The 64620-nt window shown below is 36.0% G+C and overlaps 4 protein-coding genes across 4 annotated transcripts; 1 reads left to right on the forward strand and 3 right to left on the reverse strand.

Moving 5' to 3' along the window:
* Positions 1-10462: 10462 nt before the first annotated feature.
* On the reverse strand, positions 10463-13171 carry LOC133284749 (uncharacterized). Its single transcript, XM_061481816.1, has 5 exons — positions 13012-13171; positions 11321-11655; positions 10879-11239; positions 10512-10724; positions 10463-10470 (listed from the first exon to the last, which is right to left on the reverse strand). The coding sequence occupies exons 1-5, from the start codon at positions 13169-13171 to the stop codon at positions 10463-10465; spliced, it is 1077 nt and encodes a 358-aa protein (XP_061337800.1).
* Positions 13172-15895: 2724 nt separating this feature from the next.
* Positions 15896-20878, forward strand: LOC133284750 (probable polygalacturonase). Its single transcript, XM_061481817.1, has 6 exons — positions 15896-15943; positions 18434-18754; positions 19251-19371; positions 19478-19652; positions 19738-19808; positions 20163-20878. The coding sequence occupies exons 1-6, from the start codon at positions 15896-15898 to the stop codon at positions 20876-20878; spliced, it is 1452 nt and encodes a 483-aa protein (XP_061337801.1).
* A 436-nt stretch (positions 20879-21314) lies between these two features.
* On the reverse strand, positions 21315-27176 carry LOC133284751 (probable serine/threonine-protein kinase At1g01540). Its single transcript, XM_061481818.1, has 8 exons — positions 26941-27176; positions 23047-23442; positions 22647-22751; positions 22450-22572; positions 22208-22369; positions 21761-21884; positions 21460-21666; positions 21315-21377 (listed from the first exon to the last, which is right to left on the reverse strand). Exons 1-8 carry the CDS (start codon positions 27174-27176, stop codon positions 21315-21317), a joined length of 1416 nt encoding a protein of 471 aa, XP_061337802.1.
* A 5213-nt stretch (positions 27177-32389) lies between these two features.
* On the reverse strand, positions 32390-52038 carry LOC133284748 (glutaminyl-peptide cyclotransferase). Its single transcript, XM_061481815.1, has 11 exons — positions 51478-52038; positions 50448-50504; positions 44166-44201; positions 35024-35088; positions 34629-34692; positions 34392-34509; positions 34163-34260; positions 33924-33994; positions 33595-33622; positions 33298-33358; positions 32390-32948 (listed from the first exon to the last, which is right to left on the reverse strand). Exons 1-11 carry the CDS (start codon positions 51730-51732, stop codon positions 32833-32835), a joined length of 969 nt encoding a protein of 322 aa, XP_061337799.1. The 5' UTR covers positions 51733-52038; the 3' UTR covers positions 32390-32832.
* Between the last annotated feature and the right edge of the window lie 12582 nt (positions 52039-64620).

Consider the following 64620-nt stretch of genomic DNA (forward strand, 5'->3'; position numbering starts at 1 on the left):
ATAAAAATTAAACACAGATAAGAGAAAGGAAATAAAATAAAATAAAAATAATAATAAAAACTCATTGGGTTGCCTCCCAAGTAGCGCTTGTTTAACGTCACGAGCCTGACGTACCCCTTGTGATCATGGTGGCTGGTAACTCGGGCTCAGTGATGACACTATACCCTTACTCAGAATTTGTGTCCCGCCATGGTTATACTCATATGCATGTGGATAAGGATGAGGGTTCTCAGAAACTTTAAACTTAGTCCTCACATGCTTTTCCTTACCCTTGGGCTTTTCCATCTTAACCTTTGGCTTGCTTTCTTCATGCCACTGATGGATTTCCTTCTTTGTGGGGTTTAGTCTTCTCTGAGATTGTCTCACATGTTTAACATTGTCTTCCATTAGCATCTTGTGAGTACAGAAAGAATGGTTGATGCCCTTCAAATCAGAAATAGACCACCCAATAGCTGTCTTGTGCTCCTTGAGCACTTTCAACAACTTCTCTTTTTCATCCATAGACAACTCTTTATTGATGATAACGGGATATTGCTCTTTATCTCCCAAGAATGCATATTTCAGCGTTTCAGAAAACTCTTTCAACTCTGTTTTTGGTGCTACTGTAACTAGATCATTTTCTTTCTTTTCTAGCACCTCAAAAACAACTTCTAGCTCTTCTTGTGGAGTAGCTTCATCTTGAGCCTTCAACTCTTCTTCAAGCTCTTGATAATCACTTTTCTCTTCCATAATCACCTCTTCAGACACATCAAGTCTGAAACAATCACTGTGATCAGATGAATTCTTCATAGCATCGAAGACATTGATAGTGATTTTCTCATCATTCATCCTCAACTCGAGCTTTCCTTGTTCTACATCAATCATAGCTCGAGCTGTGGCCAAGAACGGTCTACCCAACAGAAGGGGTATTTCACTCTCCTCCTCCATGTCTAACACGATGAAATCAGCAGGGAAGATGAACTTGTCAACTTTAACAAGAACATCTTCTATGATTCCACTAGGTCTCCTCAAAGAACGGTCAGCAAGCTGTAAAGATACCATGGTTGGCTTCAACTCAGAAATTCCCAATGACTTGCATATTGACAATGGCATCAAGTTGATGCTTGCTCCAAGATCACAAAGTGCCCGGCCAACATTGGTGTTGCCTATCGCAATTGGGATGTTGAAACTTCCCGGATCTCGAAGCTTTGGTGGGAACTTCTTCTGAATAATGGCACTGCACTCCTCAGTAAGTGCTACTGTCTCACAATCCTGCAACTTATGCTTTCTAGACAATAAATCTTTCAAAAATTTAGCATAGTTAGGCATATTAGCTAAAGCTTCAGCAAAAGGAATATTAATATGCAACTTTTTAAACATATCTAAAAACCTGGCATACTGTTGCTTCTGTGCTTGCTGCTTGAACTTCATAGGATAAGGAGGTTTCTCAAAACGAGAAAAATCCATCGGTTTCTTTGGAGCTTCAACAGCTTTCTCTTTTGCGTCTCCTTTGTCTTGCCTTGTAGGTTCTTCTTTCTCAGTTGCAGGCGTTTCTACCTCTTTTTCTTGCTCTGGCTCGATCACTGGTTCATCAACCTTCACTTTCTGAACCCCTTTTTGCTTGTCTTGAGGAGTGATCACAATTCCACTCCTGGTTACAATAGATTTGCAGTCTTCCTTAGGATTCACAATAGTATCTCCAGGAAACTGCCCTTGAGTTCTTTCAGCCAACTGCCTAGACAACTGGCCTATCTGACTCTCCAAGTTCCGGATGGAAGCATCCTGGTTCTTGTGGTAAGCTCTTGTCTCATTAATGTGATCATTAGTGGTCTTTGACAGTTGTATCATTGCTTTCTCCAACTCAGATGGCTCTTTTTGTGGCAGAGGAGGAGGTTATAGATAGTTGTTGGATTTATAATCCAAGCCACTCCCTTGGTTCCTCCTTTGAAAGTTATTTCCTTGGCTGCCATTCTGATTCCTTTGGTAACCTTGAGTATTCTGTGGAGGCCGTGGATCATATCAAATTCCATTGACCTGGAATGGTTCAGCTTTATTGAGTGTAGGGCACTCATTAGTGTCATGCGGCTCCTTGCAATACTCACAGTTAAATATATCAACCTTGGATGTTGAGAGCTGCATCTTGTCCAGCTTGGCATTCAAATTGGCCAATTGCTGGGAAATCACTTTGTGCTCAGCTAGTGATGCATCATTATTCCCCAATTGTAAAATTCCTTTCTTGGGCTGAATAGATGGGAATGCTGCTGCCATAGACGCATTCTCATTCCTTGCCATTAAATCCAGCAGCTCTTAAGTCTCATCTGCTGTCTTCTTTCCTATGGTGCCACCAGCTGCACCATTGACAATCATTCTGCATTCTGGCGTCATCCCATTATAGAAGACTCTGACCTTCTTTGTATCTGGCAAGATATTGTGGACACTTTCTGATCAGCTCCTGGTATCGAGTCCAGGCTGCACATAAAGTCTCTCCTGGTTGTTGGGTAAAATTGGTGATTTCATTCACCAACTTATTGTACTTTTCCATGGAAAAGTGTTCAGCAAAAAATTTAGCCGCCAAATCCTCCCATGTTCTGATGCTGTTGGGAGCTTGTCGATCCAACCATTTGAGAGCTCTCCCGGTCAATGCAAACGGGAACAATCGGAGTCTGATCGCATCGTCTGACACTCCGTTGTGTTTAGTTGTATCACAGATCCTTAAAAATCTGTCTATGAAGTCATGAGGATCTTCATAGTCCTCTCCACCAAACTGAGTTTTCTCAACCAAGGTGATGAGTGCTGGCTGGATGTCATAATTATTAGCAGCAATCGGTGGTTTGACAATACTCGAGTTTGGCCTTGTGAATTGAGGAGCCAAAACTGAGTCCATCAGCTCAGCTGCTGGTGGATTTTCTTGTGCCATCTCTGTTTCTACTTCAAAGTGTGAAGTAGAATTTTCTGCTTCAGAATGTGAAGTAGAAGCCTCTGCTTGCCTCCTCTGCTTGGTATGTTGTCTTATCCTCTTTGCAGTCCTTTCTATCTCTGGATCGTAAATCAAAGTTGCAGGATCAACTGTACCACGCATAAACTCAAGCAAACAGATTAGTAACACAAAGATCCGAGCAAGAAAATCAAAAGTTATAAATAACTTGGCGTAGTCAATCCCCGGCAACGGCGCCAAAAACTTGATGCGTAAAATCGGCAAGTGCACCGATCGTACCAAGTAATAAAGAGTGAGTAGAGTATCGTCTCCACGAGGATTGAGGCACCTAAGTTGTTATAACTATTCCTCTCTTGTTGGATTAATCAAAATAGGTTGAGAATGATTGTAGTTCATGAAACAAACTAAACTAATTAAAGTAAAAATGTAAATGATTCCAAAAGTGTTTTCAGAATGCAAGAACAAAATATTAAGGATTGGAAAAATATTTGAGAAAATATTGCGGTAAGAGAAACAAACACATTTATGATCCCCACCTTGCAACTTGGATTACGTTTACATTTACCTATTCAATTGATCGAACAATTCATCATCTTTTATATGATTAGTTAAGCCCTAATCCCTTAGTGATCTTAACCTAGTCAACTCTATTAGAATCCTAATCCCTTAGAAATCCCTTTTCGAGTTAACCCTTAGAATCAATGAACCTTTAACGTTCGCTTTTCATGTAGCCTATCCCTAGTGCGTACATGAACAGTTATCTTATTCTTTGTCAGGAATTAGAATTCCAACATCCCTATCGAAAACCCTAACCCTCGCAATCCTACTAGATTGATCAGTTCCAATAGAATTATAAATGAAGAACAAGAAAAGATAAACTCAATTAAAATAGATAAACGTAAATTTCAACCAAGGTACAAGGGGTTCACATCAAGGGTTGTGACCCTTACCAAAATGATGAAACTAGCCAGACATGTTCATGTCTGACAAAATAACAATAAAATAAAGTAGCATTTAAAACCTAGAAGAGAAAGGGAAGATGAAGATCTTCCGTCTTAATCGATCGAATCCTTGAATCTCCGAGAAGCTCCAAGGAATCTCTGCTCTCTTTGTTGTTTTTCTCCTCTTGATTCTCCAAAAGTTCCTTCTTCTTATGTTCCTGATCCTTTTATTAGGTTTTGGGAAAACCTATTTCCCTTTGCACTCTAATTGGGCCTTATTTTATCTGATTCGCACTTAAAAATATATCGCCTGCGCACGGGGCGCCAAGCCTGGCGCCCCAAACTTGGGAGAAACAGAAGCTGAATCTGTAAACGGCGCCCCGGGCGCCAACTCTGGAGTGCCGTGCGCCAGTCCCGCGCTCCATGCGCCAACTCCCGCGCTCCGGGCGCCAGGTTGGAGCGTCGTGCGCCACCTCCCGCGCTTCGTGCGCGACCGAAACAGAAGCAAATCGTCGATTTGGCGCCCCGTGCGCCAAGTACCGCGCCCTGTGCGCCAGTTTGGCGCTCCGTGCGCCAACCTCCGCGCGTCGTGCGCCAGCGAGAAATTTGGTTTCTCCGTTTTTGCTCCTTTTTGCGGTGTTTCCTGCTATTTAAACATATAACTTGAGTGAGAACATGATTGAGAAGGAATAATCAATATTTCTTGCATTCAATGACTATTTTCACTCATTTATGATTAATTCCTTGCTTCTTTCAAGTTAGAAAACATCATATGCTAGACGCACATCAAACAATTCCCAGATTTAGATGTTGCTGTCCTCAGCAATAAACAGAATTTAAGCATGGGAAGCAAGGTTCAATCAATCAAGCACAACATTGCACAGACAATCATAAAGATCACTATACTAAGCATGAATGATTTCCACGTCAAACTTAAGATGATGCTCATCAACTACATTCAAACATCAGAGTCTAACTTGATTACCCCTCACAAGACATGATATTCACTCATCACTCAGTGTTTGGGGTCATTCATCATCACTCATTTTGTTGTACTACCATAAGCTTGATCTTTTTCTCAAGTTCCTAAAGATGAGGAACATCAACACATGCCTGATTGATCAAAAGGGCTTCTTAAGGTTATAACTTGGCTTGGCTTAAGGTTAGAATCTTTTGGAGAGTAGCTGAATAATTATTGAGATTGAAACACCATTTTCATTAATACTCAATCATCTCTCAATTCAAATTTCAGTACCACTTTTTATTCGAATTCATGATTCCTTCCTTTTTCTCACTTTTTCCTTCATCATTGCTTGTCAATCTTTGCAATTTATTTTTCTTTCTCTTTATATTCATGTGAGAACTATTCTTTTCTTTTCCTTTTCAACTGCTTAACTTCTAGTGGAGCTTACCTCAATTACTTCTAACTTTTTGATTATTGACATTTCAATCTCAAACAAGGTAAGTTCTGATGGAAGTGGTCTAAACAGTTTAATAAGGTAATTAAAAAAATTGGTCTCAGGCTCAACATGGCTAACAATGGATGATTTCTCAGGTAGCTATTTGGCCATAAGCTTAATAGAACAAAATGCCTCTATCACTTCAATCAACACATGCATTGGAGAGAATTAGATCAAGTTCTAGAGTACCACTGCAGTGAGGACTCTCAAAAAAAAATTAACTGTATAGGCACAAACCTCACAAGCTGTGGTATCAAACTAGACTCTTCTTGATTTCATTTCAAGCATCATTATCATAGAAATCAAACAAACGAGCAATCATAATCTCTATTCATGCTCTATGCAATGTCATGACAATCTTGCATATCATGCAATGCTTCCTCATATTCAACCAAGGAATTGACTGAGTAGCACATCTAAATCAGGACTGTGCTTTCACATAGCAGGAAATGAAACTAAAAACACAAAATTTCTACCAAAATGAAAAATAAAATAAAAATGAAAATAACTAGAAAGGTTAAAATAACTCCCCTGAAGTGGCTATGAATCTGCTGAACCTTTTTCTGTGTGTGATACCTCGATTTCCGTGTATGCGGCCCCAATTCCCAGATTTAGAACATTGCTGTCCTCAGCAATAACTAAAGTAGTCAGAGAAAATACTGCTGCGCAAGTATAAACAACACACATGTGAAATGTCAAACAGAAAATAACATGACCAATGTACTGGAGAATTACAACCCAAAATACCAAAGAGGTTCAAATGACCCTAACATAAACCTAGATGGTCAAACAAAGACAATGAAAATAAAACATCACAATAAAAATTAAACACAGATAAGAGAAAGGAAATAAAATAAAATAAAAATAATAATAAAAACTCATTGGGTTGCCTCCCAAGTAGCGCTTGTTTAACGTCACGAGCCTGACGTACCCCTTGTGATCATGGTGGCTGGTAACTCGGGCTCAGTGATGACACTATACCGCGCTCCGGGCGCCAGGCTTGGAGCGTCGTGCGCCACCACCCGCGCTTCGTGCGCGACCGAAACAGAAGCAAATCGTCGATTTGGTGCCCCGTGCGCCAAGTACCGCGCCCTGTGCGCCAGTTTGGCGATCCGTGCGCCAACCTCCGCGCGTTGTGCGCCAGCGGGAAATTTGGTTTCTCCGTTTTTGCTCCTTTTTGCGGTGTTTCCTGCTATTTAAACATATAACTTGAGTGAGAACATTGAGAAGGAATAATCAATATTTCTTGCATTCAATGACTATTTTCACTCATTTATGATTAATTCCTTGCTTCTTTCAAGTTAGAAAACATCATATGCTAGACGCACATCAGCTTTCCAGTCCTCCTCCTCTATCTCCAAGTTTCCTCCTCCACCATTCAGACTAATTAATTTTTCTTTGTACGAGATGACCCTCTTACTAGCTATCTCCTGCTTTGCATTGACATTCTCAGAGTGGATGGATTTGGTCACTTCACTATCTCCATCTTCCAATTTCTCCATCATTTCATCATCCATGTTATTGTCTTCCACCACATCGCCTTTAGGTTTCTTCACGCTCCTCTGACTCAATGCCTCTTCCTCAGCCGTATGCTCTCTCGCTCCTCGCGTTCTGTCGTCCTTGTTTCCATCGCCATTGTGTGACCTCTCACACAACTCTCTCCTATTACTCTTATTATCTCTTTGATTACCGTTATCAATTAATGGACTGATTCAATACAATACCAATATTTAAAGTGGAGCAATCCCTTCTAATTGATTAACTTGCTTAATGCTGCTATCACGCAGCTTAAATTATTATTTTTATAACTTGCATGTGTTCAGCATAAAAGAAAATACAAACTACATATTCAATTCAGCCGATAAAAAAAATAAAAAAAATCACCCACAAAGTTGTTGCTGTTAATATTCTTTTAGACATCAATTTCCCCATACTAGTTTTACACTCTAAATGGAAGACTAACATGTCTTACCGTATAATTGATTAGTCACCATATGTCAGTACCAAAAACAATTAATCACTATATGTCTTTTATGTGAAATGAAAAACAGGAAAAAGACTACCATCTAACTATACTTATCAATAGAAGCCATTTTTTTTTTCTAAAAAAAATCTATATTGAGCAAAATCACCGTAACTTGATGACAATGGTAACATATTATAGTTTAATCGACAAACTGCACATGAATAGGTATTGAGGCTTGTTAGTATGATGCAACATTAACAACAACGGATACCAGCCATAGTCTGGGTTAGGTTTCAATTGCCAGATTTTGTTAGTTAATTTCAGGTACCCATATTTAATAATAGCTTGTAGATTGTGGAGATCTTCCAGCGTGCAGTTTGTAGGCAGCACATTTTCCACTGGCCAACCATGACATATTATTGATCCCCATGCATGTGCACCCGGGATTGCGTTTTGGCCTTGTTATCAAAAACCATGAGCTCTCTTGTATTCTTTGATTATTCTTATAAGGAAAAGTGTGTATCATTTTGAAGGATATAAAATTATGTTATTTTAAATGAGAGAGAGAGATAATTCACGAGAGAGAGAATCAGTGAATTTTTTTTAAAAAGTGTAGGACCCACCTCTTTGTGAACGTGAAAGGATATATGGTGTGTCATTTAAAATGACACACTTTTTCCCCTTTTATAAATGACTTTCCATTATATTACATATATAGACATAACACCGTCGATCTGCATAATAAAAAAATATTTTCAATTATTTTATTATAATATTTTTCATTTTTTTATTTAAGCAAACTAGTCCCCATTTTTCTTGGAACTGTGCAGCAAACGAATCCCTTCAAGTTAAGTTGATGTTTTATGTTTTAACAATATCGAATAACATATTCATGTTTGTGATATGTTATTTTACCTTTTTTTTATGCCTACTTTATTATTAATCTCTAATACTGTTAGATCAGAATCTCAAGAGAAGAGAGAAATTATAAAGGTTAATTAAAATTCTAATCTAATGGTGTTAGAGAATGATAGTCAAGGTAAGCATAAAAAAATATAGGTGGAAAAACTTATCCCTTCATGTTTTGACAGCATTATTGAAAAAAAAAATTAGTTATTTTATTTGGAATAAGTTGTTCTACTTTCTTTTTTCATGCTTACCTTACCTACTAATTTCTAATATCGTTAGATTAGAATTTCAATAGAAGAGAGAAATGATAAAAGTTAGTTGAGATTCTGATCTAACTGTATTAAAGAGTGGTAGGTAATCAAATAGACATAAAAAAGAATTAAGTAGAATAATCTATCCCATTTTATTATAGCATTTTTCATTTTTTTAAGCAAACTAGTCCTCCTTTTATTTTTCCTTGGAACTACAGCAAACTAATCCGTTTAACACGCAGCATATAATAAGTTGAGTTGGGTTTAATTTATGCAACACGCAAATTTAATGGACTGGGCCGTCTCATCACATTCAAGAATAAATTGGAACGGGCCGATTGGTTTTGGGACTCCCGAATCGTTTCTACCTCTAGTTATAACAAAATGTTGAATATCTGGGTTTGCTTTTTTTTTTTTACTATCAGTGTAAATAATTTATCTATATTAAGTCTAAAATAATATTATTTTAAGGTAAAAAACAAGGTATTTTTGTAATTATAATTTATTTTAGAGTTATAGTAGTCTTTTTCATTATAATTTTTCAACACAAAACGACATCGTTTTGAGAACGAATATAGATAACTTATCTACATTCACTATAGAAACATTAAAGCCATCTAATAATTATTAATTTTGGGTTATAAGTCATTTTACTGGTAGTGATTAATAATAATTTTTTAAAATATTTTTTAATTTCCTTAAGAAGTTATTAAAAAGAATTTTTATTTAAATTAATTAATTCAAACACAGATCTATTTAATATTTATGAAATAAAATCGATTTTTTGTTTACGAGTCTCATGTTTTATATTATTGCTTGCATCTACTAGTGGTATTATATAGTGTTTTAAAACTCGGACCGGTCATCGACTCAGTCGAGGTACTGCGTCATTGGGTCACTGCTCAATTAGGTTCAACCGATTACACTGTTCACATATTAAAAAATATATAAATATATTACTTACATTAAAATTCATAAAAGAAAACTATCGATAATGTGCTTTAAAAAATAGGGGGGGAAGCAAGTAAAAAGCTGCAAATGAACACTTCAATATGTCCCAACATTACAATAAATCAAACACAAAAAATAAAAGAAGCAAATCATAAAACCTAAATTTGTTTTGTAACTACATGAAAACAAAAAATCAAAAGCTGGGCATGAGTATAACATAAAAGTCATAAACAAACAAAAAGGCCCTCCTAGTCCTTCACAACTCACAAGCTTCCTTCACAAGCTGATGAAACTTATAAGCCAATAATACACAAGCTGATGAAAATACAATTGAATTCAAACCCTCCTTGAACTTCTCCACCAATGTCATCCAAACATTGACCAAGATTGCTTTCATTGGTGTTTGCTATAGCCATGTCTTGTACATCATCATCATGATCCTCGTCTAAATTCGATTGTTCTACAATAACATCACAACTTATGTAAGTTAGTAATTAATATGCAATTATTACATAATGAAATTAAACAATAGAATTATATTAATAACTTGTATAAAGAAACATACCAATATCATCTACAATTGGTTGAATGAGATTATTGCTTATATCTTCACGTAAAGATCTTACCTTCTCATATGTTAATAATGGTGGTGACTCCTCAAAAACCCAATTATAATGATCCTCCATTGTTTCAAAATTAATTAGGTCATAATTTTTGTGCTTTAATTGATTCCTATTTTTTTCAATATTCAACATGAGCAAATACATACAAATATTTGTCCAAAAGAAAGTAAACAATCAATTTTGCATAATATTAATACCTTTGTCGGAGTTTTAAGTTGTACCAAACATAGACAAGATCATTTGGCCTTTTATGCTGTAACTGATTTCTCCTATTTGAATGAATATGCTCAAATGCACTCCAATTTCGCTCACAACCAGCGGCACTACAAGTTTGACTTAAGACACGAATAGCCAATTTTTTCAAGTTTGGTGCACCAAAGCCATATGTTTCCCTCCATTTATTTGAAATATTGTAAGCAATAAAATAAATTAACATTCATACTGATTTTATTCAACTGTAATAAGAATTAAAGGTAAAGTTCACAAATTATTTTACCTGGCGTAACTGTATTTCGTTCCCGAATAGCTGCTTGCCTTCCAAAATTAAACTCAGCTTCTCTGAATATTCTCATCGTAGCCGTTAAATTGGATTGCAAATCCACATCTCGATATGCATGCCTCTCAATAACATCTAAAAGACCAGACGTTGTCAATTCATGTTTTTGAAACTCCTCATAATTGAAATGAGATCTTGGATTTAACAAATATCCTGTAACATGTAAATTTCTACGAAGTTGTGAATCCCATCGACTATCTAGGATTTTCAAGTATGGCTCCACCTTTTTCTTTGAAACCTATTGATAATCTCTCTCTTACTTTATAAAAGGCCTAATAAAGATAACTCATGGAAGGCTTCTCTTTACTATCAACAAGACATAACAGTCGCACAAGTGGCTCAGTAACTTTCACAATGTCAGCACACTCTTTCCAAAATCTAGAATCTAAGACTTGCTCAACAAATCTTTTAGCCTTGACATCCTTAGGATAGGCCGAAATTGTCCACTCTCTTGATGTTACCATTGCTATTAATGCGTCTTTTTGAGCCAATATGCTTTGCAAAGCAATGAAATTTGTGGCAAAATGAATTTGATCTGGTCGAAGAATTTCTTTGCCTCTAGTAAATTTTCTCATTAAATGCAACAGATGACAATGGTTATATACATACTTCGTAATTTTTGAAGCATGTGCCACAACCTCACCCACTTCCTCTAACTCGCCAATGTCCTGTAACATCAAATTAATACAATGAGCAACACAAGGAGACCAAAATATCTTGGGAAACTCGGCCTATAATAATTTTTCTACAGCAACATAATTGGCAGCATTATCAGTCACAAATTGAACAACATTTTCAGGCCCAACAAATAGCACAATATCTTTGAAAAGCTGAAATAATAAATCTGCAGTTTTAGAAGCATGAGAAGCATCCACATACTTCAAAAAAATAGTTCCTTTAGGACAATAAACAAGAAAATTAATAAGAGTTCGCCTACACCAATCAGTCCAATGATCTGCCATAATAGTGCATCCAGTAGTGTGCTTCCAAACTTTGCGATAACTCTCAACAAGATTATGAACCACATCAACCCAACTATCTAGCAGAGCACCACGTAACATGTGCATGGTTGGAGCTTTAAAACCTGCACCCATGTTACACACAACATTAAACATTTTCTGAAATCAAGGATTGTTAGCTGCATTAAATAGGAGGGCGAAAACAATCATCCACTTTGAAATAGAACGGTGAGCTCTCCAAATCACTTCTTTACTTTGTAAAGCACTTTTTATGGTTAGTTGAGCTCCAGGAGTTGTTCTTGGAATAAAATAAGAACCCAAGGTGTTCTTCCCTTTTTTTAGATTTGGAAGGTGGTTGATTATCAACATATCTGATATCATTACAATATTCATCGTTTTCTTCTTCTTCAAGTTGAACTTTTTTTCTTCTTCTTACTTTCATCAACACTTTTTGTCATTTCATCATGCACCTAGGCTCAAACCTTTTTACATGGCTCAACTTGCCCTTTTTCTCCGGCCAAATGATTCTTCAATCAATTAATCCCACCTCCTCTAATAACTTTATTTTAATGCTGACATATTATAACAACTTTTCATCTTCAATAACTTGTCTATAATGTCCCCAGCTTGGATCTGTTTTCCCCTTATAATTTGGTTTAGAGGAATTTTGAGATGATACATTTTGGGATGGTGTTGAGTCAGATTCAGTAGATGACATATTTGTGAAAATAAATATGCATTAAACGTACTTTCCAATCATCAAATTTGAATAAATAGTGCAGCGTGTATATAATAGTGACAAAAGGAAGGCGGAAAGGAGGAGAAAATATTACAGAGTAAGAAGGGAAAAAATAATCTAAAGAATAGAGTATACATAACAAATTTCATTGAACAAATTATGTATGTTAATTTTGTATGTCTGAAAGCAAGTAATTAAGAATGTATCCATTTTTTTATTAAATTGAAAAAATATTGTGATTTTTACTAACTAAAACTTAAGCTTATAAAGCTAGGAAGGTCAATTAAGATTTTATCAATCTTGAACTGCAGCCGATAGTCGAAGACTAATCCTTTTGAGATGGAAGATCACATTAAGTGGGTAAACCTCTACCAACAAAGCCTTTTCCATATACACGGCCAAGGATCGAACCCTTGTAAGCATGCTTAAGGGACCCAGCTATCTACCAACTATGTTGGGCTTTGTTGGTACCTTTTTTTTTTAATAACACATATTTTTTAAAAAAAAACATCTAACCAGTCCAAACCGAGTCTCTTTTAACTCACCGGGTCATCCAGACCTGGCTGAGTCGACCGATTCAAACCGGGTTGACTGCACAAAAGGTCCAAAGAATAGCTCGAACTAGGGAACCCACTAGATCACCAAGACCCAAGTCGACCCGGCCGATCTGATCCAATTTTTAAAACACTACTACACATTCCCAAACCAAAATATCATCTCATTCATGATATTTTTTTCCCACCGCGAGGGAAAGGATGAACAATTTTGTCAGACGAAAATGCCCTTATCAGCTGTGTGAAAACGGAGAAATGATCGGCAGATTTGGGATTAACACTGAAAGCATTCTGGTATTTAACCTCACCACCTTCCCCATAATCCAAGAAGAATGCTCCATTCACCATTACATCTCCTTCTGACCTCCAATTCTACCTACTCCACTCCCTTTTCCCTGTTAGCCTCTTCGTCACTTCCTTCGTGTAACGATCCTCCGGTGCCATGAACCAGTGCTGTTGAGTATGAGTTCCTGAGAGAGCTTAATCATCATGTTAAATTTGGACTTTTTTTTCCTTGTTGTGTGTTTGTTGATTAATGAATAGACAACCACCAATGTTGCGCATAACATAACTGATGTTTGTTTATGGGAAGTTGGAGTTGGGGCCTAGAGGGGTCTCACTCTCAACGACACCATGATGAACAGAGCCTAGCATAGTTATAATTATGTTTTATTTATTTATTTAGTAAACACAATTTTGTTTTGTTGGGAGAGGTTAATTTTATAATTTCGGTCTAAATTCCCAACAATATTTTACAATCAACAAAACATAGTATCAGGAAAATTAACACAACATTTTCGAGAAAATTTTGGCCTACCAAACAACTTTTTGATAACTTTTTCGGGAAATAAAATTTTCCATCATATTCCCAGAAATCATGATTCTTGGATAAAAAAAAAAATCTACTCTACCAAACGTCCCCTGAGTTTTTGTTTTTGTTATAGGATCTAGACATAAGCAAGTTATGACATAGCTTTCTATCTCTTAACCCTTTTTTTTCTTACATGCTTAAATATTTGATGCAAAAGCAGATTAAAAAAATTAAATAAAAGTTGCGATTGATAAAAGAGAAACCTTTATTCTGAATTTCTGTTATTAAAATAATAAAATATTTAACTCCTACAATAGGGGGCTTAAGCACCATTTTATAGAGCAATTACAAATCAATTCTAAATTTAAAATAAGATTTTTTTTAAAATAATATAATGATAACTAAATTTTAAATAAAGTAAAATAATTACAATAAAATCAACATAACCTGTTTAGCAACAAAAAAAAATCAACATAACCCAAATTAAAAACATGTCTCAAATCTTCAACGTCGAATCAAGTCAAATTTGTTATTTGTTATTTTTTGTCTAACAAATTACAATTAAATATGCTATTTCATTTTAATTGAGATTCGGTTGTAATATATTAGATTTTAAATTGATGATTATTTGAAAGAGTAAGTGATGTTTAATTGGATATAATTCTATTTAACTCTATATTTTTTTAAACAATCCATTGATTGTTTGGGCCTGAGTAATAGACCAACTTTGAAGGCATTTATAATATTCCAAACTTTGTAATCCTAATTTTGGAAAATGTTTAAAATAATAATAATACTAATAATAGGAACAACAATACTAAGGGGTGTATTGGATTAGAATTTTAAAAGGCTTTTTTGAGATAAAAAATCTTATAGATTTTTAAAGATTATTTATAATTGGAGGGACTTTAAAGACTTTTTTAAAACATTTTTTTTTACGATCAAGATTTCATAAGATTGAATTTTAAAGGATTTTAATAGAATTTATAAGATTTGAAATGACAATATGGATTTATAAGATTTTAAAAAATCATATGAATTTTTAACAAACATTCAAAATTACAAGAGTCAATAAAAAAATAACAAAGAAATGCAATGATATTAATTAAAAAAAAGTAAAACCTAATATAATTTAGTCAATTAGTAAAACATAATATAATTTTTAACAAACATTCAAAATTACTAAGTAATATCTCTCCACATATCTAAACTATACTAGTCCTCCACGCATTAGGAGTTAATTTGAATTTTTTTTTACTTTTGATCTTGGAAACCTTGAGGTTTTTGTTCTATGTGATGAGGGATTTGGATTCTCTCATGTGAAAATTCACATGACCATGTCATGTGGGGAATCATAATCATACAAAGGTGGATCAATGGTAATAAAGGAGGAAAGAAAAAAAAAGTTAAAATAGGTAGTTACGAAATCATAACCGTTGATTTACCTTTGTATGATTGTGATCTTCCCACATGACCATATCATTTTTTTTTTCACATGAGAGGATCTATTTCCATGTGATGAGAGCTTTCTAACCATATATGCATGTTTTCATTGAGTATTTTAAGAAAATTTTGAATCTAATTTATGGGTTTTATTACATGTAAGTTTAAAAAATTTCTCAATTTATTTTCAATCGATACATTGAAACCTGAAATTGCTTTGTGGTTTCCTATAACGAAGGAATTTTGTTCATGAATGCATTGTTACGAAACATAGGGTGCAAATGATGAAAGTTTTAATCTTTCTTTAAATCGATCTTGTTTCATTTATGTAAAATGAAAATTGATTTGGGGGTTTTTTGTTTCCCTATGGTTTCCCACTATTTTATATTATTTTTAGAAGGGGGTTATACTTTCTACCTATTTTTCTTACTATCTCTTACTACCAAATCTTAACCGTTGATTTCCGTCAATATAACGGTTGTGATTTATTGGGTCATATTTATTAATTAATTATTAATTTCCAATAAATTATAACCGTTAGATTGACGGAAATCAACGGTTAAGATTTGGTAATAAGATGTAGTAAGCATAACCTCTCACTTGTTACTAATACAAAAGCATACTTTTTTGTGTTAAGAAAAATCGCGACCCATGGGTTGACAAATCATTTTTAAACTTCCAAAAGCTCTCAAAATGGCTCAAAAATCTGTTATTTTTGAGACGGATTAGATTAGAACCTTATTGGGTTATTGTTTCTGGGTTATTTTGTAATGAAATCATTCAAAATTATGCTATTTTTGAGCTTTGACGAACCTCCCATGGCGGAACCCGATTTTGAGCGAGTCAACCTGTCAAAGGAAGAAAAAGTATTGTAATAAAGAGATCCCAAGAAATCCAAAGGGTTAGAGTGAGATTGTGAGACTTACATTTCATTTATATTTTTCACTAAAAAGTCTCACGAAATTCACACAAATAGAAAATTCATTAAAATCGTCAGATTTTTAAATATCACAAGATTATTTTTTCTTTGTTTAAAATCCTGATTGAATACCACCGAATTGAACAGACTTTAAATAATCTTTTAAAATCTTAATCGAATATCATATGACCTTTTTCAATTCTTTAAAATCCTAATTGAATTTCAATGAATTTTTTTTCCAAAAAAATCCATTAAAATCCCAAACGAACACATCCCTCTAAGAATAATTTGAGAAATATAAAATAAATACAATAAAAACAAATACAAATTTTTACAAGGGATACTTTTTAAAAAGTCTTGTGGCTAAAATTTCAACTTGCAATTAAAGAAAAACGGATGCACAAAAGCACTTTCATACCATTTCTTATTAATTATATAAAATTTTGCCTCTTGTAAAAATGGTATTGAAAATTTTATAAATGTCTAAACAGTTTTATTTTATTATGTTTAAGTAAAATAGTGAGTTTTAATCTTTTAATAATAATACTAATAATAGGAAGCGTTGATTGACCATTTTAACTCTATTTTAATTTTTTTTTATAAATTTACCATCAATATTAATAAATTGATAAGAATATAACTCGTTTTATTGAAACACAGCAAAAAATATTTACAATTTGAATTTTGAATTTATACTGACAATTAATTCTATTCCTTAATTAAGTATACATTAAATGCAGAATATTAATTATCATTACCTCCTAATCCTATTCCTATAATTATCTATACATTAAATGCAAAATATTTTCAATAATTACATATATATTAAATGAAAAATATTTTCAAAATATTGTTTGTTCCTCCCCTAAATATATTTCTTTTCTCAAATTATATATTAATATATTTAATCGAAGTTGACCGATATTTACTAAAATAAATGAGTAATTTATTTGAGTAAATAACTGAACAAGAATTAAGATTTGGTCGAACTTTCGTTAAACAAAAGTAAAAGTATATAATTTAAGAAGACTGACATAATAATATATAATTTGGTAAAAGAAAAAAATATTGTGTTTGATTTCCGCCAAATACAATTTTGAAAGGGAAAGATTTAGAGTACTCCGGACCTTAGGTAGTCCTCCCATTTCGGGAATGACACTTGGACCCAAAAAAAAAAAAATCTCTCTCCTCTATTGTCAAGCTCTTTTCTCTTTTTCTTTTAGTCGTTTCACCAAATTTTATCGGACGTCCAGAGCACACAAATAACGCTCCTTTGGGAGGGACAAAGAACTTTAAATGGATTAAGCCTCCATTCGAGATTAGTTTCATAACCAACTTAAAAGAGTTGAAATTTCTAAGGATACCAGGATCAACTTGCTTCAAAAAAGTAATTATAGTCAGTGTAAAAAAAGTAATAAAAAAATATAAGGACAAAATAATCAATGAACCGAAATCTGTATCTATTATATATTTATCTTTCTATCTGCCACACGTAAAATCTTTACAAGATAGTTTTAAAAAAATAATAGAAAAAATATTTATCGTTTTAAAGTACATATAATTATGTTATTTTAAGTGAAAAAAAATATAAATTAATATTTTTATTTAAAATTTAAATTAAAAAAAAATACATACTTTTTCTTCTTTAATTTTCATTACTTATATCTTTCTCTCATGACACAATTATATATCCTTTGAAAAGTACAAACACCAACCTAAGAAACATACACCAATTTTAAATTTTTTGTTTTTCATTTATACTACGGAGGTAAAAAAGCAGATAGAAATTTTCTGATGTACTATTTAGGTCAGCCCCTAATAGTTAAGTTGATATAAGAGGAGATACCCGTATCGTCCAAGTAAGGATAAAACTTTTTATAAATGGAAATGACATCATTGCTCAATCTCATGCATATTACTCAATAGTTTCCTATAACCGTCACCTACAAATGACCATACTGCATTTTCCTAACACGTAATTATATACCTTTATGTGTGACTGTTACTATTTTTTCATATTCTAAACAGCTTTAAAAATCACCACGTGCCTCAAATTCTGCCATAACTCGGCCCACTAATACTCTTTAAATATGACCTTTTTCTTTCTCTTCTGAGCCACCAAAGATAACTGAAACAAACATCGCAGTCACAATCAAATCATGATCAAGCCTTGTTCAAATCTCATAAACTCCTATGTAATTTTTTTCTTTTCTTTGTGCATAATAGAGTTCTTCTGATATACAAACATAGTTTTGTTCTTAATGCATGTTTGGTCGTAGACCAGTTTTCTTCCATTGCTTTATTCTTTTATATATATGTATGTTGATTATCTCAAGTTTAGGACTATAAAAATTGTCACTTATTTGTGTTTTGTTATTTAGCCAAATTGAAGATTTCGTTTTCATTGGTGTTTGATATAAACTCTGGTTTTGTATAGGTTTGTGGGGTTATATTTGCGGTGCTTTTGTTGGGATCAATAGCAGAATGCAGAGTAACCGTAAGAGTAGAGGATCTTGATTACCCTGCTATAAATTGTAGAAAACACAGTGCAGTTCTAACAGATTTTGGTGGTGTTGGTGATGGAAAAACATCAAACACCAAGGTTTTTCAATATGCAATCAGCCATCTCAGCCAGTATGCATCTGATGGTGGAGCTCTACTTGTTGTGCCACCTGGGAAATGGCTAACTGGAAGCTTTAATCTTACTAGCCATTTCACGCTTTTCCTCCATAATGAAGCTGTCATTCTTGCATCTCAGGTATTAAGTCAGTGCCCCCCTTTATTTTTTTCTCTTAAATTATCAGAATAGTTAATGGCCCTAGTGTTGTAGCAAGTGGTTAATCATGTATTGCTTATTTGAGATGTGATAGAAATTAGAAAATAATACTTATATATAATTGTGAAGTTTATAATATGATTCCTTTTATTTGGATTCATCCAAAGGTAAGGTTGATTTTGATGTGGATATAATATGATTTCTTTTGGTTATGGCACATGTGCCCTTTATTTAACAGTGAAAAATACATTAATTGAAGGTATGTTACAATCAGTTAGTACAATACAATCACAGGAAATTTGGCTACCGAAATATTTTGTCACTAATGTCTCACCTAACTACGATTTTTTGGCACGTTAGTTCACCAGCATTTTACATCAACATCGATAGTTTTCTTTTTCTTTTTCTTTGTTTTGTTTTGGAATTTGATATTTCACATAAGTATTCACTTTCATTGACTATTGGCTAACATTGACAGGATGAATCAGAGTGGCCTTCAGTTCCCGTACTACCATCATATGGCAGAGGAAGGGATGCTCCAGATGGAAGGTTTAGTAGTCTCATTTTTGGAACTAACCTCACTGATGTTGTAATTACTGGTAACTACTAGACCCCATTACAATACCTCTAATATTAGATGTTATTATGGTTATGTCTCATTGGAAATCAATTTTAATGTCACATATTTTGAATTTGTTCGTTTAGGTTACAATGGGACAATTGATGGCCAAGGATCTTATTGGTGGGACAAATTCCACAAGGGTGAACTGAAACTCACAAGGCCATACTTGATTGAGATTATGTTCTCTGATCACATTCAGATATCAAATCTCACTTTGATAAACTCCCCATCTTGGTTTGTCCATCCAATTTACAGCAGGTTTGAAAATTATGTTCACTTGCATTCATGGTTAACCTTGATGCATTATATGTTCTGCTATTCTTATCATGCCATATCTTTTCAGTGACATTATAATTCAAGGGTTGACCATTACTGCACCAATTGACTCTCCCAACACAGATGGAATAGATCCTGGTAATTTTTCTTTTTATTATTATATTATATACTTGTTTCCACTGGCTTTCAATGGAAAACAGAAGATGAAAAGAAAAAAAGAAAAGAGATTAGTTTGAGACAAAATGAATAATATATTATGCACCTAAAAATATCACTCCTGTTAAACCCCTGCTAGTTACGGTAGAGGTGAAAATATTTCTTGTATGAAACCTTACCTTGTATATTTGCAGGCTAACTCTCTTAATAATATATTATGCATTTGTAATAAAAAAAAATGTTAGCTTCCACCCTATTGTAAAGTTTTCAATCTGAAGTAGTTAATATAGTAGCTCTAATGTTATATAATTTTCAATTATTTCCTTCTTTTTACAGATTCTTGTACCAACACTAGGATTGAAGATTGCTATATTGTCTCTGGTGATGATTGTATAGCAGTAAAAAGTGGTTGGGATGAGTATGGAATCAAATTTGGGATGCCAACCCAACACTTGATAATTAGAAGGCTTACATGTATATCCCCTGATAGTGCTATGATTGCTTTGGGAAGTGAAATGTCTGGTGGAATCCAAGATGTTAGAGCTGAAGATCTCACAGCTATCAATACTCAATCAGCAGTTAGAATCAAAACTGCAGTTGGTAGGGGAGCATATGTGAAAGACATATTTGTTAAACGAATGAACTTGAACACCATGAAATATGTGTTTTGGATGACAGGTTCTTATGGATCACACCCTGACCCTGGTTTTGATCCCAAAGCACTTCCTAACATTACTGGAATAAATTATAGAGATGTCATTGCACATAATGTCACATATTCAGCAAGGCTTGATGGAATTCCTAATGACCCTTTTACAGGAATATGTATTTCTAATGTGAATATCCAAAGTGAGGGAAAGAAATTGCAATGGAATTGCACTGATATTGAAGGGGTCACAAGTAATGTCTATCCTAAGCCTTGTGAATTGCTGCCAGAGAAGAAAGAGAAATTTGAATGTCCTTTTCCAGATGACAAACTTCCCATTGAAAGTGTTCAGTTGAAGAATTGTGGTCTCAATCTTCTGAGAAAAAAGATTGTATTTAATTTTTGAGTCTAGTATAGTAGTAACGTTAGTTACGGAAAAATAAAAGAAAATCGAAGTTATAGACCACATGCTATGTTTTTTAAATTCTGATACCGACAATTTTGATCATTGATCCTATTCATATCTAATGATTCTGATGTATTGGATATATGAGCCGTTAATAGAAGCAAATCAATGATCCAGATTTAGTATAAAACTTCTTATTCTTACATTGATATAAGAATAATCTATCCCTTAGAAATAACTTATCTCTGTACAATAACATTTGGCTCAATAAATTATTCTTACTGATTCAGCTCAAGTAACTTATGAAGGAAATATTAAAAAAAATCAGTCAAATTGGTGTGACAATAGCCTGAGGGAACAATATTGTTATATTCCTGCCATTTTTGGTAGTATTTGTTGCTGCTTAGCCTTGCATTCCTCTCTAAATGAGTATCTCCTAATCTTGCTGACTTTGTGGAGAGTGATTGTGCTCACAAGACTCCGTTGCAATTTGATGTTCCTTCAGTGAATGAGGAAGAGGGAATTAAAAAACAGGTCAAAAGTAGTAATTTTCTTACAACTGAAGAATAAGTTGTTCTTACTTCAAAAAGAAGTAGGTTGGTCTCAAGCATGCGAGCAACATCTCCCATTTTGATTCTAGGATTCACATCAGGATCAACACATCTTAGAGCAACCAAAATAACTCGTTTAAGTTCCTTGGAAGAAGGCCTTGCAAGCAATTTTGGATCCAACACATTAGCAATCTTTCCATTGGAAATCATTGATTTGAACCAGTCTACTATAGAATCCTGCAATATGGGATCATGGTAAAATCATTATTTGAAAGATTAGTAAGCAGGAATGAAAACCAACAACAGAGGAATCCAATACTGGTATTGGTACCTGGGGTTCACTATGATCTAAAGGAGTCCTCCCTGATAAAATCTCCATGATAAGTAATCCAAAATCGTAAATGTCATCACCCTCAGTGAAGGTACTAGTGGAATGACATTGTGGAGCTACATAACTGGAGCATGTGAAAATTGATAACTAGTTGTCTCAAATAATATGAGAAAAGAAGAATTTGCATAGAATGCCAATTTATTTCATGAAAGAAAAATAAGTGCAAAAGGTTAACTCCGGTGCACTAGGCTTCCCATCCCCTAAGAGTAGGGGGTGAGGGTCAATTGTACGCCGTCTTATTTTTATCTTTACATTTCTGCAAAGAGAATATTTTCAGATTCAAACCTGTGATCTTCTTATCACAAGAAGTACCCTTACTGCTGCTTGAAGACACACCCTCATTCATGAAAATAAATAATTTGAGTTTTGTCAAGGGAAAAAACTGACCCCAATGCTTCCATTATAATGTGACTCCATTCAGGATTGAGGAGCTTTGCAAGGCCAAAATCAGAGATCTTTGGATTCCATTGGTGGTCCAGCAATATATTGCTGGATTTTATTCTGCCATGGAGAATCTTGGGTTCAACTTCTTCATGAAGGTAAACCAATCTGCATAAGTACTTGTGTTCAGGTAATATAATCAAATTTTTTTTTTACATAAAGTTGAATAGTGTATTTTGATATCTCACCCTTTTGCCACACCATGGATAATGTTTAATCTTCTAGTCCAAGTTAGAGGGCTGATTTGTCCAGGAAATTCATGAAGCCAATGATGTAGATTTCCATTTTCTATATATTCAGATACTGACATCCTGAGAGAGGAAACCTCTAAGTGTTAAATATTTTAATATCTGCAATGATGAATATGAGCAAAACTAGTTTATACCTGTAAGCTCCCTCAGTACAATATCCAAGCAATTTCACCAGCTTCTTGTGCTTTACACGTCCAATTGCCTCAATTCGTGATGCAAAAAATTCCTCAGGTTGGGGACTAAGAATCCGGTAAAAAATTCAAGCCATAATTTACTTGTTTGTCATCAAATTAATAGAGAAATCAAGTTGTGTGAGCCAGTGAAGCAAAAATATAGAACAAAACTGTTTGCCAGATTACTAAGTCAGAATCTTGTTAAATTTTCTTGTTACATTTCTAAGAAACCATATTTCTATCACAAAGCCTACCTAATAAGCACTTTTCTAATACCAATTAAATGGCAAATAACTTTCCATAGAAGAAAAACTTGGAGATTGAATTTAATATGAAAAAGAAACACCATTCATTCACGTACCTTACACACACTAACTTCTTAACTGCCACACGCCTATGATTTGGCAACAAACCAAGATAAACAGTCCCATTATCCCCACTTCCAATAACATTTTCTTTAGCCAATCCATTTGTAGCATCATGAATCATCTTAAGGCTAAAGTAGCCACACCCCTTAACTCTTGATTCCAAACCTTTGAAATATCCATCATCTATAATGCCACTAACATGTGGATAAAACTGGCTAGGTAACACCAACTCACGATGATCTGATAACTTTTCAAAGTTCATCTCAAGTTCTGAGGCATTGCTTGGTGCTGATAGTAACCTCTTGTCAAGTGAGGAAGAGCTTAAAACACCATTGTAGTGCTTGCATGGTATTGATTTAGGTAAAGAAAAACGGGGTTTGTAGGGTTTTCTACGAGGATAGTATATGAACCAAAGGCACAGGATGACACATATCACAACAATGAATGCTGCAATGGAAGCTACTAGCAAAACCCATAATGGGATGCCAAAGAATGGGGTTGATCTTGAGAGCTTTTGTGTCATGGTGAAGATGATGCATTAGAAGACATGGGAAGAGAAAGATGAAGTGTTGCAAGTGTTGTGGTTTTTGAGTTTGATATGGAACAACGTTGAAATTTGAAAATTGAGGCATGTTGTTACTTTGTCAACCCGCTTTTGGCTCCGGGTAAATCTAGTAAATAGATGAACTTGCTTTCGTTTTTAAGTTTTGAAATATTGTTTTATTTTAAATGTTTCATTTGCTAATTAACATGCGAGAGAAGTGGAGAAAAGAGTTGAGATAATTTAGTTTTTCCAATAAATATATCTCTAATATTTAATAACAAGAATTTATCTTACTAACAGCCAAAAAGCTTCTTTATTATTCACGGAAATCCTCCAAACATTGTGTCACTAACAAGTGAGGGTGTAAATCAGTGGGGCGACATGTCAAAAAGCTTAAGGCTTCGTTTTTTTTAAACTTAGCTTCACATGACTTGTATTATAAATAGAACTAGTTCAAGCTTTAAAAGAAGGTTGTTTAGCAAACAAGTTCAAACTTAATTTAACAGGACTTGACTTAAAACCCCATCAGTTGACCCGATATATTATCATAATAAATAATATATTTTTATGTCACTAAATTATTAATCCTATTTTTATATCAAATTGATCATATGAAGGTGCCGATGGACTTTGGGATAAGTGATAAGTTTCTCTCAAATAGCACGAGGTCAGGTAATAGTGCTAATAGGTAGTTTTTTTTTTTTTTTGGTTAGGTGTTGTCAATGAATATTAATTGTTTACCTCTTTGTTCCAATTTGAGAATGAGAATGATGGTGACATGAGATGAGATTCAATTATTTGTCGGGTTTGTTTGGTTATTTTAATAAAGGTAATAGTAACTGTTATTTTCTTTAAGAGAAAAGTTCACCAATGTCCTTGTGGTTTGTTTCAGAATCACCTATACCTGTGTGATTTTTTTTATATTTATCACATATGCCTCTGTGGTTTGTAAAAAGTAAAAAATCACAGGGGTATATGTGATAAAAAACATACCCTTCTGCAAACTACAGAGGCATATGTGATGAAAAAAATCACAGGGACATAGGTGATTTTGGATTAAACCACACGAGCATTGGTGATCTTTTCCCTATTTTTAATATTACAAATTGTTATCACTAAAAATTTTAAAGGTTAGTCTATATTACATGCTTTTCTTAAAATATTCTTCTCCCACATTCTCTATTTCATGAGCTGGATTAATGTTTAAGAAGAAATTGCGGAACTCATTATTCTATATTAAAATATATGTGGGCTAAGTGATTTCTATAATTGTTTTTTCTCTGACGAAGGAATACAAAATTTGATGCATTTATAGTCTCAACATTTGAATGTATGTGAGTTTGGAAAAAATACATTTTATAATTACAAATGAGTCAAGCCAAGCCTTTAATTTTTTTTTTATAAACAAGCCAAGCAAAGCCATGTCTAGAATTTAGCTCGTACCAAGCTAATGAGCCAAGCCAAGCTCAAACTATTTTTTTATAGACTTGGCTCGTTTAAGCTAAAGTTTGACTCGACTGAGCTCATTTACCCCCTACTAAGAAGAGGTTACAAAATTTGATTTACCTATAACGCATGCAAATTTTAAAAAATTGGATATTTCAACCCAAGAGGTCGTTTTTGGGTATGGGAAAAAATAGAGTATTTTAATAAAATTTATTATATAAAGAGGAAAGTAAAATTTTTAAAATACTCTAAAAATAAAATTTGAATCTCAAAATGACGTCATTTTGAAATTGTTTGAGATAATTTTATTTATTGTTACATGAGAAATATTCTTTTTCACACACACACACACATATATATATATATATATATTTGAGAGTACAATAATTTTTTATTTTATTTTTATTTAAAGAATGTTATGTGCTTTTCATAAAAAATTTATTTTAAATTCAATTTTTCTTTTAACTTAATTATGTATATCACCCTTTTGCATTTGAAATATTTTCTCTTTGCCTTGCAATGCAAGAGATACTTAGTCATTTATGGTTTTAATGTTTGTCTTACATATACAGGCTTTTTGACCCTTTTGCCCCTCATTAATTAATTAATAACCAATTTTCCCCTCCCCAGAACTATCCACCATCCTGCCCCCATTTAATCGATCAACTTGCACTTTTAGTCGACTAAATTGACAAAATACAGAAAACATGAAACACTAAATTTAATCGACTACAAATTCAAGTTGATCGATTAAATTTCATGGACTTTTAATCGACTCAAATCATTATGTAGTCGATTAAATTACGCAGAAAACCCTATATTGCTTTCAATTCAAATTAGTAACTGATGACGCTTATTGTTTAGCCAATGCCGTGAATTGAACTTTTCCACTAACTTGATGACTTTGGTCTAAACCATAGCATAACAGGTCAAAATTTTCCATAGAAACTCATAACAATCACTAATATGACCCTAAAATGAATTCACCAAGTTTCGGGGACCCTAAACAAACGGTTTCCATCAATACATACCCAACAATGCATACGAATGGACACGATACTTTTTTGTACCCCAAATTGCTTTCCCCAAGTCATAATGAGCGTGTACATTAGTGTACAATCAGAGCCAAAACAAAAAAATTCGAGGAAACCAGAACAGGTGCCAAAACCAGTTATTTAGTCGATCAACCTGAACTGGTTTAATCGACTACACTGTTTAGTCGATTAAACCATACAGGTTGATCGACTAAATAACTGGTTTTGGCACCCCATTCTGTTTTCCTCGAATTTTTTTGTTTTGGCTCCGATTATACACTAATGTACACTCTTATTATGAGTTGGGGAACACAATTTAAGGTACAAAAAAGTATCGTGGCCGTTATAGTGCCTAAATGTACACGTATTGGCTAAATCTTGGTTTAGGATGCCCGAAACTTTGTAAACTCATTTAACTCTCTTATTAGTGACTATTCTGAGTTGCTATGGACAATTTAGACCTGTTGGGCTTTGGTTAGACCCAAATTGATAAAGTTCACCGAAAAGTACCATTATTCGTTCATTCCCTAAACATTGAAAATGGCATAAATAAGTATCGTGGATTTTGACAACAAACTTGATAACATTAAAAAGTTCAGCCCCTCATCATAATACAAACCATAAACACAAATGTCAAATAGGAAGACTGAAGTCAATTACATAACAACATAAACTATAAACGTCAAATAAAAACATAAACCCTAAATCTAATCCTCCTCCTCCTCGGACGCCGTCTCCTCGTCATCCTCATCTGACACATGAGCCTCTTCCCCTGCAACATCCTCAACCTTCTGTCCTCGTGCAAGCTCTAGACGAGCAAGCCTATCTTCAACACCCTTGAACTTCCCTGTATGTGTCTAAACCTTTCATTCCCTTTCTGGATGTGACTCTTCCTCCAATTTTTATGTTTCAGCGCCATTTTTCCTATCTTCTTCAGCGTGGCGCATATGCCCTTCATGACATCACGCAATGAAAACCCACCCTCAAGCTCAGCTATATCCTGCAAGTCAGTCTCATCATCCTCGTCATCATCATCCTCCACCTCGGGCTCAACCATGTCTGCATGTGGAGCAACATCAGGAACCTCAGCATCAACCATGCCTGTGAACTGCCACACACCCGCCCTGTTCTTTGTCATCTTGCATTGCTCCAGTAGACGCTTTCTGAACTTGCAATTATACCATGTGGTCTTCTTCAAGGTCACATTGTCCATGGGAACACCAAAGTGAACCAATATCTTCTGTACCAAACAAGCAAATGGAAGTGCACCCTTGTGTTTGGCCTTATACATCATCCAACAAATGTAGTGCCTCCAGTTCACCATGACACCATGTCGGATAGCCCACATGATGGGAATGTCATTTTCCAACACCCTAGAATGATTGAAAGCTCGCGGAAACAGAATGTGGGTGATGACATAGTGTAGTATACGAGACTCCACAGTAAGCAACCCCACCGCATAGTGAATGTTATGCCCACAGATTTCAGGCCTACTCTGCTCCTACACGGCATCACCTCGTGTATATCCTGGAAGTGTTACGCTGCTATCTGCGTCATATTGCACAGCCTGCGAAGAATCAAAATCATAGCCCAGTATCTCCAACCATACCGGAGTCGTCACGATGATCTCTACCCCGCAGACCTTGGACCTCAACTCACCTTGTACGTAGCTGAGGTTATGGTAGAAGGCCCGCACCAGCAGCTCTGAATATGGACACAACATTTCAGCCAAAACCCTAAGATGTGATCCCCCCAACAACGCCACAATGTTAAATCCCTCCGCTGCAAAAAAATGTTGTATCAAGTGATTTCGGAGGACATAAGGCTCGGTTCAAATGGTCACGGACAAATGCATCGTGAACCGAGGGGTCATGCTCGAACAAGTATCCGAATGGGAGGTCGACAGGAGTAGGCTCTTCCTCTTGTGCCCTAGACGAAGACGGCCGGTCTTGTCGTTGCTTCGTGCGTATCTCATTTTCTACATTATCTGATCTTCTACGGCCAGCCATGTTTAACAACCGTACTTGCAATGCAAGTGGAAACAATATCAATAACTCGGACAATAGCAATTTCAAAACTTTTCAAAATTCAATATCAAAATCAAAACCCTAACCTAACCCTAAACATAAAATAGAAAACATAACCCTAAACCCTAACAAAAAAATACAAACCCTAACCCTAACCCTAACAAAAATAGAATTCATAACCCTAACCCTAACATAAAACATAACCCCTGCCTCTAACCCTCACATCAAACTCAACACCATACCCCTAACATAAAGCCACAAAAACTCAAACAACCTTCTACCATAAAAAAGAAAATAAAAAAAACAAAAACAATATCATGGAGAAAAAAAAAAAAAAAAAAACTTAAAACCAAATGCAAGTCAGAAAACGTTACCTACAATGTCAATTTCATAAGGTGTAAACCAAAGATGGTGCAATCGGACCTTCAAGGGGATGAGATTCGGACTTGGTTGAAGAGAGGGTATGTTGGGGCCTTCTTAATCGACTAGGGTTTGAAAATAACCCCCTTTGCGAAATGGGTTTTTTTTAAAAAAAAACCTGTTCTACGTAATTTAATCGACTACATAATGATTTGAGTCGATTAAAAGTCCACGAAATTTAATCGATCAACTTGAATTTGTAGTCGATTAAATTTTGTGTTTCATGTTTTCTGTATTTTGTCAATTTAGTCGACTAAAAGTGCAAGTTGATCGATTAAATGGGGGCAAGATGGTGGATAGTTCTGAAGGAGGGGCAAATTGATTATTAATTAATTAATGAGGGGCAAAAGGGTCAAAAAGCCTACATATACATGGTAACGGGTAGAGTCTATTTTTTCTTTTTCTCATACGATTATTCATAAGAAAAATATTTAAACCCTTTGTTTATGTAATTTATAAGCTATGAGTTTCAATAAAAAAAGACAAGATAAGGAAAATACTTTAAAATGACAAAAAAAAAGTGCAAAATATATTTAAGAAAAATTAATTTGAATTATCCGAGACGAAAAAAATTGTAATACATTTGAGTTTATTTGAATTTTAAATTATAGGAGTCCAAACTTCATTTGTAATGCTTTGTATCCAACAATTTATGGTCCATTTTATTTTCGACGTTATTTTTGACAAGGGAATTTCACATCGATTTTATTTGTTTTCTTTTAATTTTTTAACGTTATTATAAAATCAATTATCATCTTAAATTTTCAATAATTATATTCTCTTCAAACAAATATATAATATTTTTAAATTTATTTTTACTTATTATGTATTTTATTCAGTAAATGAGTTTTTGTATTGTCTCATCCAATGTTGTTAAAATCGAGATTTTAAGTAAAATCGGAAGAGGATTAAAAAATCGTAAAACGTAAAATCGTAATTTAAAAATCGTAAAAAATAAAAAAAACGTGAAAGCATTTAGAATATTAGTAAAATTGTTTTGATGAATTTTTTTTCATAAAAACGTAAAACCGTAGTGATAAATCGAGATTTTAACAACAATAATTTCATCGACATGCATATTTCATTACACTGAGATACATCTTGTAATTCTATTTTCTTTCTTACCAATTTATTGATTACCCAACTAGTTTGACTAGTTTAATTCAAGCATGGTCAAATTCATATAGGGTATGCTTTCCGAAAACTATTTTCTTCATTCACGAGACTCTATCTCCCTATCACTAATGAAAAATAACAAGCTCCTTATCCGTTTGGATCAATGATTTTTTAAACATTGACCATTGCTTTGAATTGAAGTTTCGAAATATTGGTTTTATTTCAAGGGTTATGTTTATCTCATTGTACATGAGATAAATAACTTTTCTATACAAAAAAAAAGATTAGGTCTGACTACCCTTTTTTCTCTCTCTTCTTATCTGTGGGTCTCACTTATAATTTTAGTTCTACAATATGAGATAACTACATACCTACAACATAAGAAAAATATTTCTCTTATTTCAAATGTCTCACGTGCTAACTAATACACTGGAATAATGAGAACATGAGTTATCACTAACGAGAATTAATTAATCCAAAAAGCCTAATACATGCTGCATCTTGCATCCTGAGCAAAGAAAGAAGAGGTACGGTGACAAAGAAGGGTTCAAATCTGTGTTTTAAAACTTGGACCCTCCTCCACTCGGTAAAAGTATTGGGTCATTGGTTCAACTGAGTTTACTATTCATATATTAAAAAAATATAACCATATTACTTATATTAAAAATTCACATAAGAAAATTATCAATGAGCTTCAAAAAATAAATTGGTTCTTAATGATAGCAAATATTATATACTTCTAAGCTTCTAACTCTAAACCATATCTTAATATTGGATTAAAATTGCAATGTAAGCTAAATGTACCTTTTGTGCCTTGACATAACACGGATAAATTAAAGGGAAAAGTGTCTATCATTTAAAATTACACAACTTACATCCTTTCACTCTCACAAAGAGGTGGGGCCCACACCTTTATTTTTTTTTGTCAACTCTCTCTCCTCCTTTATCTATCTCTTTCTCTCTCCTAAAATGACACAACTTTACATCCTTTAAAATTATACACACTTTTCCCTAAATTAAATCATGATAACAAATAGTAAGTATGAAATATACACTAAGGAGAAAGTGTTCACCGTTGAGATGAGACCATCAGTATTTATCATCACTTAACTTCTTAAGATCATTATAAGATGCAACTAAATTACATAAACGAATTGCATTGATCCAAAATATCTTCTTATTTGCACCTTACTTATTAATCATATTTACCACTAACTATAAAAATGATTTAATACAAGAGTTTTCATCAACCAAAAAAAATACCAAAAAAAAGAGAGAGAGTCAACCGGGTCACCGAGTCACCAGGTCTCGGCCGGGTCTACCGGTCCAAACCGGATTGATTACACAACTGGTCCAAATTAGGGGTGTTCGCGGTCTGGATTGGATCGGTTTTGGAAGAAAAACTCATCCAATCCAATCCCTTCGGTTTGATCATGTAATCATCCATTTAGTTTATATTTTTTTTCAAATCCGATCTGATCCAATCCAATTTTTTCGGTTTGGATTGGATCGGTTTTCGGTTTTTTGAATATCTTAAAATTAGTCTCGTGATTATTGTGCAAATAACATCTTTTATATATATTGGCTTTGTAAAAAAAAAAAATTGAAATACAAAAATATCAGTAAACATTAATACAGTTGATGAGACGTGACTAAGTTTTTTCTTGGGTTTAGTTGATGAGTTAATGAGTTTTGAGTTTAGAAATTTTTGGACTATGATCGGGGAAAGGACAAGTAGGTAGAGGATAATTAATATATTGGATCGGTTTGGATTGGATCGGTTTTTATCAATCCATCCAAAAATCGATCCAATCCAATTAAAATTTGCGATTTTTTTTTTTCAATTTTTCGGTTTTCGGTTTATTCGGTTATCGGTTTTTCGGTTCGGTTTTCGCGATTTGAATCGGTTTGGATCGGTTGATGAACACCCCTAGTCCAAATGACCACTCGAACCGGGGAACCACTAGGTCACCGAGATCTGGGTCGACCCAGCCGGTCCGAGCCGATTTTTAAAACACTGATTCAAACTATTCTATACGCAATAACTGTATAAAACAAATTTTAAAACATAATGGACTATAATAAAAATTAGTTAATGTTATTTACTATATTATCTTTTGTAGTATATCAAAGAATAAAACTAATATGCCAATAAATACTGTAAAAATCAATAATTTAATTTTTTTTCGTAATTTTGTAATTTTTCTATTTTTATTTATTTTGTATAAGAAGTGTTAAAATCAAAATTTCATTCAAAAAATTAATATTTTGTGATATTTGTATGAGTTAATATTTATAAAGGTGATGGAGAATGATAAATAAAATATATAAAATTTACATTACCTATTGTATTATAAACATTATAAAATATGTTATAAAATTATTGCAAATATAAGAGAAAGAAAGAAGAAAAAAACTTAGAATCAGTAGTAGAAAAGGCTCGATTATCTACAGATTTATTTTACGAAAAATATTTCGTCAAAAATAAAAACAGAAATATTTTCCACCAAAAATAGAGATGAAATTAGAGAGGGAAACGTTTCGGTTGCTATCAGTAATGAATATAAAATTAAGGACTTTGACTTGACTATGGAAAAATAAAGCACATCTTTAAGAAGAAAACCTTGAATCTTAAATATTATGTTCAACGGAAAAAATTATTTGTACTGAATACTACATCAAACAGCAAAAAAAATACTTCTCTTGGAAGAGTTTTATCAAATTATTAAAATATTCATAGATAGCCTTTCCTGTGGACACGCCGCCACCACAATGCATAATACAATATAGTATCTACACATCAATATATGGTGAACCCAGAAGTCTCAATTTGTGATAACACTAGCAATTAAAGAACTTAACCACTAAAGCCATCCATTCTTTTTTTTCCATTTTTTGGGGGTTGTATTTCCATTCTTTTTCAGTATGACTCTCAAATTACCTTTGTTCTACACTTCCCCGTTACTTACATCCTCTGCACGATCATACAGAAGGACTGATTGACCTCTCTCATTGTATATTGCCTTAATAAAATTCTTGATCTGCTACATAAGAATGATACTAGAAAGGTTAAGGTATTCTCTCAACTGAATATATTTAGAAAATGACCATGCCATAGTAACATTTCTAAAACTAAGTTTAGCTCCCAATTCTTCCAGATAGATATCAAAACTAATGCAGAAACAGCTAATATCATGTAAAACTGAAAGGCCTACGCAAGCAGAGCTGTTCAACGACCCCTTCTTCAATTGGTTTCTTTATAGGAGAAACCTTGATTTCATACAGCTTTGGCCACAGTTTTCCGGTCACTGCAAGCAAGACATAGATTACATAAACTTACTAAACTGGAAATGGAAAGGGGAAAGCAAGAAAATTAGCTTTCATTTATTAATGCTTACTAGGAAATTCCTAAAGGAAAAGGAATGTTTAACATTTTACCTGTTCCTGGCTAATTTATTAAACTCTGTATTCTTATGCATACCATTTTAACATTTATTAGTAAAACATAATAGTTGGATTCTGCAGTCAGGTCACTTCCATTTTCATCCCAATTTTTATCGGATGTCATGCTAAATAATAATAATAATAAGTGTTAGATGGATGGAATGGAACGATATGTTTGAACAACAATATAATAAACTAATAACTGGAGCTTACCAAAAATCCGCTCCCGCTCCCGCTCACTATCCCATGCTATCCCATTCAAAACATCAATAGCCTAAAATATAAAAGATGTACCCATAAGCAATTAATAATGTGCAACAGTTAATTGCAACAGTTACCTCTAATGACAAGTTGATCTCGAAACAGGAATAAAAGATTTTTCACTGTTTAAAGCACCCTTTTTTTACCCTATTTTTAAATTATTGCTGCACAATAAAAATGTAAAATGTACACACTGAATAATAGGACAAAAATCTTATCTCCAAATATCAAAAGGCTGAGGTTCCTTACATTATTCCCAGCTTCAATAAGTTCTTTCCTGCATATTATAAAATTAAATGTAACTTTAAGCAACAAATGGACAAAGATAATTATTAGGGAAAACCCCTACTTTAGTCCTCAAAAGATTATTACATCAAGTTGGCCCTCGAATGTTAATTTTTTGGCATCAAAATAATCCAAAAAAAAAAAAAAAAAAAAGAAGATCATCGAGAACCAATTTAATGTTTCTAACCTTTCGAGGACCAAATTAAGGGATTTACTTTACTTATTATGTCATTGACATACACATAAGCATTAAGTAATTAGTTTGTATGCAGAGAAGGAAAAAGAAGCCATACCTTAAATTTTGGAGGAGAATCCATCCAAGAACACCCCCATCATTGGGAGAGATTCTTACAATGCAGTCAGTCTACACAATGAAATATCAAACTCAGAGTCCAGTATAACAGAGAACCTTGGGCCACAGACATCATGCATAATTGCATACATGGCTAATATTTGTCTTCATTTTGCAGAATTTTAGGGAAAGAGATTATTTTATCCAAGTACAATCATAGATGAACATGCAAGGACATACCAGATAAACATTTGCCCAAACTTCACCATTTATATATTCCAATTCATTGAGATTGTGTACTTGATGACCCTTATAGTAGACAACTTGTTTTGACACAGCTATATCAATGAGGGCAAGATAAATTCCGTGAAAATGCAAGGAAAACAAAGTATTGTCAAGTTTGAAAGCTGAAGGGTTTGGAATACAAATGGTAAAAGGAAAGGAATAAAATTTCAATTAAGAGACAGACCTTTAAATGTTTGAGGATCAAGTTGATACAATGTTGAACTGCCATCACTTCCAAACAAGACTTTTCCATCAGTTGCCAGACCCCAACCATCATTCATCTCATGATTAAATGTCCCTAGCTGCATAATATATTTATATAATTATGCAGAATAATAAACAGATTGCAAATTCAAAAAGTAGGAGCTACTCAAACCAATACAAAGACAAAAGATTACGAGTGCAAGGTAAAGGAACAAACTTTGCTTAAATTTTTTTGGTCATATATGAAACCAGTTTTCTGCAACCATGTTACTTGGAGCAGCCTACAAAATGTGCAACAGATAAAGTAAACGCAACTATCAAATGTAAGGGGAAAAAATAGTGATTAATGACTCAATATCAAGTGTTTAAGCCAAAAGCACATTATATCTAGATAGACTTAAAGTAAACATCCCCTACAACATCCAGTAACAACGGAATAAAATTGCAAGATTGCAGAAAATCAGGGAGTTACTATGCAGTTTTAATGTCTAGCAACCAAAATTGGCAATCAATTGGTCTTTTCCATCTCCCTATGCACCGAAAGTAGAACCATTGTTTAAGTTTGGTGATCTACATATAAGAACAAAATGCAACATAATTTGCCTTGCACACCTATTATTGAGGAGAGTTAAACCTTCCCCAAATAAAGAATCATCCATCTTCTGAAGATCCTCAACCTGCATGTAGCACAAATTATCAATATATGAAATTTACATAAATTCCATAATATCTGTCACAAAACAACTCTCCCGAAAGATTAAGTTGTCGGGGGTGAAGGCATATAAATGGTTTTATTATGTCATTAATAGATTTATATCTAACATTTTATTATATCTCTAAACATATCCTCTATGACCAATGGGTTCAAAGTTCGATCTTGCTGCCCCAATCTTCTAATAAAAAGAAGTTGAGTTTCAATACAAGTTAGGTGGGCCTATGTACATTGTCCATTTTCAAGCCCAAAGGGATCTTGTATGAGGGGGTCTGTTAGATATAATATAAATTTGTTAATGATAAAATAAAACCATTTATATGCCTTCATCTGATAGCTTCAGCTTTTGGGAGAGTTGGTTTGTAACAATGTCGAATATTATATCGTTCATAATAAGCATGCTACATTGATATGAACAATTCCTACATAAATACATCTGTACCTTAATGGAAAGGTCAAAATTCTAATTGCAAATACCCTAGTGGCATAGCAAAAATACATCTTACATATATGGTTTATTAAGTTCTTTTTCTTGGAGTATATCCAGTAGTGTTAAAGAAAAGATCTGTCAGCAAGATCAAAGGAAGAAAAGATAAATACAAACAAATTCTTAAATGCATTCTCTAAGTTCATTTCTTTATTATTTTACATCACATGTGATTGACCAATCTTCTTAGTAATAATCTCTTGAAATTATGAGGCATACCTTTAAAATCTCCCTTTTGAGAAATGCCAGTATCTATTATTACCACTATTTTGTTTGTTAACTCACCAGCACACTACTGTTTTTAAACCTGTGATTTGTTAGTATATGGATGTCCTAGAGACAATCTTTTGATTAGATTAGGACATATGTGGACCTTTTTATATTGTCGCAAATAAATAAAAAGCACTCTTTATTCTGTTTCATATTTTGTCTCAATATTAATGTTAATATATTATATGAGTAACTGGATAAACCCCTTGGAATAAAATAGGTATCTATTGAGTATCTGTGATGAGATCACGATCATGAGGATTTAAGGATACCGGATGTTTATTCCTAATTTTATGTTCTAGTCTAGAGACACTGAGAATGGGGATCAGTAATCTCGGATAAGACTAGCACGACTTATCTACTTGTATTCAGATACAAGGTAAAGACCTCATGAGCTACAGATATGGAGATGTCTTAGCTAAAGTCGTGGGTGGACCTATAAGGATATAGCTCGCACTGAACAGACCCACAAAGAGACTCTATGCGGAAATCTTACAAAAGTATCTGTAAAGAACTTTGGGATACACCACCCCAAAAGCTAGCTCAAAGGGTGGGAGTGCCCAAGGCCTTATAAACTCCACATTAGTTGCACATAAAACCAATGTGGGACTATATATCTCAACACGCCCCCTCACGCAAGAGCCCTTTGGGATTGAAGCGTGGATTGCACAGGCCCAATTTTTGGTTTACCTTTTGTGCTTTTTATTTTTAATTCCACTTTAAAGTGGGGGGCGGTGAGGATCGAACCTCAAGCTCTGATACCATATTGAAAAGAAGTTTTGTATATTGATATTTAATAATTTACATGAGTGAGTATTTATACAAGAAAGAATCGCTAAGAATGACTAAGCGATGACTAATCAATCCTAATCACAATCAATTCTAATCAATCACAATCAATCCTAATCAATCATAATCAATCCTAATTAATAGGAAATAAAAACGGAAACATGTTTGAATTCTGATTTTCTACACTCCCCCTCAAGTTGGGAGGTAAATATTGATCATTCCCAACTTGCCAATCAAGTCTTTGAATGCTGGACGGTGTAGGCCCTTGGTAAGAATATCTGTCGTTTGCTCTTTGGTTGGAACATATATCAAACGCACACTTCCATCATCTAATTTTTCTTTGATGAAGTGACGATCAACTTCCACGTGCTTTGTTCGATCATGATGCACAGGATTTTGAGCAATGCTAACAGCTGCCTTGTTGTCGCAATATAGTTTTATTGGTAGGGAATATGAAATCTTCAACTCTTGAAGAAGTCTTCTCAACCAAATTCCTTCACAAACTCCATGAGCTAAAGCTCGAAATTCTGCTTCAGCACTACTTCTTGCAACCACTGTTTGCTTTTTGCTTCTCCAAGTAACAAGATTCCCCACACATAGGTACAATAGCTTGAGGTAGATCTCCTGTCTACTGATGAGCCTGCCCAATTTGCATCAGTGTAGATTTCAATTGTCCTTTTATACCCCTTTTTAAAGAATAATCCTCTTCCTGGAGTATTCTTGAGGTATCTAAGCACCCTATAGACTGCACTAAGATGCTTCTCCTTGGGTGAGTGCATGAATTGACTAATCATACTCACCGCAAAGGCAATGTCAGGACGCGTATGAGATAAGTAGATTAGTTTACCAACCAATCGCTGATATTGTTCTTTATCCACCTCATTCCCATCTTCAATACCTAACTTGGTATTAGGTTCCACAGGTGTCTCAGCAGGTTTACACCCTAACATTCCTGTTTCCAACAAAAGATCTAGAACATATTTCTTTTGTGTTAGAGTGATGCCTGTTTTGCTCCTAGCAACTTCCATACCAAGGAAATATTTGAGAGTGCCAAGGTCTTTGAGTTCAAATTGAGTTGCTAGAAATTTCTTCAAGGTGTTCAATTCCTCAATATCATCACCTGTAAGAATTATATCATCTACATATACAATAAGAATAGCAATTTTACCATCCTTAGAGTGTTTGTGGAAGAGAGTATGATCAGTCTGTGCTTGAATGAAGCCTCTTCTTTTGACTGCTTGTGAGAATTTGTCGAACCATTCTCTGGGAGATTGTTTCAATCCATATAGAGACTTTTTTAGTTTACACACTGATCCATTTCCCTTTTCAAAACCAGGTGGAGGATCCATATAGACTTCTTCATGTAAGTCACCATTTAGGAATGCATTCTTCACATCTAACTGTTGCAGAGGCCAATCTAGATTGGCAGCAAGAGATAAGAGAACTCGGATGGTATTGACTTTAGCAACCGGAGCAAAAGTCTCATGATAATCTATCCCATGAGTCTGAGTGAAACCCTTTGCAACCAATCTTGCCTTGTATCTGTTGATGCTATTATCTGCATTGAATTTTATTGTAAACGCCCATTTGCATCCTACTGCCTGTTTTCCTTTGGGTAGGGTCACTATCTCCCAAGTTCCATTTCTTTCTAAAGCATTCATTTCTTCAAAGACAGCATCCCTCCATTTTTTATCATTGAGAGCCTCATGTATATTTCTCGGTATCTTTGTACTATCCAACATAGTATTGAAAGCACGAAACCCTGGGGACAACTTTCCGTATGAAATATGATTAGAAATAGGATGAGTAGTACAAGATCGAGTACCTTTTCTGAGAGCAATGGGCAAGTGTAGATCATTTTCACCATGACACTCAAGTATTGGGGTGCTGGAACTAGAACATGGTTTAGAATCCTGGCAGTGTAGAGGCTCTGGGTTATTCACACTTTGAGGAGGCTTTCGCCTGCTATAAACTTGTCCCCATTTTGAGGAGGCTCTTGATGGTGAGGATTCTGTAGCTCCCCCTGTTTCCAAAAATAGAGGTAATACTGTGGCATCAGTAGGTTCCCATGACTGATCTTCATCTACTCCTATAGACTCCCCTTGAAGAGAAGTCGAGGGGAAGAAAGGGTCATTCTCAGAAAAAGTGACATCCATAGAGACAAAGACCTTACGAAGAGAGGGTGAATAACATTTATAGCCACGTTGAGTAGGAGAATAACCAATAAAGACACACTGAAGAGACTTAGGATCAAGCTTAGACCGTTGATGGGAGGGAATATGGACAAATACAACGCAACCAAATAACTTGAGAGGTAAGGAGGAGACACCTCGGAAGGAAGGGAAGATACGAACAAGACTAGAAAGAGGAGACTGAAATTTCAGAATGCGAGATGGCATTCGATTTATCAGATACGAGGCAGTGAGAACTGCCTCTCCCCAAAGATATTTAGGAACACTCGTGGTAAACATAAGAGCCCGAGCAACTTCAAGGAGATGTCGGTTTTTTCTTTCCGCAACTCCGTTTTGTTGGGGTGTGTCAGGACACGAGCTTTGGTGAAGAATGCCATGTTGGGAAAGATATTCTCCAAGAATAGAGTTAAAATACTCTTTGCCATTATCTGTACGAAGAATTTGTATAGCAACTTGGAATTGGGTTTGAACCATGGCATGAAATTTTTTAAACACGGATGCAGCATCGGACTTATCCTTTAGAAGATACACCCAACAGACTCGAGAATGGTCATCAATGAAGGTAATGAACCATCGAGTACCTGAAATATTTTTAACACAGGCTGGACCCCATATGTCACTATGAATTAAGGAAAATGGGGAAGAGTCATGGTGAACTTTAGAAGGATAATGAGCACGAGTATGTTTGGCAAGTTGACAAATATCACAAGAAAACAAACTTGGACTTTTATTAATAAATAAGTTGGGCAACAACTTCTAAAGATAAATAAAATTTGGATGGCCTAGCCTACGATGCCACAGCATAACATCATTACATGAATCAAAAGGAAACATAGAGTTTTTTTCTACAAAAACAGCTTCATGAGTCACATCCTCCTCAAAATAGTAAAGTCCACCATCCTCTCTAGCACTGCCAATCATCCTCTCCGAGTCCTGTTCCTGAAAAACACAACCATGTGGAAAGAATTTAGCAAAGCAATGCAACTCAGAGGTGAGCTTGCTAATGGAAATGCGATTACAAGTCAGAGAAGGAACATAAAGAACTGATGTCAAAGTAATCAGCTCAGAAAGTTTAATGGTTCCGTGTCCCGCAATCTGGGAAAAACTGCCATCGGCGATCTTGACCCGAGAAGGTTCAGAATATGGAGTGTATAAACAAAACAAGCCAAGATTACATGTCATATGATCAGAGGCTTCAGAATCAAGGATCCAATGATTTTGACTATCAACATGGAAAGTTGTACCTTGCTGGACCACATGACTAGTGGCCTTAGGAGGTTGAGTCAAAAGTCTCTGAAGTTGTTCAAACTGAGTCTTGCTAAGAAAGACACCATCAGAGTCAGAGGATGCATGAGGCTCATCAACCTTGTCATCAATAGAGACCTGATATGCACGACCTTTATTTTGTCCTTTGGGCTTCCAATTTGCAGGTTTCCCGTGGATTTCCCAACATTTCTCACGGGTATGACCAATTTTATTGCAGTGGGTGCACCATGGACGACCATCCCGTTTTGATTCTCCGGAGGAACGGTCAATGGTACGGTTGGCAGCTAATGCAGACATATCATCAGGCTTATCAAGTGACTCCTTTTCTCCCAGCATAACTCTCTGTCTACTGGCTTCTCGACGAACTTCAGCAAAGGCGTCAGCAAGTGAAGGTAACGGTCGCTGCCCCAATATTCGACCACGAACCTCATCAAGATCTCGGTTGAGTCCGGCAAGGAAATCATACAGTCTTTCCTTCTCCAAGTGTTTTTTAAATTGGGTATTAGATTCCAATCCCTTAAGATCATATGCATAATAAAGATCCAATTCCTGCCATAAATTCGTTAGTGCAGTAAAATATTCAGTAACAGTCATACCCCTTTGACGAAAGTCTCTCAACTTATTTCTCAGTTCAAAAACTTGAGAGGTATTCTCCAGATCGGAGTAATTCTGTTGAACAGCATCCCAAATTTCCTTGGCAGTATCAAAGAACAGATAGGTTTGGCCAATCTGTGGTTCCATGGAATTAGTCAGCCAAGCCATGACCAAGGAATTATTAATTTCCCAATCGTCATAATCAGGAGAATTCTCAGTAGGTTTCTTAATTCTTCCCTCAAGATAGCCCATCTTACCCTTTGCCCGAATGACCAACTTAACTGATTGAAATCATCGCAGAAAATTCTTACCGTTCAACCGGTGATTGGTGATCTGCAAACCTAAGTTGTCTCCAGAGGACTGAGAATTTGGGGCAGATGAGGAGGCAGAAGAGTGTTTTGAGGAAGCCATGAATAGAAACAAAAGGGTTGACCATTGATGAAAAATCAAGTTTTGTAAATTTTTGATCTGACCTCTGGAACAGGAAGGGGAGAAGCCGGCGAGAAGGTCTGTGCAAGTCGCGGCGGAAAAAGACGTTGGGAAGGCGGCGCGTGGAGCTCACGCACCGGAGACTGGCCGCGCGTGTGACGGCGTGTGGCGGCGCGTGCGGCGGTTGACGGCGATGGGTCCAGCGGCGGTCGACTCGTCGGATCCTTCTGAGTCGAATGGTCACCTCACTTTCTTGATCGGAGGTCAGTAGACTAGGTTTCTGTGTTGGACAGATTCAAGGAGGTGTTTGACGGTGATAGAAGTGTTTGGATGGTTATTTCAGATTTGAATTAGGGTAGGAACGAACCTCAAGCTCTGATACCATGTAAAGAACTTTGGGATACACCACCCCAAAAGCTAGCTCAAAGGGTGGGAGTGCCCAAGGCCTTATAAACTCCACATTAGTTGCACATACAACCAATGTGGGACAATATATCTCAACAGTATCATTAGAGCAGTCTCTTAATATTTGGGTATGTCTTTCCTTAGACCATAAGTTGTCACCTAGACTGTGTTCTAGAAGGCATGTTTTGATTGTATACCTCGTCTGCCTGAAACATGGAGACTCATAGGTATACTTTTGGACATGTCCTGAAAGAGCACAGGCCTAGAGTGATAAGCTGAAGGAATTCGTCAAATCTCTGTAAGGGATTAGGTTATCTGTAAACCGGAGAAATCGGGATGACATTTACAGGACTCGGGAATCAATGCATAGTAAAAGAGATCATGAGATGATCTGCCTTTAGAGTCAGTAAATTGAAGATTCCTTATTCCGAATTAAAGCTTACCCTAAACCGCAAGGGTTGATACACTTCCTCACCCTAGGTTTAAAGGGAAGGTAACCGAAACGAAAGGAAATACATACGACAACCAAATATGTGTAATAGGATGATCAAGTCATTAATCTAACTAGTTCTGGGGCAACAAAGCATTGCTAGTGCTCTGTGTTGTCATTAAATGGGTTGTGGGCTTGTTGGGCCCGAGCCGATTTATGTCAGTGGCTATATGTTGGACCTAATGGGTCACACACTAACACCTTATTGTCATGATGATCTAGCACTAAAGGTATTGGGCCTAATAATGGTTGTTAGCCCAAGAAGAAGTTTGGAAGCCCACCTAAAAGGGAAAAGGGCGCATGGATCATGTAGTGGGCTTGGATGGTCCAAAACATTACTAATTAATTTAATTAGTTAAATTAATTATCAAATATTTAAATTTTGAAATTTGAATTTGAAATTTGAATTTTGAATTTTGAAATTTGAATTTTGAGTTTAGAATTTAAATTTTGAATTTGAATTTTGAATTTAAATGTTTGAATTTGAATTTGAATTGGCTATGAAAAGTTGTTTCATAACAAAAGGATAAGATAAGATCTTGTTGGAACAAATCCCTTGTATCAAGAGGAGATCTTTGGAGATCACCAAGGGCTGTTTGGGGCGCTGAATTGGTGTGATTATAAGTGTCATCTAGTCAACCAAATAAGCTCCAATCAGATTTGGTTGGTTGAGAGAATCAGTGAGTGAGTTGGTTCAAATTTGAATGCAACTGCTCAACGTATCTGGACCCCTTTTGGGGCTGAATGGGGCGCATAGATGGCTGGCCATATGATGGCCATTAGGTTAGAATTTTGACTAGATAAAGATCTAGTCTCATGAGGATTGTATGGTAGGTTGTTGGGAATTTTGAATTGCAACAACTCCACCCTTTCTCTCCCTTTATGTGCGCCATTTGTGATCAGAATTTGGAGAAGAAAATCTGATTGCATCCTTGCTTCCTATCATCCTTTTGGTGCGCCACTTTTGTTAGGTTTTTCCCTAAGTGTTTTGGAATTAACCTAGCCTTTTCTAAGAGCATCCATGCCCCACTTTTGTGAAGCTTTCATGCTGAAAACTTCACTCTTCTAAACACCTTTACCTAGCCTCCTCCTTCACACATTAGACGCCTAGCAAGCTTTTGTGGTGATCAATTGGTGGCTTTTCAAGAAGAGTTCTTGCATCTTGACGTGGGGTGGTGTGGATTAACGTTAGAGGGTTTGAACCCTTCAAACCTGACACTGATCTCCTTGGTGTTTGAATCACAAACAAAGGTAACATCATGCTGTCTTAAAGCATGAATCTTGATTGCATGTGTTATTCCGCTTGAAAAATTTTGTTTTTCCCTCTCACATGCTTCGACCTTCAAGGTCATTTTTCTTTCATGATTCACAGTCCATCATTATCTACTCTGAAGCCAACTCATGCATATCTTTCTATTCCTTTAATAAATCCCCCACGCCCCTATTAATGTACCTTATACACATAATTATGATGTGCATCTAAACATATTAGTAAGTTCCTCGAGTATATGTTTATCCTTCTTTTTATGAGATATAAAAAAGTGCAATATAAAAAAGTGCAATATGCCTGCAACCTGCATCCATCAAATTAGTAGCCACATTCATAAATTTTGTGGGTGTAACAATAGCAGAAGCTGGGAGTGGGGACAAGCATGAATAATGGGAAAACATATCTAATAAAGAAATCCTTGTTGCCTTCTACAAACACATTAAAAGCATTTTTTTAATAACAAAACCTCAAAAAATAAATAAATAAAGAACAAAAACAAAACAATATAAAAAAGACTGAGTAAATCCATAATAGAAATTAATGTTGTTAATACAAACAAGCCAACTGCAGCAAGCAATCTGACAATGAAACATTGACCTGACTTCCTTGTCTAAAATTGTTCATACGGTACAAAAGTCCATTCAGCATATAACTAATTCTTAACAACTATGCCTATAAACTTGCAATCATAAGTACATACAGAATAACAGAACTTATCTCCAGATTGACCCAACTACATAGTTTTTTTTCCACCAGTAGTTATTCTCATAAATAGATAATAATTGGGAATCAAAATGAACTTAGTATTCAAATAAGTGCATGGAAGATTTCAAGAACCAAGGGACTGTACCTTCCCAGTTCGAAGAGCTACTTTCCGGACAGATGACTGAAACGACAAACAATTAAAAGCTTAAATGTATATACATTAAAAGCAACATTAATTATATGTCTAGGAAAACAAATATTAGAATGTAATTAGAAAACAAAACTAATCATGATTTTCTGAATACATTTTACAATAAATATAAGTTTCAAAATGCTTTGGTCTTATCTAATAGATACCACCAACACTGCTCTGTTTCAATCATCAAGTTTTAGTGAACCTCACAATTTTTTCTTCTGGTAACAAATTGTGGAACCAGCAGTCAAATTGCATCAGTTACACCCAATCCGGAAATTCCACTGCATTATGCAGCGGAAGAAGATCGTTTGAATGATTGAGTCCATTCAGCATACACAGAATTGGAGAACCAAGAGCAAATGTTTCGCTTGTTGCTCCTTTCAAAGCTATCAAAGCAAATCATTAACAACATTCTCGGTGTTTTCCATTTCAGGAGGCTTGGGAGAAAATCCACAAGCACTTCCATGGATTGATGAAATCTAAAGCTCGAAAACTCCGATCCAAGTTGAGTTCCATCTAAAAGGGAGGAAGATGGATTCCAGAGTATCTTTCCAGAATCAAAGCTCTATGTGATGTGCACATGGCGATTGTAAATCCTATTTCCGAGGAAGAATAAATCGAACTCATTCTTAAAGGCTTACTAGTTGAATACAGTTAAATGTAAAAGAATACGTTGTGTATTGATCTGTGTCAGGGAGTTACAATATATAGAGACCCTAATGGGCTTAAGTGTAAGGCCCAAACCTAATCCAAACCTAATCCTAATACAGTCAGAATACAGTCAGACTATTTACGGATAAGACAGAATCCAATCATATCTAATCAAATCTAATCATATCATATCTAATATTCTAACACTCCCCCTCAAGCTGGTGCGTATATATTATGAGCACCAAGCTTGTTACAAATGTATTCAACCCGAGGACCTCTAAGAGCTTTAGTGAAAACATCTGCTAGTTGATTAGACGAGTTGACAAAAGCTGTCTTGATTTCTCCTGACTGAATCTTTTCCCGAATGAAGTGACAATCAATCTCTATATGTTTGGTCCTCTCATGAAAAACAGGATTAGAGGATATATGTAGCGCAGCTTGATTATCACAGATGAGTGTCATGGGTTGTTTCTGTTCACAAAGATGAAGCTCCTGAATCAACTGCTTTAACCAGATCAACTAACATGTAGTATTTGCCATTGCACGATACTCAGCTTCTGCACTAGATCGGAAAACAACAGGTTGTTTCTTGCTTTTCCATGAGATTAAGTTTCCTCCGAAGAAGACACAATAACCAGAAGTAGAGCGTCTGTCCGAGGGTGATCCTGCCCAATCGGCATCTGAGTAATCACAAATTTCTGTATTTCCCTGATCCGAATACAACAAACCTTTTCCTGGTGCTCCTTTGATGTATCGGAGGATCCTCACAGCAGCATCCCAATGTGAATCACAAGGGGAATCAAGGAACTGACTGGCCATACTGACAGCGAAAGAAATATCTGGCCTAGTCACAGTAAGATAATTGAGCTTCCCAATTAGCCTCCGATAACGTCCAGGATCAGAGAACGGCTCCCCCTGTCCGGGTAATAACTTGACATTAGGATCCATAGGTGTATCAACTGGTTTACTCCCCAACATACCAGTTTCTTCTAGGATATCCAAGGCATATTTCCTTTGACAGATAGAAATGCCCTGTCTTGATTGCGCCACCTCAATTCCCAAGAAGTAACGCAGCTTCCCAAGGTCCTTTGTTTGAAATGTACTAAACAAATGCTGTTTTAACTGACGAATTCCGTCTTGATCACTTCCGGTGAGAATGATGTCGTCAACATAGACTAACAAATAGATACACTTATCAGGAGATGTAATCCTATAAAACACAGAATGGTCAACTTTACTGCGGATTAAGCCAAACGCCTGAACAGCAGAACTGAAACGACTGAACCATGCTCGAGGAGACTGCTTGAGACCATATAAGGATTTCCGAAGACGACACACCTTTCCAGACTCCCCCTGAGCAACAAAACCAGGTGGTTGCTCCATGTAATCTTCTTCTTGTAAATCACCATGAAGAAAGGCATTTTTGATGTCAAGTTGAAGGAGTGGCCAGTGACGAACAGCAGCAAGGGCAAGAAAGAGGCGGACTGACGCCATCTTAGCGACCCGAGAAAATGTATCGCTATAATCAAGGCCAAAGATTTGAGTAAAACCCTTGGCAACTAAACGTGCCTTGAGATGATCAATATGGCCATCAGGTCCAACTTTCACAGTAAAAACCCAGCGACAACCAACTATAGACTTCTCTGGAGGAGCAGAAACAAGGTCCCAAGTGCCATTGGAATGAAGTGCAGTCATCTCATCAAACATTGCTTGGCGCCACCCTGGATGGGAAAGTGCTTCACCTGTGGTCTTAGGAATAGAAATAGAAGAAAGACTAGAAACAAAGGTGAAATGAGGTGAAGAAAGACGGTCATAACTCAAAAAGGTATAAAGAGGATAAGGGTTACAAGTAGTACGTGTACCTTTTCTTTGAGCAATGGGAAGAGTCTCTGATGAAGGATCCGGAGGGGAAGAAGCAACAGCAGTGGGCGATGAGTCAGCAAGAGTCGAGTCGACAGGAGGCACAGTTTTGCGACGCTGATAGGTGAGAAGTGGACGGTCCTCAGGTATAGAAGCAATAGGTTGCTCATCTGGAATAGAAGCACCTGCAGCTGGCAAAGACAAGTCAAGAAAAGGGACAGGAAGTACATGATCAACCTGTGACATCTGAGATGGGATAGAATTAAAGGGTTGTTGATCAAGAAAAGTGACATCAGCGGAAACTAAGTAATGCTTAAGGTCGGGAGAATAACAACGATAACCCTTTTGAAGACGAGAATAACCAAGAAAGATACACTGAAAGGCTTTGGATGTTAACTTATCCTTACCAGGAGTGAGATCATGAACAAAACAAGTACAACCAAAAACATGTGGAGTTAGAGGATAAAGAGGAACATCTGGAAGCAATAGATTATGAGGAATGTCATTGTGGAGCACAGATGAAGGCATGCGATTGATGAGAAAACAAGAGATGAGTACAGCATCTGCCCAGAAGTGAAGAGGAACCTGCATATGAATAAGAAGGGTACGGGCAGTTTCAATGAGATGTCTGTTTTTACGTTCAGCCACCCCATTTTGTTGTGGAGTGTGAGGACAAGTAGTTTGATGTAAAGTACCTTGTGTGGCCAAGAAATTAGAAAAATCAATAGAAACATATTCCTTAGCATTATCACTACGTAGAATACGAATAGAAACACCAAATTGAGTATTGATCTCAGTAGAAAACTTTTTATAAATGGAAAATAACTCAGAACGATTTTTCATTAAATAGGTCCAAGTGCAACGGGAAAAATCATCAATAAAGGCAACGAAATACCGAAAACCTAAGACAGACAAGGTACGACTTGGACCCCAGATATCTGAATGAACAAGAGAGAAAGGGGCATCAGCTCGTTTATTGACTCGACTGGCAAAAGAGGAGCGTGTATGCTTCCCTTGTTGACATGACACACAATCTAAAGACTGAAGACCGGACAAAAGAGGAACCATTTTCTGCAACTTGGAAAGACTTGGATGACCAAGGCGACTGTGGGTAAGTTGTGGAGATTCTGTGAGAGAGCATGCTACTGAAGGACGAGGCACATCCAGATAATAAAGCCCCCGTGACTCACGACCCACTCCAATCATTTTTCCCGTACCCGGATCCTGCACAGAAACAGAATGGTTAGAGAAAGTAATGGTGCAAGTGAGGGAGTGGATCAACTTACTAATAGAAATTAAGTTATAAGGGATGCCAGGAATGTAATAGACAGATGTCAGGGCCAAGGTAGAGGTCGGACGAGCTTGTCCAATCCCACAAACTGGGGCTTTGGTTCCATCCGCAAGGGTAAAAGACGGTAAATGATCAGAATAAGCAAGAGATGTAAAGAGTTCCTTATTACCACAGAGATGATCGGTAGCACCGGAGTCAAATATCCAAGTGCCAAGTGATGTAGAATGAGAAACACAAGCAACGGGATTACCAGTATAAGGCTGAGACTGAGGAGAAGCCTTCCTGAGAGGGGTTTGGAGTGCAGCACAGTCCGAACCTGAACCAAATGATGCTTTGTCTGACTGAGCTATATTTGCAACAATAGAAGGAGAGTTAACCTCCGAGAGATCAGGAGATGCTGCTGCCATTTAAAGATAAAATATAAAAGCCGTAAACGAAGGCAAACGATATCCAATCAAGAAGAACCATGCGTCTAAGGTCAGACCCACAGAGAAACAATCACAAATCCAGAAAGGGGAGGAGAAGGCGAGCTTCTCTGTCCAAGACCGACCGGAAAAAGCCGCCAGAATAGTGCTCACGCGCCAGCAGAAGGTGGCGCGTGAAGCCCACGAGCAGTGAAGACAGGTGGCGCGTGACGGCGCGTAGGAGATGCGTTGCTGACCGGACCACCACAGACCTGGTCGCCGGGAAGAAAGGGTCCTGATCGCGTGAAGTTTGGTCGGAAAAGTCGCCGGAAAAAGTCTCCGGTTGCCTGAACAGTGATTCTGACGGCGGGCGGTGGTTCCGGTGGCCGTCGGAGGTGCTGACGCGTTTGGAAAAATCACTCAGAGGCTGTTTACAGCCCTAGAAGGCTTGCCGGAAGGACGCACGGCAAGAAAGAGGACTCCTAAGCAGTGGGCTTAGGTTTTTAAAGCAAAAAACAAGGTTTCTGAGCGGAAGAGCTCTGATACCAAGTTAAATGTAAAAGAATACGTTGTGTATTGATCTGTGTCAGGGAGTTACAATATATAGAGACCCTAATGGGCTTAAGTGTAAGGCCCAAACCTAATCCAAACCTAATCCTAATACAGTCAGAATACAGTCAGACTATTTACGGATAAGACAGAATCCAATCATATCTAATCAAATCTAATCATATCATATCTAATATTCTAACAAATACAATCCCTTCGTGACAACCATCCACGGTCGTCGAAATCCTTAGTTTGCTGAACACCTTGGTATTGAACTCAATGGCTCAAGAATAGAGATCTGAGAAAAAGAAAAAGAAATCCCAGTATCAGATTCTATGTCAATCAATATTGTGCATCAAGCTCTATCTTCATCGAAAGAGAGTAACACAGCAAACCAAAGTGCTTTCTTCGCCCTTATTTTACTGAAACAGGAATGAACTTAGACACAGAACTTGTATGGGACTGGTGGTGGCTCTGACACTTCAGATCAAGGTTGAGGACGTTCAAATAGACGTGGAAATTGAGAACAAGGATGTGGTAGCCAAAGTAACAGTCAGTGCAACCTTTGCTACAAGTTCGGTCATGAAGTTGAAACCTGTTGACACTGGTTCGGTGAGACCTTTGTCCCCATGCTACCTCCTCCAACGATTCCTCAATATTCTCCTCCACAACAACAACAGCGATTCTTTCAATACCTGCAACCACCCACAAGCTATGCTTACTACTCAACCAGGATTGTTGCCGACTACAGCTACTGTTCCTGTTCTAGAATGTTTCCCAGACTCTGGAGCCTCACACCATGTCACCTCTAATCTACAGAATCTAGTTCAAAGTACTCAGCTCTCTGGTCTGATCAAGAACTTATTGGCAACGACCAAGGTATGCCAGTGACAGCTGTTGGCTCTACACAATTCACCTCACCACTCCAACCACACTCCATCTTTGGAATTTTCTCTTAGTCCCCTCTATCATGAAAAATCTAATCAGTGTCAGTAGCAAGTCATTAGTATTAATCCTGTTAAGAACAGCACTCCAGACAAAAGGTTTGACCTTACAGTCAGATGTTCAACTTATAACATTATCCATTTTTAACTAAATCTTATGATTGTTAAAAGGCACCCCAATGCACAAGGCTCCTTGTAGGGCATGGAGAGGTTCAGATGTGTGCAGCCTTATCACAACAGCAAAATGGTTTTTTCTGTAACTGGAACCCATGACCACCAGGTCACAAGTTAACAAACTTTAACAATGTGCCAAGATTAACCCTAAACTAAAACTTATAATCATTATTTGGAAAAAGAAAATTGAACAAATTAATGTAAATGATGCTGGCTGATCTAAATCCAAGTATACACAAAATTTTCAATCCCACTCCAACGGTAGAAAGGAAAAAAGTTAATACAAAAAGATAATCAAACTCATAAAAACAATAAGAGAAAGAAAAGGCAATGGAGCAAACAAAATCAGTAACATTACCTTCCCATAAATACCAGTTGACTCGAATAAGGTGTCATTTCCAGCATAAAGAAGGCCCTGAAATCAAGCAAGCAATTTTACTTTTCCATGAGTGACAAATTAAATAACACTCAAAGTAACATCTTGGCATTACACTAATGTAGCAATGCATGCTTTAACTAATAAATGCATAAAATCTTTTAAAATATATATCTCCTTAGCTTAGCACAAAGCTCAATAAGATCATGTGCTACTTATGCTAGAGCATCCAAGAAAGTTCTCCAATGAATTCAGTCTAGCTTTTATATCATTCCTCATCTTCATTTTGTACAGAAACCAACAGTTTCTTTCATATTCAATAGAAAACCTGGACTTACAAATGACCCTTTAATGAAGATAGGTTAAAATATCCCTTCAAGAGTAAGGTCTTCTTCTTTGCAACACTTTTCATAGAAGAAACTACAACACAATATTCAACCCAGAGTTCCGTCTTTTTCACCAAATCCCCCCTGTCCTAGCTAAAATACCTACCCTTCCTCATTACATTCACTCCCCAAATGAGTCAGCTGCCTCAAATAATTATTTGAAAATACAATAAAGGGAAAATCCACCCCCCCCCCCCCCCAAGATAAGGATGAGAGTCGATTGTCCGCAACAACACCATTACATTTTTTTTTTTTGTAAAGAATTTGTTTCCAAAACTCAAACCTGTAACTTTCGGGTCACAATTCTCATGTGCGGTGTGCCTGTCCCTCTCGCATGTTAACTTAGACCCAAGCTAACACCTCTCTCCATATTTGATCATAAGAAGTTGGTTGTATGGAAAAAAAGAGAGCCTAATAGTAATTCAGATATTGGCCTAACTCATCATCAGCCATCAAGCAAACAAAGCATTGCATCAAAATTGTTTCTCAGCTCTTCCAAAACAAAATAAAACACCCAGAAAATTAAAAGCATTAATAAAACTAGATACATGAATATAAAATTAAACCAATCCCCAACCATATCAAGCAGTAACTGAAAAACATATCTTGAACCCAAAAAAATTGACCTGGGTGAAGGCTTCTGGGTCGTGAGGGAACTCATTGACCACAGTGACCATTTCATAGGAAACCCCACGTTGGAACGCGCGCAACTTGTTCGACGAAATGATCAAGAGAGCGATGACGGAAACAACGAGAGAAGCGGAAAGAAGAATGGAAACTGCGGTTAAAGCGCGAGGCTTGCGCCGTGGAGGAGGAGCGGCTGCCATGGAAGGGTTCTCCTGCATCTCACGGGGCCTCTTCTTCAGCGATCTTGTTCCCATGGTTCTTCATGGGATAGAGAGAGAAAGCGAGAAAGAGAGAGAGGTCAACGATAGCACGTGGTTGTCGCAGGTCAACGATGGCGCTAACATGCGCCTGCTATATGTCTCTTTCTTGTTTACAGCGCCTCGTCGACTACGTGACGGCGCAGAACGCGCGGCGGTGTTGGTTGGGTGAATCAGCTGTGGGCAAGACCACTGTGAGCATCTGTTCGCTTCGGCGTCGGTTTTGCCACGTCACATATTATTAGATGTATATAGCTTAGTTTGTACCTATAGCAGCTGATTACTGCTGCTCTTGCTATCAGTTAGGTTGTTACAAGTTTGTTAGATTTGCTAACTCATCTCTGAGTCAGCTTTGTGCTCTATATATAGAGTTTGTACTCTTTTACATGATATACGATTCATTTCTACTCTGATAATACATTTTACACATTAACTCTCTCTCTCATGCCTCTCTCTCAATCTCTCTCAGTTTCTCACATTTTCCTTCAATGGAGGAATTCTATTATGGTATCAAGAGCCTTATGATCCATACACAGTAGTTAATCATGTCTTCTGCAATCAACACAGAAGCCAGCGCAGGTGGTCAAAGCAAATCCACCTCCAAAACCACGATGGAACCTAAAAATCCATCGTCTCTCTTCAATTTTCAGATCTCTGCAAGGTTAACAGAAGATAATTATCTCTTCTGGAACCAGATCATAGAACCAATCATTACTTCACATCAACTACAACGTTTCTTAGTGAATCCAAAAATTCCTCGAAAGTTCGAGACAGAAGACGATCAAGAAAACGGTGATTTTAGTTCTGCATACTCTGAGTGGTTAACACAAGATCAGATGCTCTTGACTTGGCTGTTATCCATTATCTCTGAGCAAGTGGTGAACGACATTCTCCCTGTGAAACACCCGTTCGAAGCTTGGGAGAATATACACAAGTTGTTTCATGGCGTGATGAAATCCAGATCCAGACAACTCAGATCTGAGTTGAAGACAATGAAGAAAGGTACGAAGACTGCAAGAGACTACATAACTCGAATCAAAACGATCTGTGATTCTCTTAAATCAATTGGAAATCCAGTCTCAGTTGAAGAGCATATTGAGACGATACTTGAAGGATTGCCTTCTGATTACAATCCGTTTGTGATGATGATACATGGACGTGACAGAGCATACTCCGTTGCAGACTTAGGAGTAGAGCTTATAGCTCATGAACAGCTTCTGATCAAGCAGAATGAACAGCTACTGAATGAAGGAGCATCCCTGAACCTCACTCAACGTGTTCAGGTGCAGAAGAAACTTGAATCTGATGAAGAAGATGAATCTGTTTCTAAAACCAGAAAACAAAGTCGAACAGAACAACCTGCAGAAGGTCATTTCAACAGCTCAAGTGGTCAATACAGAGGAAGAGGTAGATCTCCAATGAGATTTAATCGAGGTAGAGGACGTGGAACTAGATCAAATGTCCATTGTCAGCTATGTTATAAGTTTGGTCATGATGTAAGGGAGTGTTGGCATCGATTTGAAGAGAACTTCACTCCAAGCTTACCACCACCACAAAATACATCATATCCTCAGTTCTTTGCTCATCAGCAACCTCAATCAACAAGATCCTTTCAGTACAACAGATCACAGAACCAACCACAGGCATTCATCTCAACACATTCTGCTGGCTCTTCAGTTCCACACTCAACTCCACTAGTTGAGTGGGTTCCTGATTCTGGAGCATCGAACCATGTCACTGGTACACCTCAAAATATCATTCAAGGTCAATATCTTAGTGGTACTGATCACATTCTGATTGGAAATGGACAAGGTTTATCCATAACAGCTATTGGTTCCTCTTCAGTTATATCTCATTTCCATTCTAATTCCTTATTGCATCTTAAGAATTTGCTCTTAGTCCCATCTATTACCAAAAATCTGATCAGTGTCAGTCAGTTTGCTAAAGATAATTCAGTATTCTTTGAATTCCATTCTGATGTTTGTTTTGTGAAATGTCAGGATTCTCATCAAATACTTCTTCAAGGTGTTGTTGGAACTGATGGCTTATACCACTTTCCAAATTTGCAGCTCACCACAGATTCTGTCCCAGTCAAAAATACCTCTTGTACCAGCCCTCCTTCTATCAACAAGTCTGTCAATCTAGTTAGTGCTAGTAGTAATACCAATGTACCTAGTACCAGTACTGGTATTAGCATCAATAATACAACATGTACTTCAACTGATTCCTTGTATTCACTGTGGCACTGTCGTTTGGGGCATCCACATCTTGAGTCTCTTAAAAGTGTACTTAAATCTTGTAATATACACATCAATAATAAAATAGCAGAATTTTGTTCACCTTGTTGTTGTGCAAAGTCTCATAGACAATATTCCCCATCATCCAAAACTGAATATACTGTACCTTTTACTCTAGTCTTTAGTGATCTTTGGGGACCATCTCCTGTCCAATCTTCTCTTGGTAATACATATTATATCTCTTTTGTTGATGCTTGTACTCGATACACTTGGCTTTATCCCATCAAACAGAAATCTGATGCTATTGCTATTTTTAAACAATTTCATACTATGATAACCAATCAATTTCAGCTGCCCCTAAAAGCCTTACAAACAGATTGGGGGGTGAATTTCGGGTGTTCACTCAATACCTTAACCAGCATGGTATTATCCATCGAGTTACATGTCCACACACTCATCATCAAAATGGTGTTGTGGAAAGAAAGCATCGTCATGTTGTGGAGACTGGTCTAGCTCTCCTTTCACACTCCTATCTTCCAATGTAGTATTGGGACTATGCTTTCTCTACTGCTGTGTACCTTATAAACAAACTTCCCTCTTCTGCCATTGCTTTTAAAGTTCCTCATACTGAACTCTTCAAACAACAACCTGATTACCTTTTTCTTAAGTCTTTTGGTTGTGCCTGTTTTCCCTTCTTAAGGCCATATAATAAGCATAAAATGGAATTCCGATCAAAAGAATGTGTCTTCCTTGGTTACTCATCACATCACAAAGGCTATATCTGTTTGAGTCCTGATAGCAAAATTTTTATCTCAAAAGATGTGTTATTTAATGAGTACAGGTTTCCTTTCAAGGAATGGCCTACCAAGAGGATCAGTACCACTCCTCAGACTGCTCCCACATGCTTTATTCCCTTGTATGTTCAGCCCTCAAGTGGTTCCAACACTGGGATTCCAAGCACAGTTGTTGCTTCCAGCATCCAAACAACAGCTCCTGCATATGTCTCTCCAGTGACTCACACTGACAGCAATGCTGATACCTCCAATGTTGTGTCTCCTATTACACCTCATGCTAATGAATCATCCTCTGGTAGCAGTCTTGATTGTCCAGCTATTGCAGTTGATTCTGCCCTTTGTGATGGATCGCCAGGAACTGCATGTTCTCCTTCTCCTTCACTGTCCTCACCAACCAGTCCTGCATCATCACATTCAGAATATGCTCCATCCACTTCTCTGAGTTCTTCCTCTCCTACTCATTCAATTATTACACGGTCCAAATCTCTGGGCAGGAATCTTGTATTGCTCATCCACATAGAACCTTCTTCTGTTAAGCAAGCACTCAACAGTCCACATTGGCTTAAGGCAATGCAAACAGAATATGTAGCCTTGCACAGCAACAGAACCTGGTCTCTTGTTCCCTTACTTCATGGAAGGAAGGCTATTGGGTGTAAATGGGTGTTCAAGGTGAAGGAAAATTCATATGGAAGTATCAACAAATACAAGGCTCGTCTAGTGGCTAAGGGGTTTCACCAAAGGCCAGGGTTTGATTACAATGAGACCTTTGCTCCTGTTATAAAACCTGTCACTGTTCGGGCTATTTTAGCCATTGCTCTTACCTATGATTGGCCTTTGAGACAACTAGATATCAACAATGCCTTTCTAAATGGAGACCTAGAGGAGGAGGTGTACATGGTACAACCTCCAGGCTTTGAGGCTGAGAACAAGTCCCTTGTTTGCAGACTACACAAGTCTCTTTATGGCCTCAAGCAAGCTCCAAGAGCTTGGTTTGACAAGTTGAAGAATGCAGTATTGTCATTCGGTTTCCAAGCAAGCAGGTGTGATCCATCCTTATTCATTTATAAAGCTGGAAGTTTGAGAATCTATATGTTAGTTTATGTAGATGACATTATCCTTACGGGTAACAATGCTCCATTTATTCAGAAATTTATCTCACAGCTCCATACCTCTTTTACTCTAAAGGATCTAGGGGACTTGGACTTTTTCCTTGGTATTGAGGTTAAGAGGCTGCCTACTGGTTCTTTGTCTCTCCATCAATCCAAGTATATCAGAGATCTCCTTGCTCGGGTCAATATGCAGGAAGCAAAGGCCATCTCTACTCCTATGGCTTCTAGTTGTAAACTCTCCAAAATTGGCTCAGCTACCTTTGATGATCCTCATTTGTATCGATCTGTGATTGGTGCTTTACAATATGCAACCATTACACGACCAGAAATCTCCTTTTCTGTCAACAAAGTTTGCCAATTTATGAGTCAGCCATTGGTAGAGCACTGGAAGGCTGTAAAACGCATTCTACAATATCTACAAGGCACTACCACCTTTGGTCTTCATTTTCATCCTGTTAAGTCTCCTCATGGATCTTTTCCCCTTACTGCTTATTGTGATGCTGATTGGGGAAGTGATGTTGATGATCGTAGGTCCACTTTTGGAGCCTGCATCTTCCTTGGTTCGAACTTGCTCTCTCGGTGGTCCAAAAAGCAGCCACTTGTAGCACGGTCTACTGCTGAGGCAGAGTACAGGAGTATGGCACTCGTTTGTGCTGAGATTTTGTGGATTAAATCTCTTTTTCATGAATTGCAACTATCACTATCTGTCCCTCTTATCTTGTGTGACAACCTGAGTGCTGTGGCCATTGCCCACAATCCTATTCTTCATGCTCGTACCAAACATCTTGAATTGGACTTGCATTTTCTTCGAGAAAAGGTTGTTGCCAAGGATATTACAGTTAAGCACATTCCTGCTGCAGATCAATTGGTTGATTCCTTTACCAAACCACTGTCCCTCTCCACGTTTGCTGCCTTTAGAAGCAAGCTCAAAGTGTTGAACTCGCCTCCTCATTCCACCACTGTTGACCTTGTGGGGAAGTATTAGATGTATATAGCTTAGTTTGTACCTATAGCAGCTGATTACTGCTGCTCTTGCTATCAGTTAGGTTGTTACAAGTTTGTTAGATTTGCTGACTCATCTTTGAGTCAGCTTTGTGCTCTATATATAGAGCTTGTACTCTTTCACATGATATACGATTCATTTTTACTCTGATAATACATTTTACACATTAACTCTCTCTCTCTCTCTCTCATGCCTCTCTCTCAATCTCTCTCAGTTTCTCACATTTTTCTTCAATGGAGGAATTCTATTACATATGATGGAAATATGCTTCATTCGAGTGATTGATTCATTTGTTTATGATTAAATTGAAAATTACAATTTTGACTCTTTCAAAATTATACACAAGTCTACACCATGATAGTTTATATCTTGATTTATCATTACGATTTTATATTTTTAAGATTTTTTGATTTTTTTTTTCATCAAAATAATTTTACCAATATTTCAAATGTTTTTATGATTTTATGATTTTTGATGATTTTTTTATGTTATGATTTTTTATCCCCTTTCAACTTTACATAAAATTTCAATTTTAACTACCTTAATATCCTTATTGACCGGACCACATAATCGATTATAAAACTCACTACGTGTCGAGGTAATATATTGATCGATTATTATATTTATTTAATCATTTATATACAGAAGGTAATCGATTACAGCCTTGCCACCAGGCTTTTCCGATCGTCATTCTTATAGCAATCGGCGGACTTGCACGTTTGCACATACAAAACTTGGGAGGGGGGAGTAAAGTATATTTTGCGTCCTCGACAAAAATTACAGGGCCCAATTTAATCCTTTAGGGAAAAAAAAGTTGACTCCCTTAAAATTCCAAAATAGACCGAATTAGTAGAAATCGTGGTCCCTCTGAAATTCAAAAAAGACCAACATTAGTCCCTCAAAAAGACTAACATGGTTCTATCTTGGAATTTATAGAGACCATGAGTCGACTTTTTTTTCTAATGGATTAAATTAGGCCCCGTAATTTTTGTTGAGGAACCAAAAGATATTTTACTAAAAAAAAAATTTGTGATTGCGGGTCATAGTTAACTTTCAGTAAATACTTAGGTTCAAGAGTTGGGTGATCGATTTGATAATGTCAATACCAAGTTGCTTAAGCGTTTGCATTGTCTTGATCCCCGTGATTCATTTGCTACTTTTAATAAAGAAAAGTTTATTGAGCTTGCTAGATTTTATCCTTTGGAGTTTAATGAGCTTACAGATATTCTTTTTCTTTCTTCAAGTCTCGCTAATTTATTGCTGATGAAAGAGCTAAATCTGATTTTGTCAATTTGAAAAGAATTCTTGTCCTTGCTTTGAAGATGGTTGAGAAGAGAAAGGATATTGTTTATCCATTGGTCTATTTGTTGATAAAGTTGGCACTCATTCTACCGGTAGCAATTGCTAGTATTGAACGAGTTTTTTCTGCAATACTTTTGCTAAGGATAAGTTGCGTAATAGGATAAGTGAAGATTAGTTTAACGCATGTATGCTAACTTATGGTGAACGTGATATATTTGAAAAGATTGATGATAAAGATATAATGCAATATTTTCAAGAAATGAAGAATCAAAGAATGCTTTTGTAATCGTTCTATTGTAACAGCTTAGTTGACTCTTGTTACTATTTTTTTATAATAAGTTGAAGTTTTCTTTTCTTTTCTTGTTTATATTATTTTGTTTTTTAATACATTTAAAACTTTCTTTAAAAAATATTTGGGGAATCTCCAGCCCTAAGTGTGCACATATAAATAAAATTTCTTGGGTCCGCCACTACTTACAGCCTCTACAAGAAGCTCGCAAAATGAAACCATAAAGTTGTAGCCTTTCTTTTCTTTCCAAACTAAAACGAAGTAGCCTGACTAAATTTCGGTGTTGTAGCTTGGCCACTAACTACACTTCATTCTTAATTTTTGTATCTTTTTGACCTGAATTCATTTACAACCTTTTAATAGCAGCTTCTTGTCCATTGGAAAGCTTATCCTGAAAATTTGTCAGAGTTAGTTACAGATAGCTTAGGGTCAATAGTGAGTGAATGACATAATCTGAAAATTTATATTTTTCTAAAATGTAACTGCATTTTTTTACCTTGTAAACAGGTCCAAATCCTCCTCGTCCTAGCATTTTTGTCTTAGAAAAGTTATGTTGTATATATAGTAGAAGTAGTATAGGCTTAGTCTCACATCATGTATTTCTATATATACTCAGTAGTTCTATATAAAATTTAACCTTCGCTCTGCCATTCAGATTTATTCCAATATTTCTTTCATCTTTTGTTTCTCTATATGGTATCTAGAGCCTAATGAGAGGAACCTTAATCCGCTTATTTTTTCTAGCAAACCTACTGTTCATCGCCTTTTCAAATTTTTTTTAGATACTATTTCTTTATCAGTTTCCTGATGTCTATTTTGTTCATTGATCGTCTCTGCGGTGTTGCAGGCTTTTTCTCCTTGTGAACCGTCATTCCATCGTTGTTGACCGTCGTTCCTAAAATAGAGTATATATGTAACAAGTATGGTGCTTATGATTTATACGCTCCAGAGCGAGAGTGTTGTATATATAGTAGAAGTAATATAGGCATAGTAGCGGGAGTGTTGTATATATAATAGAAGTAATATAGGCTTAGTCACATGTATTTCATGTTGTATATACTCAGTAGTTCTATATATAATATAACATCTATTATGCTATTACACATTGAATATATTTTAATATTTCTTTCATCTCTTGCTTCTCTACAAGTTATGTTGGGTATATTAATAATATAATCCAATAGTATGTTCACATATAAGCCCAAAAAGTGAAAGCATGGTTATTCGGGTCTATATGGGCTGGAGCCCAATATCTTGCATTATATCTAGGGTTTTCTAAGCTGGAGGTAACACTGTTGAGCATTCCAAACTTAATGTCTCTTGGTGTAATACTTCAAGCACCTCTAAACATTTCTCTCTCAAACTCATAACCTCCAACAATCTTGAAGTATTATCTTCGTGTGTCGGATTTGAGCGAGTAAGGTGTCTATTCGAAGATCTCATCGAGTGGAACTCATATTTTAAATCACTTTCGCGATTCGACGGAAGGATTTATCGGGATATGAGTTTGAAGAAACTGGAGCCGCAACTTTTCGGTCTAGATCTCGAAAATTTCGGCCATTTTCAGAAACTGAAACCTAATGGGATTTGTTCTACTCGTCGAGACGATCGTTTTGAGTGGTCACACGCCTTAAACGGAGATTGGACGAAGGTGATATGGTCGTTTAAAGTTTTAGGTACGTTTTTATGCGAAAAAGAATATTCCTACGAAAAGGAATATTCCAAGGGAATATTCTGTTAGTTGGGGAATATTATGCAGGGGACATTTTAAAAATAAGAAAATGTTCCAATGAGTTTTTGGCAACAGGGGTAGTCCATCTTAAGGTTTTTGGGCGCTCTGGGTCTGTTTTTGGGGTCTGTTTTGGCAAATTCCAAGTCTACAGAGTAGTTTGATGAAAGGGTGAGCCTTTGCTTTAATTTGCGAAGTCTGAGAGATCTATAAGGTGCACTCTTTCTAACTCTTAGCTCTGATTAAAATGCCTAAATATAGTTCCTATGATATTATGAAATGAAATCATTTGATGTTATTGAATTTTATGGTTGGAAATTACATGTTCAATTTGGCATGGAAGAACATGAAATATTCCGTAATGTATTAAAAGATTTTGCATTTACCATTGAAAATTGTGGATTAATATCAATGGAACAAAGATGGATAATTTTGTAGGGATTACTTGCTAAATTCTCTAAATATTCATCTAGATATGACTTGTAGTGAATATAAGACGATGAAAAAAATATGAAATCACTTGAATGCTTAGTTCCAAAACAAGAGGGGCTCTCCAAAACTCCTATAACTGAGAAGTTCTTTGAATTTCAAATTTAATACGAATTCCGTTAATTAAACTTGAGAACATAAGGAACAAGCTAAAAGATGATAAATTTGATATGTCTGATAATCTTTTTGTCGATCTTGTATTGAGTAAACTACCTGCTTAATGGAGTTCTTTCAAGACTGAAAAAACAAAGTGAACTGGATAAATTAAAGAGGTTTATTTATATTTAGGATCAAAACTATTCTAGGAAGAGTTTGGAATAAATAGGACAATAAAAGTTAATTGCCTACTTAGTTTCACATTTCAATAAACCTCAGAAGAAGTCCAAGTCACCAAAAGGTGAATCATCTTCATAGTTAGAGGCCAAAAATACTATCTTCAAAAGAAGAAGAAGGACAAGTGTCATAACTGTGGAAATTGGGATCACTGGGAAGCAGAGTGTAAGCTACCAAATAAGTTAAAGAATAACACACCACAAAATGAGGCTAATATATGTTACCTAATGAACCTGAGCCTCAAGCTTTCATTGGAATGATGAAGAATGGAAATGCCAATGTCTCTTCTGAGTGGTGGTTAAATAGCGGTGCTACCTTTCATACTACAAATGATAGGAATTTACTCACTAAGGTCATAGAAATGAAAACACAATGGAAAATTGCAGTGGTGATGAGACAGATGTGACTCATGTTGGAACTGCAAATTTGGTGCTTTCTTCAAGTAAATTACTAACTCTAAAACAAGTTAGAGTAGTACTTTTACTTAAAAGAAAATTGATATCTTTGCTTGATAAATCTTGTATGCCTTTCTCAACAATGAATGGTAGAGTAACTTTATTTGTTATCTCTTGTTATTTTGGTTGTGCACTCATGATTAATGGTATGTATAAATTGAGTTTAGATACTGTGAGCATAAACCATGTGAGTTCAACTTTGATTGATCCAAAGTTGTTACATAATAGACTTTGACATATGAACTACAGGAAAATGCAACATCTAGCTAAAACTCTTGATACTCCATTAAATGCTTCTATTCGATTTGACAAATGTGAAGTATGTGCACAAACTAAGATTACTAGAAAACCTGTTAAGTCAGTTTCTAAAAGCACACAACTTCTTTATCTGATACATTCTGACCTTTGTCACTTTAGAAATTATATTACTAGAGGTGGTCAGAAGTACTTAATAACATTCATAGATGATTTTTCTAGATATTGTCATGTTTATTTGTTGAAATCGAAAGATGAAGTTTTTGAAAGGTTCTAGATTTTTAATTCAAGAGTAGAAAATCAACTCAACTTGAAAATTAAGAGGTTTAGGAGTGATAGAGGAGGAGAGTACACAATGACAGGGTTTAAGGAATTTTGCACTTCGGAGGACATAATACTTGAGACCACTGCTCCTTACTCACCCCAATCAAATGGTGTTGCTGAGCGCAAGAATAGGACATTAACTGAAATGTTAAACTCTATGTTACTTATAGCTGGCATGCCTTCCTCCTATTGGGGAGAAGCAGTTCTAACTGCCAATCACATCCTAAACAGGTTGCCGCACTTTAAGTTGTCTATGACTCCTTATGAGATATGGCATAAACGCTCTCTTAGATATGATACTCTTAAGACTTGGAGATGTATTGCTTATGTAAGAATACAAGATCCTAAGAGACCTAAGGTGAGACCTAGAACCATTACTTGCGTATATCTAGGAAGTGCAGAAGATAGCGCTGCAAATAGATTTTTGGATTTATCTACAACTGCGGTGATAGAATCCATAGATGCATAATTCTTTGAGAATAAGTTTATCAAAGATCATGGCTTGAGTGTTTCTAGATCTATAGATATGATTTTAGAATCTCCTATAGAATTTCAAGCAAGCCCTTGTGACATTTACTCCACATAACTGGCTATTGAATCAGTTCTAGTTAGAGTATCTATGAGATAGAGAGTTCCCAAAGACTTTGGCGAGGACTTTGTCACTTACCATCTAGAGGATGATCCATTCTCATATCAGAAAGCAATGAGATCTAGAGAATCTCTACTGTGGGCAGAAGCCATAGATGATGAAATGAGCTCTCTACTGCATAATCATACTTGACAGCTAGTCAATTTGCCGAAAGGGGCTAAGGCTATAGGTTGTAAGTTGGTAGTGAAGAAAAAATTGAATAGTGATGGATCGATAGCCAGATACAAAGCATATTTTGTAGCTAAAGGCTATAGACAACAAAGTGAAGTAGACTATTTTGGTGTTGACTCACCTGTGTGTTATCTATCAACTATAAGAATTCTTCTTGCTTTGACATCTATTGAACACTATGTAGTACATGAAATGGATGTAAAGACAACTAGTGGATGACATGTTAATTCTTGGTTTTGATCATTCTATAGTGAGTGACATGAAAGCTAATTTAGCTAAAGAATTTGACATGAAAGATCTTGGTATTGCAAATACCATTCTTGGTATGAAAGTAAGCTTTGATAGGCAAGTTATCTCCCTTAGCCAGACTCATTATATTGAGCAGCTACTTTCTACCTGGGGATACAGTGAGTGCAAACTGAGTGAGACACCGTGTGATTATAATAATAGACTGAGTCCTCATGAAGGGACTAGTGTGGATCAGTTAAAGTATTCAAAACTGATTGGTAGTCTCATACATGCTGCAAGTTGCACTAGACCTGACATAGCCTTTACAGTTGGCATGCTAAGTCATTTCACTAGTAATCCTAGTAAAGAGTATTGGGATGCCCTCGATAGGCTGATGCGATATCCTAAAGGTACTAAAGATTATGCTCTACACTACTCTGGTTATCCTTCAATTGTGGATTAATATTCTGATACGTCATGGTGTTCAGAAATCAGAAATAGTAAGTTCACCAGTGGATATGTATTCACTTTGGGTGGAGCTACTATTGCTTGGAAATCCAAAAGATAGACTTGTATTGCATTGTCGTCTATGAAATCATAACTTTTTGCTTTAGCCTTAGCCGGTGAAGAGGAAAAGTGGATAAAGAATCTGATTATGGATATTCCTTTGACTCGGCTAAAGATTAATTCTTTAAGCCTATTTTGTGATAATCAAGTAGCAGTCCAAGTTGTTAAAATGCTCTCTTTATTTCAAAGAGAAGACGTATAAGATTGAGACATGCGTTGTTGAATTATCTGAGAAAACAAGGAGTTATCACCTTGATCGATGTGAGATCGAAGGATAACTTGGCTAATGCTCTCACAAAAGATATGCCTAAAGATCGATTATTCAAACAGTGGGGGAAATGAGGTTAAAGACTATATAGACAGGTCTTAATTACCATTTACTTACCTTTTAATTGTGAGTTTTGAATTATCGAATCTTTCTTTTGTTGGCCAAAATGATAAGCACTATTTATATGTTTGATTGATGTTTATAGTTGCTGATTAATTTGAAAAGGGTAAGTTGTCTCATTCCAAACTTGATGAAGATAACTTGAACCTGATTCAAAGGTTCTACCTGGGAAACTTGTGTCATTCCAAACTTGATGATACAATCCAACCTGGTTGGACTATCCTTTTGGTTAAATGATCTTATTCCAAACTCGATGCTAGATTATTTGACTTTGAGGAATCAGTAATTGTGACATTCCAAATTGAAACATTGTGTTCTTAATTGAAACTTGACATCACATGACTAGGTTATTGTAAGTAACTTGACTATTGGTTTTGCTCATTGAAACAAAACAATAGTTATTCTCTTACAAATAAACTCAAGTTGATGGCTCTTTGCAAAACAAATTGTTTAGGCCTTGTCATAATTTATGAAACTGGCTTGGTGCTTATGAACATAATATTGCGATGCTTTATGACATTAATATATGTTCTTCTTTGCCTGATGATATGATGTTGAGTCCT

Source organism: Gastrolobium bilobum, unplaced genomic scaffold (genome assembly GCF_033153095.1).
Source record: "Gastrolobium bilobum isolate Gb01-03AN ecotype WA unplaced genomic scaffold, APGP_CSIRO_Gbil_v1 utg52192, whole genome shotgun sequence".
NCBI lineage: Eukaryota > Viridiplantae > Streptophyta > Magnoliopsida > Fabales > Fabaceae > Gastrolobium > Gastrolobium bilobum.

Bases quoted from the DNA above. Each gene is read 5' to 3' on its own strand.
- LOC133284749 (XM_061481816.1), bottom strand. From the start codon at position 13,171: ATGGTGAATGGAGCATTCTTCTTGGATTATGGGGAAGGTGGTGAGGTT. The intron at 11,240-11,320 runs GTAGAAAAATTA...TTGATGTTACAG, and splicing joins ATGCTGCCAATTATGTTGCT to GACATTGGCGAGTTAGAGGA. The intron at 10,725-10,878 runs GTAAAGAGAAGC...TACATGTTACAG, and splicing joins ACTGTTATGTCTTGTTGATA to GATATTTGTTAAATCCAAGA.
- LOC133284750 (XM_061481817.1), top strand. From the start codon at position 15,896: ATGGCGGAACCCGATTTTGAGCGAGTCAACCTGTCAAAGGAAGAAAAA. The intron at 18,755-19,250 runs GTATTAAGTCAG...TAACATTGACAG, and splicing joins CTGTCATTCTTGCATCTCAG to GATGAATCAGAGTGGCCTTC. The intron at 19,653-19,737 runs GTTTGAAAATTA...ATATCTTTTCAG, and splicing joins GTCCATCCAATTTACAGCAG to TGACATTATAATTCAAGGGT.
- LOC133284751 (XM_061481818.1), bottom strand. From the start codon at position 27,176: ATGGTTGATGCTGAGGTTCCTGATGTTGCTCCACATGCAGACATGGTT. The intron at 22,752-23,046 runs GTACGTGAATGA...CCGGATTCTTAG, and splicing joins AAGAAGTTAGTGTGTGTAAG to TCCCCAACCTGAGGAATTTT. The intron at 22,573-22,646 runs GTATAAACTAGT...TTCCTCTCTCAG, and splicing joins TGTACTGAGGGAGCTTACAG to GATGTCAGTATCTGAATATA.
- LOC133284748 (XM_061481815.1), bottom strand. From the start codon at position 51,732: ATGGGAACAAGATCGCTGAAGAAGAGGCCCCGTGAGATGCAGGAGAAC. The intron at 44,202-50,447 runs GTAATGTTACTG...TTGTCGTTTCAG, and splicing joins CAACTGGTATTTATGGGAAG to TCATCTGTCCGGAAAGTAGC. The intron at 33,359-33,594 runs GTAAGGAACCTC...TTTATATTTTAG, and splicing joins TTATTGAAGCTGGGAATAAT to GCTATTGATGTTTTGAATGG.